Source organism: Narcine bancroftii, chromosome 4, assembly GCF_036971445.1.
Source record: "Narcine bancroftii isolate sNarBan1 chromosome 4, sNarBan1.hap1, whole genome shotgun sequence".
Classification (NCBI taxonomy): domain Eukaryota; kingdom Metazoa; phylum Chordata; class Chondrichthyes; order Torpediniformes; family Narcinidae; genus Narcine; species Narcine bancroftii.
In genome coordinates, this window is record NC_091472.1 from 209,639,949 (window position 1) to 209,711,596 (window position 71,648).

The window sequence follows — 71,648 nt, forward strand, 5'->3', positions numbered from 1 at the left end:
CAGGGGTAACTACCATAGGATGAGGGAGGAATTGGGCAGAGTGGACTGGGAGCACAGGCTAATTGATTAAACAGTTGAGGAACAGTGCAAAATTTTCAAAGAAATATTTTGTAATGCTCAACAAAAATATATTCCGGTCAGGAAAATGGGCGGCAAGGGATGGAAAAATCAACCGTGGTTAACAAAGGAAATAAAGGAGAGTATAAAATTGAAGGCGAAGGTGTACAAAGATGCAAAGAGCAGTGGGAAACTGGAAGATTGGGAAAACTTTAAGAGACAACAAGGGGTTACAAAATGGTTAATAAGAAATGCAAAAAAGAATTATGAAAGTAAATTGGCACAAAATATAAAAACAGAAAGCAAAAAATTTTATAAATATATAAAACGGAAGAGGGTGGCCAGAGTTAACAAAGGATAAGAAAGGAAAACTGGTAGCAAAAAATGAGGAAATGGCCGAGGCATTAAACAAATATTTTGTGTCAGCATGCCCAAGTGCGGGGTTAAGGATGCAAATGTTGGGGAGGGCCTTGATAAAATAGTTATTTCAAAAGAAGTAGTGATGGAGAAACTAATGTGACTAAAGCCAGACAAATCACCTGGTCCTGATGATATGCATCCATGGGTTCTGAAGGAAATGGCAGAAGTTATAGTTGATGCATTGGTGGTCATATATCAAAATTCCTTGGATTCTGGGCAGGTCCCGGCAGACTTGAAGACAGCAAAAGTCACGCCACTTTTTAAGAAGGGATGTGGGCAGAAGACTGGAAATTATCGGCCAAATATCTTGACGTCTGTAGTTGGAAATATTCTTGAAGCCGTCATTAAAGATGAAATAGTGAAACTTTTGGAACGTAAGGGTTCAACCAGGCAGACGCAGCACGGTTTTAGAAAGGGAAGATCTTGTTTGACAAACTTGTTAGGATTCTTTTTTGAAAATTATTTATAGTATCTCCATACATTCATTTCAAATTGACTTAGTATAATATTACATAATAGATACTAAATAATTTTCAAATTTTCACCCCCACCACCTCCCCTAACCCCTTAGGAAACCACCTTACGGTGGTTAATTCCCAAAAACCCAAATGGGTATGCCACAAGTGGCATATGACTTTCGGGAGCAGAAGTACCACTCCCTCCCCACCCCCCCCCCCCGCCCAGGCAGACAAAATACACGTATAAACCGAAAAATCATCATTTCTTATATCCATAAAACCTCGGTCCATCAATTTAACCAATCTTATTCATAAACTCTTTTTTTTTGAAAATCCAAACTTGATATTAAATGTTGCACCCTTTCTACCCTCCCAACACTGAGTTAAACATTGTTTACAATCAATAAAAGCTTTTTTTTTTAATTTTTTTTTCAAGTCTTCCTGAATTTCATCCACTGAATTAAAACACCTCTGAACATCCCAGTTCAACACCGAATCTTCCACTCTTCTCAGTCTCAAGTTAAATTTGTAGCTTACTTTCAAAAAAAGTTTTTTCAAATCTTTTAAAATTTTCTTTAACATAATTCCTTCGGTCTTGATCTTCTAAAGCATCAATGTTATTCATATGTTCTTTCTTCTATGTTTCCCAGTTTAATATCAAATTATCCACTTTGTCAATCTTCTCAATGTTAAGTTGAAATTATTGTTTATTTTCAAGAAACACTTATTCAAAATTTTTAACTCTTCTTGGATATTGCTCCTTCAACTTTAATTTTATAAATCATCAATCTTGTTCATAGTTTCTTTCTACTGAGTTTCCAAATTTAATAAAGTTTCCATTTTTTCCAATTTTCTCAATATTAAACTGATCTTGTTGTTTAGTTTTAAAAAAACCTTTTCAAAACTATTAAAATCTGTTTGCAATGTATGCATACTCACAGATAATAAATTCACTCTTCCAATATTCCATCCAAAAAAAAAATCACTGATAAACCTTATTGCTGGTCAAGGAGTTCCATATATATGTTTATCTTCAGAAAATATTTCAAATATTTCAAATCAACATTCGTCGCCATCTTTCAAAAAGGAGTCCGAAATCAACTTTAATAAGTTCTGTTCTTGAGAAAATTCCAGCACCAACTCCGGCTCTGTCTGGGCAAATATGTCAAATTTCTTCCAAAGTCAAAGAATGTAATTTTGTTCTATGTTTATAGATAATAAGTTCATCCTTCCGATATTCCATCCAAAAAAAATCACTAATAAATTTTAATGTTATCTGGATTTTTAAAACTCATGGGCAACCAATGCCAATTACTGCAATTTATCTTCATAAAACATTTCAAATCAATATTCATCACCATCTTTCAGAGGGGTGTCCAAGGCCAGCTTATCTGACAGTCCAATTAATGAGCTCCGTTCTTAAGAAGATTCCAGCCTTGACTCCGTGGTTCTGTCTGGGCAAGTCGGCCGAGTTTCTTCCAAAGTCAGAGAGTGTAGTTTTGTTCTGTATTTGAACTCTATTTTCCTTAATCTTTGTTGCCATTTTAAACTAAAAACAATTGATAAACAAAACAAAGACTTTTAACAAAAAAGAAATATTCTTAAAACGGGTATTTATATAACTGCCTGGGGGAGACCGGGAATGCACGTCCGCTCCCTATGCCATCTTGCCATGCCCCCTTGTTAGGATTCTTTGAGGATATAATGGGTGCGATGGATAGAGGGGAACAAATTGATATTGTATATTTGGATTTCCAGAAAGCGTTTGATAAGGTGCCGCACAAGAGACTTATCAGTAAGCAAATTGTAATGAGGATGTGGAGAGTCTGCTGGATGAGTGGGAAAAAGTCTGGCAGATGGAGTACAATGTTAGTAAGTGTGAGGTTATCCACTTTGGCAAGAAAAATAAAAGAGCTGAATATTATTTAAAGGGTGAAAAACTACAGCATGCTGTTGTGCAGAGGGACTTGGGAGTGCTTGTGCATGAATTGCAAAAAGTTAGCTTGCAGGTGCAGCAGGTTATTATGAAGGCAAATGGAATGTTGGCCTTCATCGCTAGAGGAATTGAATTCAGGAGTAGGGAGGTAATGTTGCAACTGTATAAGGTACTGGTGAGACCGCACCTGGAGTACTGTGTCCAGTTCTGGTCTCCATATTTGAGGAAGGATATACTAGCTTTGGAGACGGTCCAGAGGAGGTTTACTAGGTTGATCCCTGGGATGAAGGGGTTGACATGATGAAAGATTAAATCATCTAGGATTGTATTTGCTGACGTTCAGAAGAATGAGAGATCTTATAGAAACATATAAGATTATGAAGGGTATGGATAGGATAGATGTAGGAAGGTTTTTTGAGCTGGCCGGAAAACTAAAACGAGAGGACAGAGTCTCAAGATTCGGGGAGTAGATTTAGGACAGAGATGAGGAAAAATAATTTTTCCCAGAGAGTAGTAAATGTTTGGAATTCTCTAACCAGGGAAGTGTTTGAGGCTGCCTCATTAAACATATTTAAAATTCGGTGAGATAAATTTTTACATGATAGAGGAATTATGGGATATGGGGAGAAGGCAGGTAGGTGGAGTTAGGTCATAAATTAGATCAGCCATTATCGAATTAAATGGCGGAGCAGGCTCGATGGGCCATTTTTGGCCTACTCCTGTTCCTACTTCCTATTTTCCTATGTTTATAGAGAAGCTTCAGGCTCTGTCAGATATATTAATACATCATCTGCAAGAAGACTAATCTTATGTTCATCTTGGTCAGTTCTGAATCCCTTAATGTCTGGGTCTCATCGAATAATTTCCGCCAAAGGCTCTATTACCAATAGGAAGAGAACTAGAGGTAGCGAACACCCTTGTCTGTTAGATCTGGATCAGCACGCCCGACTGAGGAACAGTTTCTTCCCAAGGACAGTGGGAATGCTGAACGACCAAAGGAACAGCTCACAATGACCATCCAAGACTCTCATTTGTACAAAACTATAGTATTTATTTGTTTGTATAGATGAAATACTTGTCCTGCATATGTGTTGTTTGTCTGTGTTATGTCTGGCACCAAGAATCAGAGAACACTGTTTCATCAGGTTGTCCTTGTACAATCAGATGATGATAAACTTGAATTGGAAAAAAAATCTGAGAGATGAGAGACTAAACTCCATCTGCTGAATGGGTAACGTTTTGAGCCAAACCACTTTATCAAGTTTCGATGAGGGGTTCGGGCCTGAAATGCACACAATTACTTTTCTCCCACTGATGATGCCTGAACTGTTGAGTTTCTCCAGATCCCAGCATCTTTGACCCACTTCCATCAGGTAGAAGGTATCAGAGCAGAACATCAAAATCAGGGCTGCCAGGCTGCGAAATAGCTTCTTCCTGCTGGCTCAGAGATTAATGAGCCTGTTACCGAGTAAATTATTCCAACATATTTATACGTAAATATTCATACATGGGCAGCATGGTTAATGTAGTGGTTAGCGCAATGCTGTTACAGTGCCAGGAATCAGGATTGGGGTTCGAATCCCACTGAGTGTAAGGAGATTGTAGATTCTCCCCGTTTCTTTTCCCCGGGGGCTCCAGTTTCCTCCCACTGTTCGGAACATACCAGGGTTGGGTGTAATTGGGCAAGATGGGCTCGTGGTCTGAGAGGGCCTGTTATTGTGCCGAAGAAAAATTTAAACCTACAAACCCCATACATTTTTGAAAGGCCAGAGGAACCTGCAGCACCCAGAGGAAATGCACACAGACACAGGGAGAAGATGCAAACTCCTTCAGATAGGACTGAATTTGTACCTGTGTTGTCACGATAATACCATTGCACGAGCCACTAAGCAAATTGCACCCACTGATGAGGGTGGTATCTATCACAGGAATCTAAGCATGCACCCCAATCACTGGCTCTTAACAAGGTGCTGCTAGCAGTGGGGAATTCACGAGAGAAGTCTTCCCTCAAAGAGTAGTGACAACGTGAAGTCGCTCTCGCAGAGAATGGTCATTCTGGCTATGGAGATTGTGTCAAGAAGGTGAACCAGATTGACTCCAGTGGGGGGGGGTTTGATTGAGTAGCCTCAGTCTGTATTCATTGGAGTTAAGAAGGATGAGGTGGGATCTTATGGGACAAGATGAAAGGAATTTTATTTGAAAAATATACTTTATTCACAATAAATTATTTACAATAAAAGAGAATGGTTCCAGACCTTTTACATTCAGTGTCAATCACATCAATACATTCCCATCACTGTACATTACACATCCTTCTCTCCATCCCCATTACCACCACTGGATACCTGGTCCTTACTCCCGCCTCTGTTGGTTCAGGGGCTTCCCCTCGCTCTCAGCCCTTCATTGCCTGGGAATGGGAAGATTCTAGACTGTGGTCTTTCCCCCACAGCCCCCTCGCATTGGCTGCACCGAGCCTCAGTGCATCCCTCAGTACGTTCTCCCACAGCCTGGAATGAGCCAGTCAGCAGCGTTCCTCTCATTGACATCTCCGTGTGCTGAAAGGGCAGCAGGTTTCAGGATGATTGAAGGGCACCCTTGCCGTGTAGATGGTCCTCCAACATTTCTGGATGTTGGACTCAGAGATTGTCCCAGGGAACAGCCCGTAGATCACAGCCCTCTGTCACGCTGCTGCTGGCGATGAACCGTGTCAAGGACCCTTGCATCCTTCTCTACATACTCTTAGTGAATCTGCATTCAGCAAAGAGATGAGCAACCATCTCCCCTCCACTGCAGCTGTCCCAAGGACAACGTGCTTGGAGGGTGATGTTCCGGTTGTACTGGAAGGGCTCTTCTCACTGCCAGCCAGGCCAGGTCCTGGAAAAAACTTCTCTATGAAAGGAATAGATAAGATAGAAGCAGGGAGGTTGTTTCCACTGGCAACTGGCACCAGAACTGGGGACAGAGCCTCAGGACACAGGGGAGTAGATTTGAGGCAGGGATAATGAGGGCAATGTATAGAAGTACTGGAGGAACCCAGCAGGTCCCGTCGTGTCCATGGAAAGTGATCGGCTGCTTACGTTCTTAATTATGCCAAAAATCAGACAAACATGCAAATAACGTGAGGGTGGGGGAGGGGCACAGATCAGCAAATGGATACAGGGGGAAGTATGAGCCAAAAGGTGATGGGGGAGGTGTCAGAGGCTGGAAAAGATGTTCCCTGATAGGGGAAAGGAATGAGGGAGGGAGCTGGAGGAAGGAAGTCAGAGGGAGAGAGAGAGCGATGGGGGGGAAGGGTGGGGGGGTGGGGCTGTTACCGAAAATTGGAGATCGATATTGACACCATCTGTCTGGAGTTAAACAAGAATACCTGTAGATCTGGGGTCGAATGCAAAACACAAACTTCCTGGAGAAAATCAGCAGGTTGTGCAGCATCCACAGGAAGTAAAGGACCATCCGAGGCCCAAAACTCCAAAGCTCAATGACCTGCTGAGTTTCTCGAGCACATTGGTGGCGATACAGGGGAAATTGGCTTCTCACAGAGGGTAAATCCGTAGAATTCTCACCCAATTCAGCAGCGGAGGCTGCCTTGTTGAAAGTATTTAATCAAGATATGGGAGGATTTTTAACGAATTGGGCAATTAAGGGTTATAGGGGAGCAGGTGAGTAAGTGGAGCTGAGTTCACGGCCAGATCAGCCACGATCTTATTGACTGACAGAGCAGACTCAAGGGGCCAGATGGCCGACTCCTGCTCCTGTTTCTTACCTTGAGGTGAACAGTGCAGCTGCCTTGAAGTGGAAGCTCAGTGAACACAGAGAGGAGAAAGAAACTGGAGTATTCCAGCAGGGTGAGGGGTTTGGGGGCTGGTATGGAGCATAAACACGGACAGGAGGTGAGATACCAGGATGCCCCCAGTGAGGTGTCAGCTGGACTGAATGGCCTTGTCTTTGTATCTACATTGAGTGTATTACAGAGATACAAGGGGATGAGACACTGTTTCTAAGGGGATGAGACACTGTTTTTAAGCACAGCTGCTTTAATTGGGAAAAGATCCAGGACATGAAATTCAATTCCTGTAATTGGGTGGCATGGTTAGTGAAACATTATTATAGCACCAATGACCCAGGTTTGAATTCAGTCCTGCCTGTAAGGGATCTGTACAATTTCCCCCATGATTGGAAGGTTAATTGGGCAGCACGGGGTTTATGGGCCAGAGAACCTTCAACCTCGCTGTTTTGTTAATGTTTTAAAATATATAATCAGAGTCACTAACATTGAGGGAGAGAATCTATTCCACCTCCACCTCCCACTGCCTTGGAAAAGCAAACAATATATTAAAGACTCCCCCCTCCCCAGACCCACTCCCTTTCCCCTCCTCCCCATTGAGAAAATTCACCAGTGTGGATCACCCTCCACCAGATACAAGGACAGTTCCTTCCGCCATTATCAGATTTACCAGCGTAACACCACAGATGGCTGCGATGCTTCATTACCCAATGAGCTGAACACCTTCTCTGCCCACTTTGATAAGAACTGAACAGCCTCTACCAGAATCCCTGAAAAGGCCTGATCTCCATCTCGAAGGGCAACAGGACATCATTCAAGAGGGTGAACCCTCACAAGGCATTAGGCCTTGATGTTGTACCTGGCAGGGGACTGAAAATCTGCACCAACCAACTAGCTGGCAGAAGTTTCCACCAGGTTCAAAAAGGCATCAATCATCATCCTGGTACCCAAGAAGAGTAATATGTGCTGCCTCAACGACTGCCGCCCAGTAGCAGAAACTTCTACAGTGATGAAATGCTCCGAGAGGTTCATCATGGCCAGAATTAACATGTCCCGAAGTAAAGATCTGGACCCGCTGCAATTCTCCTATTGTCACAATCGCTCCACAGCAGATGTAATATCGCTGGCTCTCCACTCAGCTCTGGATCATCTCAAAAACAGCAACAACTGCTCTTCATTGACTACACCAGATACTGATCCCTCAGTGCTGGTCAAGAAGCTACAAACCCCCCTCTGGCAACTGGATCCTTGACTTTCTCATTGTCAGTCAATACAAATTAAAAATGTTTCCTCCTCACTGATCATCAACATAAGTACACCCCAAATATACGTGCTTAGTCCACTGCTCTACTCATTATACACCCATGACTGTATGGCCAGGGACAATTCCAATGCCATTAACATTTGCTGATGATTCCACAGTTGTCGGCAGAATCACAAACAGCAATACAAGAGGGAGATGGATCAGCTCGTTGATAGTCAGATGGGTTCAGTGGTGACTGGAATGATAGGCACCAGAGAGTCATGGTGGATAACTGTCTGTCAGGATGGAGGCCAGTGATGAGCGGTGTGCCTCAGGGATCAATGTTGGGGCCCTTGTTGTTCATCACTTACATTAATGATTTGGATGATGGAGTGGTAAATTGGGTGAGTAAATATTGCAGACGATACAAAAATAAGGGGAGTTGTGGATAGTGAGGATGGTTTTCGGGGACTGCAGGAAGGATTTTGACAGCTTACAAGAGTGGGCTGAAAGGTGGCATATGGAGTTTAATGGAGGTAAGTGTGAAGTGCTTCATTTTGGGAAGAATACTCAAAACAGGACATATGTAGTGAAGGGGAGGTCATTGAGGAATGCAGAGGAACAGAGGGAATAACAGTTCATCGTTCTTTGAAAGTGGATTCTCATGTAGATAGGGTGGCAAAGGCTTTTGATTTGCTGGCCTTTATAAATCACAGCATAGAATATAGGAGCTGGAAGGTGATGTTGAGACTGTTCAAAGCATTGGTGAGGCCAAGTTTGGAATATTGTGTGCAGTTCTGGTCCCCAAATTATAGGAAGTATATCAATAAGGTAGAGAGGGTGCAGAGATTTACTAAAATGTTGTCTGGATTGCAGTATCTAGAATATGGAGAAAGAATGAATAGACTGGGTCTTTATTCATTGGAGCGTAGGTTGAGGGGGAATTTGAAAGGTATTTAAAATTATGAGGGGGATAGATAGAGTAGATGTGAAGAGTCTCTTCCCCTTGAGGGCAGATGAGATTGGAACAAGGGGTCATAAGTTAAGGGTTAAGGGGCAAAACTTTAGGAGTAATACAAGAGGATGCTTCTTCACTGAGTGGTGGCTGAGTGGAATGACCTTCCAGAAGAGCTGGATGTGGCAGGGTCAATTCTGTCATTTGAGGTTGGATGAGTACATGGATGTGAGGGGGTTGGAGGGTTATGGGCAGGGAGTGGGAAGGTGGAACTAGTGGGTTAACGTAAATTGGTGCAGACTACAAGGCCGAGATGGCCTGTTTCTGTACTGTGTTATATGGAATGGTGTCACATCAACAACTTTGCACACAATGTAAGCAAAACGAAGGAGATGATTGTGGACTTCCGGAGGAAGTCAAGGGAACATGACCCAGTCCACATCAAGGGCTCAGTTGAGGTGAGTGTCAAGAACTTCGAACTCCTGGGTGTCAACATCTCTGAGGATCTGTCCTGGAGCCTCCATGTTGATAAAATCATGAAGGCCTGCCAACAGCTATACTTTGTGAGTTGCTTGAGATTATGTACGTCACCGAAGACTCTCGAAAACCTCTACAGGTAAACCGCGGAGGACATTCTGGCTGGTTGCATCTCTGCCTGCTATGGAGGTGCCAAATCCAGAAGGTTGTTAACTCAGCTTGCGACATCACAGGCACCAGATATCGAGGACATGGACAAGAGATTGTGCCTTAAAAAAGCACCCTCCATCCTCAAAGACCCCACCCCCAACCCTAGGCCATGCCCTCTTCACTCTGCTGCCATCAGAAAAAAGGTACATGAGCTTAAAGATGAGCACTCAGTGGCACAAGGACAGCTCCCTGCTGAATTCTGAATAATCAATGAACCAAAGGCATTCCCTTACCTTTCGTGCACTATTTTAGTTTTTTTAATACATTATTGAAGTTATATGGTTTATAATATGAATGTTTGTTCTGGGAAGCTGCCTCAAAACACCAAATTTCCTGACGTTCATAACAATAAATTTTGATTCTGGTTGCACTTGTAAAATAATGGTGCTTTTGCCTTGCACCAACTGATCTGACCCTGTAACTCTGCAACTATTTATGAGATGTCTAGCAGTACTGCTCCAAATCAAACTTTTCCTTTTTAAAATATTTTTATTGATTTTATACATAAAAAACCAAGCTAGTTTATATGGAATGAAAAATGTACATAAATTACACAAATCCATATATTGCATCACATCCATAACAGAAAAAAAAATCAAATATTAATCAAAACCCAATCCCCCGAACATTGCCTGCCAGAAAGAAACAACAGTAAACTTCACTCGTAAAAGTGATTGAAAAAAGCCAACAAAACTCGGATTATAAAATATATCGAAAGATTGTGGTAATAATTCAAAACTGGTTCCCACAGCGTTTGGAATCTTATGCTAGAATTATTGATTGAACATGGAATCTTTTCTAAACTTAAACAGAACAGGATATCTTTCAGCCACTGAGCATGAGGAGGTGTGATGTCGACCTTGCACCCGAGTTGTACAATAGGTCTAGGCAGAAGAGAAGTCAAAGACAAGATGCAACATTTATAAGGAGTCAGCAAAACATCATCCTCTCCCATTGTACCGAAAAGCACTACCAAAGGATTCAGTTCTAATGTTATATCCACAATTAAAGATAACGTTTGGGAAAACCTCCTTCCAGTTCTTTTCAAGCCGAGGACAGGACCAAAACATGTGAATTAAAGAGGCCTCATCTCTCTTGCATTTATCAAAACACGAGTTTACCACTGAATAGATACGAGGTCATTTGGCTTTGGAAATATGGGCCCTGTAACTGTAATAAGCAACGGTAAGCCCGTAACGTTGTGGTATGACTAACCTAAAAACGGAATCCCAGATCTCTTCCGATATGAACACATTTCAATCCTACTCCCAAGCATTTTTAATGTTAAGTATCGGGGCATATCTAAGGTCAGCCATTTCATTATAGATAAAGGATATAAACCTTTATGCAAAAGATGTAAACTAGAAAACATATCCATGACATTCACATCTGTGTCCAAAGAAATCCAGGCATTTGAGTTCAAAGAAAATACCTGATTTGCAACTATCTAAAAAAAAATGAGTATTTGGTAAATTTTACTTCTCAGAGTTGAAATTATGTAAAACTATTATCAAAAAAGTTCCTGAAACGCACAACAAAACAAATTTTCTCACTGCACCTTTGCACATTGAACACTGCAGCCCAGTTCAGGCTCTTCTGCCCTTGATGTTGTGCCGATCCACATATTCCTAAAAAAAAAAATCCCAAAATCCTCCCAACCCAATAAACTTAAAACTGAAAACAAATTGCAAATTGACAAGACCAAGACCTGTTTGGATTTGTTGCCCCAATAACCACAAGACTCCAGTCCCTCCTGGTGTTTGAGTGAGTGATGTTTAAATATTCCACACTCTGCAAACTTTTTGTGTGGACCTGCTGGTGTTTTACCAAGTTGTACAATTTGACAAAGCCCTTCTCACACTCAGAACAGGTTAACGGCCTCTCCTCAGAGTGGACCCACTGGTGGGTCAGCAGTGAGAGGACTGGGTGAAGCCCTTCCCATACTTGGGGCAGACGAATGGCCTCTCCCAGAGTGGACCTGCAAGTGGGCCAGCAGGGTGGAGGACCGTGTGAAACCCTTTCCACACTCAGTACAGACAAATGGCCTCTCCCTGGTGTGAATCCGCTGGTGGGTCAGCAGGTTGGAGGACTGAATGAAGCCCTTCCCGCACTTAGGGCAGACGAACGGCCTGTCACTGCTGTGAATCTTCTGGTGTCTCAGCAAGTTTGATCGCTCACTGAAGCCCTTGCCACACTCGGGGCAGGTGAAGGGCTTCTCCCCAGTGTGGACCCGCTGGTGGGTCAGCAGTTTGGATGACTTAGTGAAGCCCTTCCCACACTTGGAGCAGGTGAAGGACTTTTCCCTGGTATGGCCCCGCTGGTGCCTCTGCAGGTGGGATGTCCGGGTGAAGCCCTTGCCGCACTCGGGGCAGGTGAAAGGCCTTTCCCCAGTGTGGAGCCGCTGGTGGGTCAGCAGATTGGAGGTCTGGGTGAACCCCTTGCCACACTCAGAGCAGGTGAAGGGTCTCTCCCCAGTGTGGACCCGCCGGTGTATCTCAAGACTGGACCACCTGGTGAAGGCCTTGTTGCAATCGAGGCAGGCGAACGGCTTTTCCCCAGTGTGGACCCGCCGGTGGGTCATCAGGTTGGAGGTCTGGGTGAAGCCCTTGCCGCACTCGGGGCAGGTGAAAGGCCTCTCTCCGGTGTGGACCCGCCGGTGTATCTCGAGCTGGAACAAAGTGGTGAAGGCCTTCTCGCACTCGGGGCAGGTGAAGGGCCTCTCCCCGGTGTGGACCCGCCTGTGTTTCTCAAGGTTGGACTTGTTAGTGAAGGCCTTCTCACATTCAGAGCAGTTGAAAGGTCTCTCCCTTGTATGGACCTGCTGGTGTTTCATTAACTCACTTGACCATTTAAAGTCCTTCGCGCAGACGGAACACTGAAACGGGTTCATCGCTGTGGGGACGAGAGGGTGTAACCAGTGCATAAATCAATGCAGTCCTGTCCTGTGGGGGAAACTGCGTGCTCAGCCCGATGGAGGCTCCCGGAGAGCTGGGCAGCAGTGAAATCAACACAAAGGATGAGACTACAGACAGTACCCGGGGAGAAGCATCCTCTAGCCGGGCATTGTAAGCCCTAGAACCACAGGAGCCCTCTGATCTTGGACTTGGTGTTATGCTCTGCTCCTGGTGCACGTTAGTGAATCACCTTCAGTCCCCCACAAGCACCGCTTGGAACTTTTACATGGCTCACGTGCACGATTCATCCTGTGTGCTCCCTTCTTTCACACGGAGATGGGGCACTTTCTTGGCCGAAGAGTTTTCTGGGTAACAGTCATCACCATGAAAGGGGTTGTGCAATTGTCATTTGTTTCCTGGCCCGTGTCTCCCACATCAATCTTCCAGGGTGTGACTGCTATGATAGATGAAACACGGCTGCCCATCAATGCACAGAAAGATCCCATCAGCAATGACGACAACAGTCATTGTTTTTATGTTGATTGAGGAATAAATATCCCAGCATTATTTCCCAGTGCCTCCTCGGAACAGATGATCAGGCCATATTTTGTATAAGTGAGGAGAGGGGACATCACATGGCGCTGGCCCGTAACATTTGGGGTTCTTTTTCTCTTCCACCAATGCTGCTCGACCGCTGAGTTCCTCCAGCAGAGCGGAGCGACTAATGACTATCGGGCGATTACAGCGCTAGGAACCCGGGTTCCAATCCAGCGCTGTCTGTAAGGAGTTTACACCTTCTCCCCGGGACCTGGTGGGTTCCTCCCAGCCTCCACAAAAAATCCTCACGGGGTTTATCCGTTAATTGATGTATTTGGATGGTACGGGCTCATGGGCTGGGTCTGTTACCGTGCTGGATCTCTAAAATTAAAAATAAAAATAAGTTTTATTTCGAGTTAGATTGTTGTGTCCAAGTCTCCAACCAGCACAAAAATTCAATACTTATGACTTTACATTAACAATGTAATGCACTGAATTCACCAAAGTGGAAATACTATTTGAAATTCTGTCACTAATTTAGGATGGGTCATCTCAAAGCCCAAGTTCAGACCCAGACATTCTAAACCCCCTTTTTATTTGTGTTCTAAAACCACTCTTGCATCAGGCCCTCCCCTATCTTTGTCCCCTCTCCATTTCTGATCTAAACACTGTGCCTGATTGATCACATTTGCAGACACAAGGCCAGGTTTCACGGGTCCATTGATAATTTTTACCTCTACCTTTCCACCATCTCTGGTCCACTTCACTCTGTCAGGCCGCTCACGCTGTTCAGCCAACACGTGGATGAGCAGAAACTTTCCACACGTGAATCTGGGGCAGATGCTGCCGTTGTGTTTGGACCCAGTACAACCTCAACTTCCATTGTCTGAGACACAGCAGTTTTTGTTTAATCTACATCTACAATTCATCATTGCACTGTCAAATCTCATCTCCATAACATCACCTGGCTGAGTTCATCGGCTGATGGAAACCTCATCTCTGCCTCTCTTTAACAACACACAAGGAACAGGACCAGGAATCGATGTTCTGCCGTTCACTAGACCCTGGCTGATGCGGCCATGGACTCAGCACCATTTACTCACACATTCCCCACAACCCCTAGAACAGAGAACACAGAAATCTACAGTATAGAACAGACCCTCTGTGCCAACATAATAATCTAGTCTAACAATACCTAGAATTTCCCTACTGCATAACCCTCCAATTTACTCAGGTCCATGTACATATCTAGCTCACCATGGTCCAGGGTCCCAAAGAGGCCTTTTAAATGAAGCAACACTTCATTAGTGTTTCTACAGGACTGATTTACTGCATCCAGTGCTCCCTTTGTGACCTTCTCTACAACCGAGAACCTTCGCTCCATCCGCACCAGTGGCAGAGTCCTCCCAGTGGCCAACCATTTCAATTCTGTGTCACACTCCCAGATTCACACACCTCTCTGTGGCCTTATGTACCCTCAGGAACAACACTTGATTTTCCGTCTGGGCACTCTCCAGCCAGATGGCATTGACCAACTTTTCTAGTTTCTCCTAACGTACTGCCCTCTTTCCCCTCCCCTTTCCAGTTCTCCTTCCCTTCTCCTTTCCCTTCACCTATCTAACGCCTGATTGCTGGGTTGTGAGTAAATGGTGTTCAGTCCCCTCCCTCCCTCCTCCTGCCTATGTGACCACCCAACCCCCTTCTCTTTGTTTGGATGCCTGCTGACATTTTTCCATACCTTGATGAAGGACTCAAGCTTGAAATGTTGGTTGTGCTGCATGAAGGACACAGCTTGATGCTGTGTTTCTCCAACATTGCGTTTTTACCCAATAGCCTTTGAAAAGATCCTACTGTCTCTGCCTCCAGCAATGAATTCCATGTACCCATCCCTCTCTGTGATTTTCATCCTCCACCCCTGTATGTTAAAACTCTGCCCCCTCGTGTTAGCCATTTCAGCCCTAGGGATAAAGCCTTAGGGGCACCTCTATCGGGTCACCCATCATTCTCCTTAATGTCCCTATTATTCAAAAATCAAAATTCATTTAATGAAGAGCCTCCACTCTTCAGATCCATCCCTCTCTGGCAGAAGCACTTCCTCCCTCTCTCTCTTAAATCTAATTCCCAGAATCGTGAGGCTCTGTCCCCCCAGTTGGAGTCTCACCTGCCAGTGGAAACAATCTCCCCAATGGTCCTCTGTTCATCAATGTATCTGTTTCTGAAAGATCAGCCCCCACATCCCTCTCAAGTCCAGTAAGGTTCAGGGTGACTCAATCTCTCCTCATGAATCTCTCCCCTTTCATCCCCAGAATCAGCCTGGTGAACTTCCTCCATCCCACTTCCAAAGGCAGAGACTTTCCTTTACTTGATCATTCTGACCTTCATCTTGGACATGAAACTAACATATGGCAGTACAGTAGACACAGCGGTTACACAACACTGTTTCAACTCCAGCGATAGGGACAGGACAGTGTTTTGAACTGACTACCCCACATGGGTAGAGATGGAACTAAATTTTGCTTCTATGCTGGCAATTCTAGGGTCTTCTTTATCCTCTCTCTGACGTAAACTAACTGATAACCTGCTCATTAAACCCAGTCTGAGAATATGGGCGCAATTTAGAAGGTGTTTTGGATTTCAGAGTTTTTCTATTGTATCCAATCACCTTTTTCTACCTTCTTTACAAGACTCTGCCTTCAATGGCTGGCACAGATTGGGTATTAAATGTTTCAAAGACCTTTTTATTTGCAACAATTTTTCATCTTTTGAACAATTGGTGGGAAAATGTAATTTACCCAAATTTCATTTTTTTTTAATATTTACATTCAATTTCAGATCCCTGATTTTCCTGGAATCCCAGAGGTGACTTTTTCTTGAGACATATTTTGATCTACAATCTTTCCATAAAGGATCTCTTATTTATGGTAATTTGGCTGATCAAATTACGAGTCCCGTTAGTTAAAATCAGGAATGCATGGGAGCAGGATTTGAATCTTTCATTGTCCGATGAGGGTTGGGACTCATTGGATTAACACGCCTTCCTTTTGGGCACGGCATTGTTGACTGCAATTTAAAGTGGTCCAAAGAGCACATAGGTTGAAAGTAAAATTGTCTTGTTTTCATTCAGAAATAAATCCTTTATGTGACAAATGTAAAACAGATGATGCTTTTTGAGTTCGAGTTTAGAATAATTTTGGAAAGATGTTTTTCAAACACTATTGGTAATTCTTAAATTAAAATCGGAGTTTGCCCCTTAATTGCTCTTTTTGGATCACCTCAAGATGTGACTTCACTTCAAAGCCAAACTTTATCTTTTACTTCATTGATGGACAGACATGCAATTTTCATTAAATGGAAAGGTAACACTCCACCTATGGGCACAATGGGTAAAGGATATTATGTCTTGTTTAACTCCAGAAAAAATTAGATCTGCTATCAAGGATTCAAATATTAAGTTCCAAAAGACATGGGAGCATTTATGGACGATGATCATAATCTAGTGATTTAATGTTGTTCTGGAATGTTGGTGTCGTGTCCTCACTTTCCCAGGTGGTGTCACTTGATTCTTACATGTCCACTTTCTACCTCGCTTAGAGCAGAGGAGTTTTGAACTTTTTTTCCTGTCTCTCTCCTTTTGTGGGGAGGGGTTGTTGTAAATTTTACTTCATGGTCATGATTGTGTTCTGGATTTTCTTATTATGAGAATATTGGCAAAACATTTTTTTTCAAATCTTGTAGCACATTGTACTGTTCAAATGTTTACATTATAAAATATTAATAAAAATATTTTAAAAAGGAGTTTACACATTCTCCCCGTGTCTGTGTGGGTTTTGTCCGGGAGCTCCACTTTCCTCCTACCATTCAAAATGTACAGGGATTGTAGGTTAATGGGGTCTAAATTGGGCGGTGCAGACTCGTGGGCCAAAATGATACCATGCTGTATGCCTAAATTTTTTTTAAGTTTTTTGAATATTTTATTGGAACATAAATATTTTATTTTTAAATTTTAAACCACAACAGTAAATACATTTTGTTCAATTAAAAAACTTTCAAACACCCGATCCCCCCATAAAAAGAAAAAGAAAGAAACAAAAAAGACAGGAGACTGTCAAGGAAATAAACAATATATATTCATAAAATCTCATATTGGATGTTAACAAGAAGAAAGGTCTTCAAAGAGTGAGTCTGTTAAATGCTCATACCCACATTTTGTAAATATGGGCACCATATTTTCCAAAATATATATTTATTTCATAAACTTTTAAGTAATCTTCTCAAGTGGTATCCAACTACAGCGTTCCTTCCGCATACCATCTCTCCATGTCTAAATCTGTATCCAATTTCCAAGTTGTTGACCGTATAACCATTTATAAGACAGAAACAGGCCAGCTTGACCCTACTAGTCCGGACCAAACATCTTTTCCCACCCAGTCACACTGACCTGCATTTGGCTAATAACCCTCCACACCTCTCCTATCCATATACCTATCCAACCTTTCCTTGAATATTAACATCGATCTCACTTCTACCACCACTGCCGGAAGTTCATTCCGTACCCCTACCACCCTCTGTGTGAAGAAATTCCCCCTCGTGTTTCCCCTAAACTTTTCCCCTTTTACTCTCAATCCATATCCTCTTGTGGAATCTTCCCCACTCTCAGTGGAAAAAGCCTATCCACGTTGACTCCATCTGTCCCCCTTATAATTTTCAATACCTCTATCAAATCACCCCTCAACCAGGGAACAAAGTCCCAGCCTGCTCAACCTTTCCCTGTAACTCAAACCCTGAACCAGCAACATTCTCGTAAACCTCCTCTCCACTCTCTCTCTACTGTTTATATCCTTCCTGTAATTTGGCGACCAAACTCCACACAATATTCCAAATTTGGCCTCACCAATGCCTTATACAATTTCAACATAACAGTCCAACTCCTGTAGCCTATACTCTGATTTATGAAAGCCAACATGCTGAATGCCTTCTTCTGATCTATTTTGATTAGTATTACCAAAATGTAGCACCTCACATTTATCAGTATTAAACTCCATCTGCCATCTTTCAGCCCACTCTTCTAACTGTCCTTTATCACCTGGTAAGCTTTGATAATCTTCCTCACTGTCCGCAATAGCACCAACCTTTGTTTAATCTGCAAATTTACTAATCCAATTTGCCACCCTATCACCTAGATCGTTAATATGTATGACAAACAGCAGTGGACCCAGTACCAATCCCTGAGGCACTCAACTTGTCACCGGCCTCCAATTCGACAAACACTTTTCCACCACTACTCTCTGACATCTCCCATCCAACCATTGCTGAATCTATTTCTCTACTTCATTATTAATACCTAATACCTTCCTTACTGACCTCTTATGGGGAACCTTGTCAAAAGCCTTACTAAAGACCAAATAGACAACATCCTTCTCCTCATCAACCTTTTTAGTAACCTCCTCGAAAAACTATAAAAGATTTGTTAGACATGATCTCCCATGTACAAAACCATGCTGACCACTCCAAATTAATCCCTATCTTTCCAAATAGCTGTATACACCATCTCTAAGAACACTTTCCATTAATTTACCCACCACTGATGTCAGACTTACAGGCCTATAATTACCAGGTTAACTTCTGGATCTTTTTTTGAACAGCAGAAAAACATGAGCCACCCTCCAGTCCTCTGGCACTTCCCTATGGCCGGTGACATTTTAAACATTTCTGTCAAAGCCCCTGCTATTTGCTCACTAACCTCCCTCAGGGTTCTTCTTGTCAGAACCTGGAGATTTATCCAACTTCATCTTTTTCAATGGTATAGGATTTAACCTTTTTAATTTTTTGTGGAGTCAAATATAACTGAACCAGCCTATATCTCACATTTATATTTTTTGTCATATTCTCTTTGCCTATTTAAATTTACTTCCCATCTCAATCTTGACAGGCATCCTTATTTTGGGTTTTTTTCCATTGAAGTAAATTATACATTACAAAAATAAATGTACTTACATTGCCATTGCAATCAATAATTCCAACTCAGATGGATCAGTTCAGGCTTATATTATCAGTCAAAAAAGCCTTGATAATAGCAAAGGAAGGTATTATAAGGCACATTAAACTTGTCCTTCATTCATTCAAATGTTACGAATCTTCCAGCTTCAAAAAAATCCTCTATCCTCTGAATACCCATGTGCCTCAAATCCTCAAAAATTGATTATCCATCAAAAATGGATAATTTGACATAAATGCATTTTTCTTGAAACTAAACTTTTCAGACCTATTTCATAATTAATTTTATTCCATAATTCAATCGCATTTCAAAATACACATTCCCCTACTTCCCAACAACAATTTAGAATTCCATTTACAATTAAAATCCTGCAAATTTATTTCTCCTATTTTACTAAGCTCTGCATTAACCCAAGTAGGAATTTTATCTAAATAAAACAATACACTAATAAATCTCAATCGAGCAGCCTTGTAATAATTCTTAAAATGGGATTGTGGACACCCCCAACTTAAATAAGTCTATTTTTCCAAAAAAAACTCTCATGATTTTCCCTTTCCGTAAAAATCTCCTAACACTCGTATTCAAAAAATTTGGGAAATTGGGATTGGAATTGACTGAAAAAGATATTGAACTCCAGGAAAAATATTCATCTTAATACAATTTACCTTACCTACTAAAGTTATAGGTAGGGTGTTCTACTTGTTCAAATCATCAATTATTTGATTAAGTAATGGTAAGTAATTTAATATATATAAATTATTCAAATCCTTCTCTACCCAACTACCTAAATATTTAATTCCAGCAATTGAGTGACGTTTCTACATTGAGTATAGTCACTCTCAACTCAAGGCATTATTTCACTTTTATCCCAATTAATCTTATACCCAGATATTTGACCATACTCTTCTAATCTTATATATAATTAACGCAGAGAAATCATATGCTGTCAAAAAAATATTTGAATCATTTTTTTTTAAATTCCTGCCACCAGTAAAGAGATATTCACATATTCACCACCCCACAAACTACCCCGATCCTCCATACTCCAAGATTACAGACACAGTTTTAAAATCCCCATCTGTATTCTTTAGTTCCTTCCTGTTCCTCAGAGCCACCATCTCGATACCTCACAGTATCAGGGGTTAATAGATTATTGGAGAGGGGTGGTTAGTGAGGAATAACAGTACATGGGATTACTTAGAAACATAGGAAGTAGGAACAGGAGTAGGCGAAAAATGGCCCATCGAGCCTTCTCCGCCATTCAATACGATCATGGCTGATCTAATTTATGACCTAACTCCACCTACCTGCCTTCTCCCCATATCCTCTAACAAGTAAAAATGCATCTAACCAAATTTTAAAAATTTTAAATATGTTTAATGAGGCAGCCTCAAACACTTCCCTGGTTAGAGAATTCCAAACATTCACTACTCTCTGGCAAAAACTATTTTTCCTCATCTCTGTCCTAAATCTACTCCCCTGAATCTTGAGACTGTGACCTCTCGTTTTAGTTTCCCCGGCCAGCTCAAAAAACCTTCCTACATCTCTCCTATCCATACCCTTCATAATCCTATATGTTTCTAAAAGATCTCCTCTCATTCTTCTGAACTCGAGTGAATACAATCCTAGACAATTTAATCTTTCATCATAAGTCAACCCCTTCATCCCGGGGATCAACCGAGTAAACCTCCTCTGGTCCGTCTCAAAGCCAGTATATCCTTCCTCAAATATGGAGACCAGAACTGGACACAGTACTCCAGGTGCAGTCTCACCAGTACCTTATCTTCTTTTTCTTTGGCTTGGCTTCGCGGACGAAGATTTATGGAGGGGGTAAAAAGTCCACGTCAGCTGCAGGCTCGTTTGTGGCTGACAAGTCCAATGCGGGACAGGCAGACACGATTGCAGCGGTTGCAAGGGAAAATTGGTTGGTTGGGGTTGGGTGTTGGGTTTTTCCTCCTTTACCTTTTGTCAGTGAGGTGGGCTCTGCGGTCTTCTTCAAAGGAGGTTGCTGCCCGCCAAACTGTGAGGCGCCAAGATGCACGGTTTGAGGCGTTATCAGCCCACTGGCGGTGGTCAATGTGGCAGGCACCAAGAGATTTCTTTAGGCAGTCCTTGTACCTTTTCTTTGGTGCACCTCTGTCACGGTGGCCAGTGGAGAGCTCGCCATATAACAGGATCTTGGGAAGGCGATGGTCCTCCATTCTGGAGACGTGACCCATCCAGCGCAGCTGGATCTTCAACAGCGTGGACTCGATGCTGTCGACCTCTGCCATCTCGAGTACTTCGACGTTAGGTGTGTAAGCGCTCCAATGGATGTTGAGGATGGAGCGGAGACAACGCTGGTGGAAGCGTTCTAGGAGCCGTAGGTGGTGCCGGTAGAGGACCCATGATTCGGAGCCGAACAGGAGTGTGGGTATGACAACGGCTCTGTATACGCTTATCTTTGTGAGGTTTTTCAGTTGGTTGTTTTTCCAGACTCTTTTGTGTAGTCTTCCAAAGGCGCTATTTGCCTTGGCAAGTCTGTTGTCTATCTCATTGTCGATCCTTGCATCTGATGAAATGGTGCAGCTTATACAGTTGCAACATTACCTCCCTACTCCTGAATTCAATTCCTCTAGCGATGAAGGCCAACATTCCATTTGCCTTCTTAATAACCTGCTGCACCTGCAAGCTAACTTTTTGCAATTCATGCACAAGCACTCCCAAGTCCCTCTGCACAACAGCATGGTGTAGTTTTTCACCCTTTAAATAATATTCAGCTCTTTTATTTTTCTTGCCAAAGTGGATAACCTCACACTTACAATTTGCTCTTCCACTCAATTTGGTGTCATCCGCAAACTTGCCTACACCACATTTTGTCCCCTCCTCCAAGTCATCAATGTAAATGATGAACAGTTGTGGGCCTAACACCGACGCCTGCGGCATCCCACATACCACTCTCTGCCAACCTGAAAAACTCCCACTTATCCCAACTCTCTGCCTCCTGTCAGACAACCAATTTTCAATCCAGGCCAATATACTTCCCAAAACTCCACTTTCCTGTAACTTACTGATAAGTCTCTTGTGCGGCACCTTATCAAACGCTTTCTGGAAATCCAAATATACATCAACCTGTTCCCCTCTATCCACTGCACCCATTATATCCTCAAAGAATCCTAACAAGTTTGTCAAACAAGATCTTCCCTTTCTAAAACCATGCCTGATTGAACCCTTATGTTTCAAAAGTTTCACTATTTCATCTTTAATGACGGCTTCAAGAATTTTTCCAACTACAGACGTCAAGCTATTTGGCCGATAATTTCCAGTCTTCTGCCTACATCCCTTCTTAAAAAGTGGCGTGACTTTTGCTGTCTTCAAGTCTGCCGGGACCTGCCCAGAATCCAAGGAATTTTGATATATGACCACCAATGCATCAACTATAACTTCTGCCATTTCCTTCAGAACCCTTGGATGCATAACATCAGGACCAGGTGATTTGTCTGGCTTTAGTCCCATTAGTTTCTCCATCACTACTTCCTTTGTAACAACTATTTTATCAAGGCCCTCCCCAACATTCACATCCTTAAGTCTGCACTTGGGCATGCTGGACGTGTCTTCCACCGTGAAGACTGACACAAAATATTTGTTTAATGCCTCGGCCATTTCCTCATTTTTTGCTACCAGTTTTCCTTTCTCATCCTCCAAGGGTCCTATGTTAACTCTGGCCACCCTCTTCCGTTTTATATATTTACAAAATTTTTTGCTTTCCGTTTTTACATTTTGTGCCAATTTACTTTCATAATCCTTTTTCCCATTTCTTATTACCCGCTTTATAACCCCTTGATGTCTCTTAAAGTTTTCCCAATCTTCCAGTTTCCCACTGCTCTTTGCAGCTTTGTACACCTGCACCTTCAATTTTATACTCTCCTTTATTTCCTTTGTTAATCATGGTTGATTTTTCACTCTCTTGCTGCCCTTTTTCCTGACCGGAATATATTTTTGTTGAGCATTACAAAATATTTATTTGAAAATCTTCCACTGTTCCATCAATTAGCCTGTGCTCCCAGTCCACTCTGCCCAATTCCTCCCTCATCCTATGGTAGTCACCCCTGTTTAAGCATAATATATTAGTTTTAGATCTAATTATTTCCCCTTCCATCTGAATGAGAAATTCAATCATACTATGATCGCTATTTCCCAGATGGTCTCTAACCATTTACTCTACCTATCTCATTGCACAGCACTAGATCCAGGAGAGCATTTTCTCTTGTGGCTTCCTTAACATGCTGCTCAAGAAAGCTATCACGGATGCATTCTATGAAGTCCTCTTCTAGACTCCTACAACCAACTTGATTTTCCCAACCTATGTGGAAGTTAAAGCCCCCCATGACTACTGCCGTATCATTATTTATTTCCTGTGCCACTAAACTATTGTTATTTGGTGGGCGATAGATAACACCCACCAATAATTTTTTCCCTTTGTTATTCTTTATCTCTACCCAAATGGCCTCAACATTATGCTCTTTAGATCTTATATCATTCCTCACTACTGCTACTGCCTGGAGCTCATCTTTGATTAAGAGTGCAACTCCACCTCCCTTACCATCCTGCCTATCTCTTTGCACCACCTGATACCTTTGAAAGTTCAATTGCCATTTAGGGTCACCTTGTAGCCATGTTTCCGTGATGGCTACCAAATCATAGGCATGGGTACCGATTTGCGCCTCAAGTTCACTAACCTTATTTCTAATACTGCGGGCATTCAGATAAAGTGCCCTTATGCTCTTTGTCCTTTTAATATCTAGTGACTTCTGTAACCTTTTCTGATGATTTTTCTGCCCACCATTTTTCTTTGTAATTTTCATAACACTATCATTGACCCAAAAACTCACTGCACCATCTGATTTTTTACTTTCTCCTCCCAACATTACTTTTCCTATTTTATTTTTCCTGGCCATTACTTTATCTTCCCTACCCTTTTTCCTATCACTCTGGTTCCCATATCACTGCCAAATTAGTTTAAACCTTGCCCCACTGCTGTACCAAACATACTTGCCAAAATGTTGACACCTTTTGGATTTGGTGCAACCCATCCCTCTTGTAAAGATCATGCCTTCCCCAAAAGAGATCCCAATGATCCAAGAAGCCAAATCCTTGCCTTGTACACCAGCACCTCAGCCACACGTTCATTTTCCTTATCCTTACATTCTTTTCATCATTTGCATTTGGAACAGGTAGTAATCCCGAGATCACCACCCTAGCGTTCCTGTCTTTCAGCTTTCATCCCAGCTCACTGTAATCCCTTTTCATTACCTCCTCCCTTTTCTTGTCAATGTCGTTTGTACCCACATGTACCAAGACATCAGGCTGCTCTCCCTCTCAGAATATTTTGGACCCGCTTTGTGATATCTTGTACCCTTGCACCAGGGAGGCAGCACACCATGCAGGTATACTTATCTGGCTCACAGAACCTCCTGTCTGTTCCCCTGACAATGAAGTCCCCAATAACTACCGCATTTCTCCTATTCCTTTTCTTTTGCACCACTCTGAAAGGCTCATTGCCATTGATCTGTTGCCCATGGCCATCTTATGTCCGGTCATCTCCCTCAACAGAATCCAACACAACATAACTGTTGCTGAGTGGGATAGTCACTGGTGTGCTCTCCATTTTTCTCGCTTTTTTCTTTCCCCCCCCTGACGGTTTCCCACTTACCTGACACGGGTTCTGGAGTATTTATGGCCCTTAAAGTTGAGTCGATTAACTCCTCTCTCTCCCTTACAAGCCGCAGGTCATCAATCTGCAACTCCATATCCCTAATTCGCTCCCTTAGTAACTGCATCTCGGTACACCTGGTGCAGATGTGACTATTTCGGAGGGTGGAGGTCACCCATTGTTCCCACATCTGACACCCAGTACAGAGCACTAACCCTATTGGCATGACTCTGAATACGAAGGCAAATAACTCAGCTTACCTTTTCTACTTGCCTGCTTTCACCGAAGCCTGATAAGCCAAACCCAGGAAGTCTCACTCCTTCACTGCTCCACTCACTTACTGAGCCACTCCTCGCTGGCCGCTTCCTCCCCTTTCACTCCTTTTATTGGCCCCTTGACCAATTAACCCCGTCACTTTCAGCAAGCTCCTCCTCCTCTGATTCACAGCTCGACTCTCTCCAAGCTCCTCCTCCGACTCCCAGCCGAACCAAGTAGGCCCAAGCCCCGGTAACCCCCAACTTTAATAGCTTACCTTCTCCTCACTTTCAGCAGGAAAGTGCTGCTAACCTAAAGGATCTGCCATTACCTCATAGAGCAGAGTAATACAGTGTGGAAAAAGGCCCTTCAGCCTACATGAACCATAATGTCCCACTCACACTCGTCTACCTGCCTGTGTTTAGCTAATATCTCTTTGAACTACAAAAGAAACTCAAGAAATAGGAGCAGGAGTCAACCATCCAGCCCGCCGAGCCTGCTCCACCACTCAATGAGATCATGACCCATCTCCACCTACCTGCCTTTTCCCCATATCCCTTAATTCCCCATACTATGTAAAAATTGATCCAACCTCATGTTAAATATATTCACTGAGGTTGCCTCCACTGCTTCAATGGGAAGCGAATTCCATGGTAAAGCAGTTCCTCCTCATCTCCATCCTAAATCTACGACCCTGAATCTTGAGGCTATGTCCCTGAGTTCTAGTCCCCTACCAATGGAAACAGCTGACCTCCCTCAATCTTATCAATACCTTTCATGATTTTGTTTTTCTGCAAGATCCCCTTTCATTCTTCTAAATTCCAGTGAGTACAGTCCCAGACGACTCAATCTCTCCTCAGAGACTAACTGGAATCAACCTGGTGAACTTCCTCTGCACCATCTTCAAAGCAAGTCCATCCTTCCTCAAGTCAGGAAACCAGAACTATATGCAGTACTCCAGATGTGGTCTCACCAGTACCTTGTACAGTTCCAGCATAACCTCCCTGTTCCTAAAATGAATCCCTCCAGCAATAAAGGCCAATATTCCATTTGCCATCTTGATATCCTGCCGGACCTGCAAACCAACTTTCTGCGAGTCATGCACAAGCTCTCCTAAGTCTTTACCGTTTAAATACTCAGATCTTCCATCTTTCCTTCACTTCACATTTATCAACATTGTACTCCATTTGCCAGACCCTTCCCCACTCATTTAACCTATCTATATCTCCCAGCACAATTTGATTTTTCACACAATTTAGAGCAATCAGAAAACTTAGATACTCTGCCCTCCTGCAATGTGACTTACTTGCTGGACTATGTACGGGATGTCCAGCTAGACTGCTCCAAAACAAACTTCCTCACTTCACCTTTGTACACGTGACAATAAACTTGAAACTGAAAACAAATTGCAAATTGACAAGACCTGTTTCGATTTGATGCCCCAATAACTACAAGACTCAAGACCCTCCTGGTGTTTGAGTGAGTGGTTTAAATATTCTACACTCTGCAAACTTTCTGTGTGAACCTGCTGGTGTTTCACCAGGCGGTTTGACTGGGTGAACCCCTTCCTGCTCCCGGAGCAGGTGACTCCCGGGCAGAGTCACCATCAGAAGAAATCTAATCAAGCAGATGAGGGGGACTGGGGGTGGGGGGTAGGGACACTCTGGCTGTGCTCTCCCCCTTGCTCTATGGGATGCTGTATGCCCCCTGTTCCTCTCTCCCTGTGTGGGATCCTGTCTGACCCGTGCCCCTCCCCTTTACACTGTGTGGACCCCTGTTTCCCCTCCCCTTTGCCCTCTGTGGACCCCTGTCCCCCCCTCCCCTTTGTCCTCTGTGGGCCCGTCTGCATCCTGTTCGCCCACTAGCCTGAGTGGGACCCTATCTTGCCCCTGGCCCCCTCCCCTTTGGCATGTGTGGCCCTCTGTCCCCCTCACTTTGCACTGTGTGGGACACTGTCTGCCCCCTGTCCCCTCCCCTGCCCTGTTTGGGACCCTGTCCGACACCTGTTTCCCCCCCTTCCCTTTGCCCTGTGTGGGAGCCTGCCTATACAGGACCCTGTCTGACCCCTAACCCCTTCCCCTGTGTGGGACTGTGTCTGCCCCCTGTCCCCACCTTGCCCTGTGTGGGACCCTGTCTGCCCTCTGTCCTCTCCCCCTTTCCCTGTGTGGGACCCTGTCCCCTCCCCCTTTCCCTGTGTGGGACCCTGTCCCCTTCCCCTGTGTGGGACCCTGTCCCCTCCCCCTTTCCCTGTGTGGGACCCTATCCCCTCCCCCTTGCCCTGTGTGTGACCCTGTCCCCCTCCCCCTTGCCCTGTGTGGGACCCTGCCTGCACCCTTTCCCCCCCTCCCCCATCCCTCGTTGGTCCGACTGCTACCCCCACCCATCCGTGCGGCCGGGGGGGGGGGGGGGGACAAGAGCTGCAACCCACGACGTTGTCAGGGACCCTTCTCCCTGATTTCCCCACTCCCCGTGTTGCAGGAGGCATGGTCCCTGCCCTCACCCGCCCCGCCCCTTCCCATCCCCCACCCGCCCCGCCCCTTCCCATCCCCCACCCGCCCCGCCCCTTCCCATCCCCCACCCGCCCCGCCCCTTCCCATCCCCCACCCGCCCCGCCCCTTCCCATCCCCCACCCGCCCCGCCCCTTCCCATCCCCCACCCGCCCCGCCCCTTCCCATCCCCCACCCGCCCCGCCCCTTCCCATCCCCCACCCGCCCGTCTGTGGGGGAACGAGGCCCCACCCAGCCTTTCGTGCAGCTCGCCGCTCTCCCTAAGGCCACCGGCTCCACCTCAGGGCAGCACCAAATCCAACAAGAGACGGGTCCGCGCCCCGGCCACTCCTTTCCCGCCCTGGCCCAGTCTCACCTCCGGGCAGCGGCCTCCTCCATTGGCCGGCCCGTTGCTGAGGAAAGGCGCTCAAGGGCCTTCCCGTGTCATGTGACATCAACGCGCGCCCCCCACGGCCGCTGCCCTGGAGGTGAGGCGGAGCAAGCTGTCCATCACAGGAGCAGCCCCGCCCGGGCCGCCCCAGCGCATGCGCACAAGGTCTCCCCGCTGCCTGACAGCCCCCTCCTTGCTGCCTGACAGCCCCCTCCCGGCTGCCTGTCAGTCCCCCCGGCGCAGGATGTCAGTGGCCTGCGAGCGCCAGCGCTCACATTCCCGTGTCGGGATACTGTCAGGCAGCGGGGACTGCGAGACACCTGAAAGCTGCGAGCCGCTTTGTCTGGTGTTGCTTTCAGGTGCAACAGGGATTCTCCGAGCCGGAGAATATACTTACAGGAGGAGGGTTAGGTAAGTGCTCCTCCTGGCTGGGTTCTCCACTTTGAGGTGGCCACCCAACAGCCGCATTGGGGTAGAATAGGCGGCTTTACAATCGAATATTCTGGCCACCTGAAAGCGGCTATTGGGATCGGGAACAAGAGGGAATAAAGCAGCGGGGGGGGACGGGGGCAGGGGGGGGGGGAACAGGGGGATGGTAAAACTGTTCTGAAATGGGCAAATAGCCAGGTAGAGTTCATGTTGGGGGTTTTAAAGGGGAAACTGTGCAAAAAAGGGAATGGGGAAGCTGTGCTCAGTGAGGGACGGGGGTGGGAGTGGGGTCCCAGCCCGGTGATGGACAATAAGGAGAGAACAGATTGAGAAAAAGGGGTTCAGTATCATCCTGGTCCAACGTTGGGTTGGACACTGCTCCATTTGGACAGGACTGCATTGATTTATCCCCTGGTCACACCCTCTTGTCCCCACAGGATGAACCCGATTCAGAGCTCTTTCTGCAGAAAGAATTTTAAAATGGTCAGGTGAGTCAATGAAACACCAGCGGGTCGCCAGCCTCGAGTGCGGGAAGAGCTTCACCCAGACCTCCTACCTGCTGAGGCACCAGTGAGGCCATTCAACTCCCCCAAGTGTGAAAAGGCCTTTACCTGTTGTCCCAGCTTGAAATACACCAGTGGGTCCTGCTCTGATTCCAGTAAGGGCTTCACCAGCAACTCCCACTTGCATGGTCACTTCAGGGAGTAGTTGTTCGCCTGCCCCAGTGCGGCAAGGGCTTCACCCATTCCCACACAGGCTGACCCACCAGTGGATCCACATTGGGGAGAGGCTGTTCGTCTGCCCAGAGAGTGGGAAGGAGTTCACCCAGTTGAACAACCTGGTAAGACACCAGTGAGTTCACATGTAAAGTTTGCAGAGTGTGGAATATTTAAACATCACTCACTCAAACACCAGGAGGGACTGGAGTCTTGTGGTTATTGGGGCAATAAGTCCAAACAGGTCTTGGTCTTGTTGTCAATTTGCAATTTGTTTTCAGGTCCTAGTTTATTGTTGCAAGTACAAAGGTGCAGTGAGGAAGTTTGTTTAAAAGCAGTATAGCTAGATATCCCGTACATAGTCCAGCAAATAAGTCACAGGGCAGGAGTGCAGTTACAGGGATAGATCAATTGGTACAAGGTAAAAGCAGCAGGTACAAGGATCATTCAGGAGTCTGATAACAGGGGGAATTAACTGTCCTTGAATCTGGTGGGGTCATGGTGAGTCTTCCTAGTGAGATCCTTCTTGTACAACCAGAACATCACCCTCCACACACGTTGTCCTTGGGACGGCTGCGGTGGAGGGGAGACGTCCGGTCATCTCTTTGTTGAATGCAGATTCACAAAGAATGTGTGGAGAAGAATATAAAGGTCCTTGTCACGGTTCATTGCCAGCAGCAGCGTGACAGAGGACTCTGGACTGTTCCCAGGGACACACTCTGAGACCGATATCCACACCATTAACTCGATGAGAGAAGCACTTTGGTCGGCCTGAAATCTGTTGGTCTTTAAGCACACTGGAATTTTGGTAAGAGAACGCTGCCCGACTGGCTCATCCAAGCTGCAGGAGTACGTGCTGAAGGAGGCACTGAAGGAGGCACAGTGCAGCCAACATGAGAGTGCTGCTGGAAAGGAAGAGAGTCTAGAGTCTGTCCATCACCAGGCACTGAGGAGACCAAAGGGCAGGGGGAGTAATGATGGTAATGGGGTATAGAGAGAAAAATGTAAAATGTACAGTGATGAGAATGTATTGATGTGATTGACACTATGAATGTAAAAGGTCTGGAAGAATTTCTTGTAAATAATTTATTGTGAATAAAATATATTTTCGGATATTCTTTTCATCTCATCCTTCAAAACACCAATGAGTACAGACTGATCAACCCCCACCCCCTCACTGGAATCAACCTGGTTCACCTTCTTGGCACCATCTCCAAAGCCAGTATGGCCACTCTCTGTGAGAGCAGCTTTACATTGTCACTAGGTAATTGGGTGTAATTGTGTGGTATGGGTTTGTGGGCTGAAAGGGCCTGTTACCATGCTGTTTGCCTAATTTAAAACAGGGATGTGATGAGGCTTTATGAAGTATTGGTGAGAGCTCTGCTTTGGGCTCCATATCAAAGGAAGGGTGTGATGCATTGGAGAGGGGCCTAGTTGAGGTTTTCAAGGATGATCCCTGGAGAGTCGGAAGCTCTGGGATTGTAGTCGCTGGGGTTTAGAGAAATGAGGGCGGGGGTCTCATTGAAACCCATGGAGAACTGAAAGTGGATACGGAGAGGATGTTTCCTCTGGTGGGGTCACAGCCTCGGAATATAAAACATCCCTTTAGAACAGAGAGAAGGGATTTCTTTATGCAGACGTTGGTGATTTTGTGGAATTTGTTGCCGCAAGTGGCTGTGGAGGCCAATTCAAAATTCAATTTATTGTCATAGTTATAAAACAGTATCCAATTACATGAAATTTCTTTTTGCCTGCTGCAAGGCACACAGACTCGCCGCTGGCCTCTTATAATTCTTACAGTCAGACTTACAGTCAGAGAGAGAGAAGCAAAAGAGAATCCCCCCAGATTCATTGAGTATCTGTAGACTTGCCTCTAGCATTTCCACAGCCCCCGCAGCCACACAGAGCCCTGTCCAAACCATCGGCGACCCGAGGTCCAGATCCAAACCTCTGACACGGTCAGGAAGCCTTCAGCGCCCTTGGCATCTCCTCGTATTCTGGTTCAGATACCTGGCACCCCTCTAGCCATTTTGAGAAAGTCTCCAGCAGTCCGCAGTGAGTCTCCCGACAGCAGTCTTCAGCAGCCCTGCCACAAGCACTGGTTCCGCAACCACAGAGTCCATCCCCGCGGGTCATCTCCTCTGTTTCCCATCCTCTGGTGCCCTGCTCCATTCCTCTGCTTCCCCAGAGTCTGCAGCCCCTCGTGGCTGATGCTGATTAATAGGTGCCACCATCTTTGGTGCGGACACGTGGTTGTAGGATTTCAACTAAAACCACTGTTGCCTGTCCATATTTCAAATCGGATTCATAATGATTGCATTGGCAATGCAGGAAGTGCATTGTAATTCCCTAGAAATCCGACTCCTGCCTGAATATCATGCTCTGGAACACAGAAATGCAGAGCTGTGCTCCCCTGGAGAAAATTACTTACAACTTAAGGAAAAAGTATAACACTTTCTTGAAAATTTGGCAAACATACTTCATTTCCATAGGGGAACGACTATAGTGTGGACCATCGCGCCTCGCCACCCTACCTCCCCCATCTATCCCTCAATCGGTGGGGAGGGGTGCATCCTAACCAGGAAAAGTCAAGAGAAAGAAAACAGCCTGAGCAGTGCTTGTTGTCTTACAGTGAATAAGGGTAGATAAATTCCCCCCTGAGGACCTTGGGGGAGCTGAGTGTAGAAATTGTAGGGGCCCTGGCAGAAATATTTAAAATGTCTTTATCCACGGGTGAGGTGCTGGAGGATTGGAGAGTCGCTCATTTTGTTCCATTGTTTTAAAAAAACTCCAAATGTAAACCACTAAATTACTACTGATGTCAGTAATAGGTAAATTATTGCTGGGTATTCTGAGAGAGGTATTTGGAGAGCCAAGGGCTGATTCAAGATAGTCATCAAGGTTTTGTGCGAGGTAGCTCATGTTTAACAAATCTATTTAACTCTATTTCGAGGAGGTTATCAAGAAAGTAGATGAAGGAAAGGCTGTGGATGTTATGGACAAGGTCCCACACAGAAGGCCAGTTCAGAAGGTTCAGACACTAGGTATCCATGGAGAGGTTGTTAACTGGGTTAGAAATTGGCTGAATGGGAGAAGACAGAGAGTGGTTGTGGATGGCTGCTTCTCAGACTGGAGGCCTGTGATGAGTGGTGTGCCTCAGGGATCGGTGCTGGGACCATTGTTGTTTGTTGTCTATATCAATGATCTGGATGATAATGTGGTAAATTAGATCAGCAAGTTTGCTGATGACACTAAGAATGGGGCATTGTGGACAGCAAGAAAGGTTTTCGAAGGTTGAAGAGGGAACTGGACCAACTGGAAAAATGGACCAGAAAGCAGCAGGTGGAATTTAATGCAGAAAAGTGTGAGGTGCTGCATTTTCGAAGGAACAACCAAGGTAGGACATACATGGTAAACTGTGGGGCTCTGCAGAGTGGGGAATGTTATGAGCCCAGAAGACCCCAAAACCCAACAGAAATAGACATTCACCGATAAGTGGTTACTTAAACAAAAGTTACTTTTAATTATCTTTAAACATTAAAACAAAATCAAACTTTAACTTGTTACTATTAACTTCACCTAACTTAACCCCCTTCTAATTCTAAGTGCATGTGTATGTAATATATGTGTAAGTTCATAAAAGTTCTTTGGTTCACAGTCCAATTTCACTTCTCATTCCTCCAAGTTCACTGGTTGCAGGCAATTCTTATACTGGGCACAGAATTTAACATTTATAAAGTTCACCAGGCTTCGGTGCTTGAAAGGTAAATGGTAACTGCTCAGGAAGGTTCTTGTCGGTTTTCAGAGAGAGATTTGTTGTTCGCTGGTGAAGACCTCTGGGCAATGACCATGTTGGCAGACCAGTGAGGGGGCTCTGTAGCTGAGGGACCCAGTGAATGCTGTGGGCTGCTGGAGACTGCGGTCAAGGGACTCGCACCAGGCAGTGGGCTGCTGGAGACTGCGGTCAAGGGACTTCCACCAGGCTGTGGGGCTGCTGGAAACTGGCTGAATGGGTACCGGGTATCGGAACGGGGATGCGATGGAATGCCAAGGGCACTTGGTGGGGAGGGAGGGGTGGACAAGGGAATCATGGAGGGAGCGATCCCTGTGGAAGGAGATGAGGGGTGGAGAGGGGAATATGTGCCAAGTGGTGGGATCATGAGAGGCAAGAAGTGTTGAGGAAATCTGCAGGCCTTAGACAGGTTGGAAGATTTGGCAAGGAAATGGCAGATGGATGCAGTGTAGAGAAGTGTATGATCATGCACTTTGGTGGAAGGAATAAAGAGGTGGACTCCTAATTCCCCGCCACCTGAGACCCACCCCTATTACTGTACCAGATGTTACATCTCCTGGCTCTGCCAGGCGTCATTCACTGGATCCGGTGCTTACGCTGGGGCCTCTACATTGTGGAGACTGGACACAGACTGGGAATTCACTTTGAGCATCTTCCGTGTGTCTGCTGCAACAGCAAGGACCTTCCAGTTGCCAACCATGTCAGTTCCATGCACCATTTCCACACTGATGTATCGGTCTGTGGCCTCATTTACTGCCAAACTGAGGGCGACCCACAAATGGGAGGAACAACACCTTATATTCTGTCTCAGCGTGAATATTGATTTCCAATTTCCTTTAACCCTCTCCCGGTCTCTCTGTTCCTCACCCCTCTGGCACCCTTCCTGCTCCCCACTCCCTTCCTATGATCAGAGAGATGCCCTTCTGTTCTAAAGCCCACTATGTGGACCAACTTGATCTATTTTATCTCCCAGCGACGATCCTTGAGCTGTGCTCCAGGTTGTGAGCTGTGAATGACGTTGATTTTTATGTTATTGCTTTGTATATGTGAGTACATTCCCTGCTGCAATTTCTTTTGTTTATATTCTTTTTAAAATTTTCTCCATTCATGCAGTTAAATATGGTAATACAAATGGCAAAAAAAATCAAAAGTTACATACATGATGGTATCCGCTCCCCTCCCAAAGTCCCTTCCTCCCTAACCCCCCTCCCACAAAATAGTCAGAGTCAATATAAAAAGTACAATATAGCTATATAGATGTTGAAAAGAGACAATTTTTCAGGATTGTGTGGAGAGATGCCGTCTAACACACGTATATAAAAATCTTCATTACAACGCAGAGGAGAATTTTGCAGGTCTAGAGGGAAAGAAAGGATATTCTTACAAATTTAAGCCTAAAATTTGGGGATACAGGCACAAAATTTGCAAAAACATATTTCTTTCTCAAACTCTATGTATTTTTTTTTCCCAAAGGAATACAACTTTGAATTTCTGCCACCTTGGGATACCTAAAGAAATATCTGATTTCCAAGTAACTGCAGTACATTTCCTCACCACCACTATCACTGCTTTAACAAATTCCTATTGATAGCTTTAATTTAGGCATTGATATTCACCACTCCTCCATTGAGAAGGAAGTCCAGGCCAACATGGAAGCTGTACACCACTGGAGGCTCTACCTCACTGGGAGATGATTCTCACAGGCCAGCAAGCAGCTGGATCCGTATTTAATAATAAACAAAGCAGCAAAATCAAAACTCCTCAGGTGGAGAATCAAACTGTCTACTTGCAGCTATGATATCCTCTACAGACCTGGCAAACATAACGAGCCTCCAGATGCCCTATCCCGTGGAACATTTGCTAGTCTTCAAATGACTCTTCGCCATAACCTCTGTCATCTCCAGAGTTACCAGGTTTTTCCATTTTGTCCAATCTCAGAATCTACTCCGTCGAGGAGGTCAGCACAAAGATGAGAAACTGCCAGGTCTGTGCCGAATGCAAACCTGTTATACCAGCCAGGGTCATCAAGGCATTAAAGGATCCCTTGCCCTCCTTCAACTGGAATCTTATTTCCTTACTGTTATCAATGAATATTCCCATTTTCCCTTTGCCATCCCAGGCCCTGACATGACCACAGCCACTGTTATCAAGGCCCTGCGTAGTATCTTTGGGTACCCCGGCTTTATCCAGGATACATCATTTCTGAGTAATGAGCTGTAGCAGTACCTGCTGGTCAGGGGCATTGCCACGAGCAGGACCAGCAGCTACAATCCCAGGGGTAATGGGCAAATGGAAAGGGAAAATGCCATGGTCTGGAAGATCATCCTCCTGGCACTGAAGTCATGGGGTCTCCCCATCGCCCATTGGCAAGATGTCCTACCAGATACACTTCACACCGTTAAATCACTTTTATGTACAGCACACTTCATGAACTCTGCTTCAGGGAGCGTGCTGCCCACTTGTCTTACCTCACCAGGACCTGCCCAGCTCTGCAAGCATGTTAGGCAATCAAAGTCTGAGCCGCTGGCGGACTTGATCCGAGACCTAGCACTGTCGGGATCACGCCCCCCCCCCACTCCGACCACCACTGATTTTCCACAGACACTCTCCCTTTCTTCAACCTTAGGGGCCCCCAAACCTGCAGCTGACCACCCCTTACCCCAGGCTATTGTTGCAGCTGATGATGTACCAGCACCACACTCCGCTGCCCCCCCCCCCCACCCAACTTTGGTTAACTAAGGAAATGAAGGAAAGTAAAAAATTAAAAGTTCATGTGTACAAAGTTGCCAAGATTATTGGGAAACTGAAGGATTGGGAAAACTTTAAAAGGCAACAAACGACAACTAACTGGGAAATAAGGAAAGGGAAGGATTATGAAGGTAAGTTAGCACAAAATATAAAAACCGATAACAAAAAATGTTATAAATATATAAAACAGAAGAGGGTGGCTGGACTCAACATAGTTCCCTCGGAAGATGAGAAAGGGAGATTGATATTAAGTAATGAGGAAATGGTCAAGGCATTAAACAAATATTGTGTGTCAATTCTCATGGTGGAAGACACGTCAATCATGTCAAAGAATGGTGAAAAGGATGAGGTGAGGGCCACAACAAAATAATTGTTGCAAAAGAGACAGTGATGAGTAAACTAATGGGACTGAAAGCAGACAAATCCCCTGGTCCTGATTGGATGGCATCCCAGGGTACTGAGGGAAATGGCAGGAGTTATAGTCAATGCCTTGGTTGTCATTTACCAAAATACTCCAGATTCTGGGCAGGTCCCGGCAGATTGGAAGACAGCAAATATCATGTCACTTTTTTTAAAGGGATGTAGGCAGAAGGTGGGTAACTATCAGTTAATTAGCTTAACGTCTGTAGTTGGGAAAATGCTTGAAGCTGTCATTAAGGATGAAATAGCAAGACTTTTAGAATGAAGGGATTCCATCAGGCAGATACAGCAGTGGAAAGGGCAGGTCTTGTTTGACAAACTTGCTGGAATTGTTTGAGGATATAATGGGTAGATAGAGGGGAACAGGTTGATGTTGTATATTTGGATTTCCAGAAGACATTTGATAAGGTCGTGCACAATGATTGGGGCTGGCATGAGGAGAACCCCTTCTGTGCCGTGAGTGGCATCAATCTGGGAGAAGCCGTAACAAAGGGAGGTGGACACAGATTCAAATTTTTTAAAAAATTAAACTTAGACATACACCATGGTAACAAATCATTTCGGCCCACGAGTCCATCCCACCCCATTTACACCCAATTGCCCTACAATCCCTGATAAGTTTTGATCTAGAGCCCCCGGGGAAAACCCACGCAGACACGGGGAGAACATACAAACTTAGTGCAAGATTCAAACCCTGGTCCTGATCACTGGCACTTTAATGGTATTGCGCTAACTGCTACACTAACCGTGCCACCCCTCTCGTTTTCCAAAGGAAATGCAATGGAAAATGGGCTGCAGAAAAAATTGCCTCAAAAAAGGCTGAATGAGCCACAAAAAAAATTCCACAATCTTATGAATTGTAAGGAGAGGCTGGAGCAGAGGAGGCTGAGGGAGGCAGGACCTTAGAAAATCACCAAGGGCATGGAGAAGGTCGTCAGTCATCATCTTTTCCCCAGGACAAGGGAGTCTAAAACTGGAGCACAGAGATTTAAAGCAAGAGGGGCAAGATTTACAACAGACCCAAGGGGGACACCATGACTCAGAGGAATATTCATGTGGCGCGGAGGACGTAGGATCCTAAAACTCCCGGGAAAATAGAAAATGATTAGTTAATTGAAGTAAACAGAGATTAAAATATGAAGGAAGAATATAAGAATAGTCCACGTCTTTTAAAATGCCTTTGAAGAAAAGAATTGTTTCTGGAGCAGATGAAGATATTGCCCATGGACATGGAGAGGCCTTTGATCCAGAGAAATCCTGGATCTGGTGTGGTGACAAAGGCCCATCAGAGAATTGAATTGCTGGAAACAACAGCAAGTGTGACCAGCCTGTGAGCTGGGGAAGATGGCGTCAGGCCAAGGAGAACAGATTCTTTAAGCAAGATCTGAGTATCAAATTCAAGTGACATGATTAGTTTCAGTGGTGAACATGGACAGAGAAGATTTGAAATGGTTGCTTCAGTCTATGAAAATGTTAAGCAAGTTAAATATAAAAATAAGGCTATACAAAAGGATAAAGAGAATACTGATAGTGAATTGCAAGAAATGGTATGCGAAATGTGGGATTATATCAGAGTAATGTGGAAAGAAGTAAAATATTTAAGATCTGAGCTTAAAGATATGAATGAAAAATACAACCAGTTATCGACAAATATGATGCAAGTACAAGAACAAAAGGATGAGGAAAATCAAGAAGTTATGAAGGTTTATCAAAAGGTTAAAAATGTGAAGAAGCGAACAAATTTGGAATCTGAAGTTAAGGAAGAAATTGTTAAGAGGAAGGTATTTTTTTAAAAAATTGATAAGGAGGGTGAACAACATTAAGGTAGTTGGTTTGGATGAAGGAAAAGAAAAGCATGACATGATTCAGCAGTTTTTCCAAGGACAGATACCGAAGGTTCTGGAGATAAATCAATTTGAAAGTCCAACTGAAATTGAAAAAGCACATTGAGCCCTCAGACCACGGCCAAATGAGAAACCTCGCTCTATAGTAATTAAGTTGTCAAAATATTGTTACAAGCCCAAAGGACCCCAAAACCCAGCAGCAAAAGACATCCACCAAGACAAGTAGTTACGTAAACAAGTTGCTTTTAATCATTTTTAAACATGAAAACAGAATCAAACTTTAACTTATCTCTATTAGCTTAACTAATCCAACTTAACTCCCTTCTAATTCTAATTCATTACGTGTATGTAATGTGTGTGTAAATTTAAGAAAAGTTCTTTGGTTCAGTTCAATCTCACTTCTCATTCTTCCAAGTTCACTGGTTCCAGGCAATTCTTATACTGTGCACAGAATTCAACATGTATAAAGTTCATCAGGCTTTGGTGTTCAAAAGGTAAATGTTTACTGCTTAGGAAGGTTCTTTGTAGGTTTGCAGAAAGATGATTGTTCCAGGATTTCCACAACTGAGGTACCACCATTAGTCACCTCAATGTCTTGCTGATGAAACTTGCCCCATCAGAGTTCTCCAGATGATAACCTCTTACTTTCAGGCTACCACAGAGTTCCTTTCTGTTCCACTTATTCCAAAAGAAACATCACACAGATAGCACTTCCAGCCATCCGCCACTCTGGAGTTTCTGTTTCAGTTCCAGCTAGCTTCTCCTGCTTGTTTCAGCTGTCACACAGTCAAAGACTCTCTTCTGTCTCTCTTCATCTGAGATACCAACTGCCAGCCACATGCTCTTTTCTCTCTCACACTTGCAAACCCCCACCCCCTCCTTCTTCAGCAAACAATAGGAGTTAGTCTTCTGCTCCCATCTGTTGTTTTTAGGTAAACAAGAACCCAGAAGTAACCTTTAAATGAGCACTTTGCAGAAAGGTCAGAAGTCTCGTAAAAATCTTCAACACAGATCCCCTGACTCCTTCAAGACAATGGTCTATTCATTTCATGACATCATTTCAATTAACACCTACTTGTGAAATGTGCATTCTCCATAGTTTCTGTAAAGTCGCTGAATATGAATTCTTCCATATTTCAAATAAGATCTGTTTTAAAGTGTGTGTATGTATATAACCTACTCTAATTTTACCAATTTATCTACGAAATATATTCCATTACAATATCAAGACAAGGAAAAGATTTTAGCTTTAGCAGCAAAAAAAGTAAGAATAAAAAAAAGTCCACTTGAATATCATGGTTTGAAGATTTTCTATTATCTGGATATTACTGCACTAAAAGGAGACAGTTTAATGAAGTCAACAGAAGTCTTGGGGAAAAGGAATACAAGTTTACATTATGTTACCCAGCGATGACAAAATAATTTTTTAATGGATTACAAACAGACATCAGATATTGTGGAAACTCTGCCTTTTTATAGGCCAAGTAAATGAGAAGGAATTATTTGGAATGAGACAATGGACTAACAGAGTCTCTGTTCAGATGTAACACCTGGGAACTGAAGTTTGCCAGAGTCCATCGGCCGCTGTTCATGGGTTCATTTGTGGCAATGAGCCATATCCCGCAAGCGAAGATGAACATGGTGCCTTGTAGCTCTTCTGTCCTCACAGAACTTTTGTTCTGTTTTCAACACGAAATTTAAATTGGATGATGGAAGAGATATGAGATTCTTAATGGATATATAATTAATTAGGATTAATATTAGATATATTGGAATTTATTTAAAATGAATTAAACTGATTTAAAATATGAGGTCCAATTGAAATCAAAAGTGTACATAGGGTTCTCAGACCATAGCCATAATCAAACAAGATTTGGTGAAACCTTTGCCATTAAATAGGCTTAGTAAATGAGAAGGAATTATTCAGATTGAAGTAATGGACTACTAAATTAAGACTTTGTTCTGATGTAACATTTGGGAGATGAAGGGTGCTGGAGTCTGTTGGCTGCTGTTTAAGGGCATGTTTGTGGCAATGAGTCCCATCTGGGCACTTTCCAACCAGATGGGATTAACATCGACCTTCAGTTTATATTAGACCCCTCCACTGAGTCTTTCTTTTTCTATTCCCCGTCTCTTTTCCTCCAGCTCCCCACTCCCCTTTCCAATCAGTTACCCCCATCACGCCTCAGCTGTTTTCTCTTCTTCCCGCCCACCTGTATCCACCTATGACCTCTCTCCTGTTAGCCTGAGCTCCTCCCCCTTTCTCCCTCCTCATTATTCAGGAGACTGTCTGCTTTTTTTCTCAGACCTCGATGAAGGGCCCAGGCCCGAAATGTTAGTTAACCTATAGACGTTGAGTGACTTGCTGAGTTTCTCCAGTATCGCACTGTAGACCCAGCGTCTGCAGACTCCCCTATTTAACTTTACACAGAGGGTGGTGGGCATGTGGAATGAGCTGCCAGAGGAAGTAGTAGAGCCTGCTGAACTTAGAAGACATGAATTCAGGAACATGGATCAGAAGGGCATAACAGGGATGTTGGCCAAATGGTGCTGGCACGAACAAGCTGGGCCAAAGGGCCTTTTTTCTGCCTGTGCTGCACAACTTTATGATCCATTGAGGCTGATCCACGAGCCAACTCAAAATGCCCACCCAAACTCCATACCCCTTGGTTCAGAAAACATTCATTTACCTCGAGTTTACAAATGACAGTTTATAAAACATCCATTCCCACTTGTGGCAAAGGCTTCCAGTCTTTTACGTACCCCAACCCTGGTGATACTCCCCGAGTGGCCAGGCTCCCTAATCCCACCTCCCCCCAGTCCCCTGCATCACCAGAAAAGATAGAGGAGGGAGAAGCTATCAGTTGCCTTACAATCAATGGGACTGGGCAGAATAATAGTTCAGCACAGAATAGATGGGCCAAATGACCTGTTTCTGTACTGTTCTGTGGTTCAACAGCAGAAAGACCATATGATCCTAACGAAAGCCCAAGAACAGTCCTCGCTATTCAACAGATGTTCAAGGTCCAGGTCATTTATTTGGCATGTGCCAAGTACATTCAGCTACAGAACTGTTACAGGGGATGTTAAGATCAGATGGACAGGGACAGGTCAGTGGAAATGGTCCAACCCTGTTAGAATGACAAGGGTGTGGGGTCAGATCAGGAACAGAATCTGGCTCACTTGTGGACCCGCTGGTGCTTCAACAGGCTAGTTGACCGAGTGAAGCTTTTGCCGCAGCTGAAGCAGATGAAGGGCCTTTCCCCGGTGTGGACACGCTGGTGCTTTCGCAGGTCGCTGGTCTGGGTGAAGCCCTTCCCACACTCGTGGCAGGTGAAGGGCCTCTCACCAGTGTGGACCCACCGGTGTATCTCAAGCTTGGACCTGTTGGTGAAGCCCTTCTTACACTCAGTGCAGGTGAATGGCTTTTTGTCAGTGTGAACGCACTGGTGGGTCTGCAGGTGGGAGGTCTGGGTGAAGCCCTTGCTGCACTTGGGGCAGGTGAAGGGCCTCTCCCCGGTGTGGATCCGCTGATGTATCTCAAGCTTGGACCTGTTGGTGAAGCCCTTCTTGCACTCGGTGCATGTGAATGGCTTTTTGTCAGTGTGGACCCACTGGTGGGTCTGCAGGTGGGAAGTCTGGGTGAAGCCCTTACCACACTTGGGGCAGGTGAAGGGCCTCTCCCCAGAGTGGACCCGCTGGTGGGTCCTCAGGCTGGAGATGTGGGTGAAGCCCTTTCCGCACTCGGGACAGGTGAAGGGCCTCTCACCGGTGTGGATCCGTTGATGTCTCAGCAGGTTGGATGAAACGGTGAAGCCCTTCCCACACTCGGGGCAGGTGAAGGGCCTCTCCCCAGTGTGGATCCGCTGGTGACTCCGCAGGTTGGATGAAACGGTGAAGCCCTTCCCACACTCAAGGCAGGTGAAGGGTCTCTCCCCTGTGTGCACTCGCTGGTGGATCAGTAGGTCGTAGGTCTGGGTGAAGCCCTTGCCGCACTCGGGGCAGGTGAATTGCTTTTCCACACTGTGCATCCGCTGGTGTATCTGAAGACCGTACAAGCTGGCAAAGGCCTTCTCACACTCGGGGCAAACGAAAGGCTTATCTCTGGTGTGGACCAGCTGATGTCTCCGCAGGTTGCTAGACTGAGTGAAGCTCTTACCGCACTCGGGGCAGGTGAAGGGCCTCTCCCCGGTGTGGAGCCGCTGGTGTGTCTTTAAGTCACTCGACCATTTAAAGTTCTTCCCACAGATGGAGCACTGAAACGGGTTCATCGCCATGGGGATGAGAGGGTATGACCAGGGGATAAATCAATGAAGTCCTCCACCAGGGCACACAGTGCGTGCTCAGCCTGATGGAGGCTCCCGAAAGGTTGGCAGCAGGTTAAATCAACACTGAGGCTGGGACCCAGTGAGAAGCATCCTCCAGCCAGATGTCACAAGCCCCAGACCCACAGGAGCCTTCAATTCTGGAACTTGGTGATGCGTTCCGCTCCTGGCACCTGGTAACCAGAGTTAAATCACCTTTGATCCCAACAAGTGTCGGGAGCTTTGGCACTGTTCACAAGCACATGACGTCACTTGCCAAACGCCTGCACACTCCCTTTTTTCACACGTTGATAGAGTACTTTCTTAGCTAGGGATTTCTGGTTAACTGTGATCGTCATGAGAGGCGTTGAACGATTGTCATTAAACAAAGCCCGTGTCTCCCAAATCAATCTCCCAGGGTGTGACTGCTATGATGGACGAAACACAGCTACCAATCAATGCACAGAAAGATCCCATCAACAATGACGACATCGATCACTATTTTTATGTTGATTGAGAAATAACTATCCCAGGATTATTTCCCAGCGCCTCCTTGGAACATATCAGGCCATATTTTGTATAAACGTGAGGAGACGGGACATCGCAAGGCGCTGGCCCATAACGTTGGGGATTCTTTTTCTCTTTCACCAATGCTGCTCGACCCACTGAGTTCCTCCAGCAGGGCGGAGCGACTAGCACAGCACGATTACAGCGCCAGGCACCCAGGTTCCAATCTGGCACTGTCTGTAAGGAGTTTGTATGTTCTCCCCAGGACAGGTAGGTTCCTCCCAGCCTCCACAAAAAAATCCTCATGGGGTTTGTCAGTTAATTGGTGTATTTGGGCAGTACGGGCTCGTGGGCTGTAAGGGTCTGTTACCGTGCTGGATCTCTGAAATTAAAAATAAAAATGTTTTGTTTCAGTTAGATTGTTGTGTCCAAGTCTCCGACTAGCACAAAAATCCAAAACTTATGACTTAACATTGACAATGTAAGGCACTGAATTCACCAGACAAAGTGGAAATACTGTTTGAAGTCTGTCACTAACTTAGGATGAACATTCCGTGCACCCACCACTCTGTGTGAAAAACTTGCCTCTTACACAGAGGGTGGACTCTGTCCCTTAAAACTAGGCCCACTCGTGTTAGCCATTTCAGTCCAAGGGATAAAGCCTCTGGCCATCCACACAATCAATGTCTCTCATCATCTTGTGCACCTCTATTAGGTCACCCTTCATCCTCCTTAATTCTCCTATTATTCAAAAATCAACCTGTGTCTTCAATTCATTTAATGAGGCAGCCTCCACTCTTCACTGGGCAGAGAGTTCCAGATCGACCCCTCCCTGAGAGAAGCACTTCCTCCCTCTCTGCTTAAATCGAATTCCCAGAATCGTGAGGCTCTGCCCCCCAGTTGGAGTTTCACCTGCTAGTGGAAACAATCTCCCGTCTGGTCCTCCTTTCATCAGTTTATCCGTTTCTAAAAGATTAGCCCCCTCATCCTTCTCAACTCCAATGCGTTGTGTCCCAGGCGACTCAACCTCATGAAATAACCCCTTTTTTTCCAACCTGGTGAACTTCCTCTGCCCCACTTCCAAAGGCAGAGATTTTCCAAGTCAGCCTTCCCAAACCAGAGCCAACGATGGGGAGAGGGGCATTTTGTTTTCTTGATATTTCATGTGACTGACTGCACTTTATCACATTTTTACACCCTGGAAGTGTTCTTTCTCCCTCATTGTTCTGAATCCTGGAAAACCTGCTGGTTTTACTCATTACAACTTGAAATTGAACATTTGGTCAAGGTTCTGAGCTACTCCCTTACAAACCTTAAGATTTTCTTTGAAACATTCAGCACGATGTCACCCATATGCCTGTGCTGCCCAATCACACCTAATGGACCTACAACCCCCAATGTATGATGACTCAGTGAATTTCTCCAGCACGTTTGTGTCTCGCCATCTGGGTGGAACCGTTGCTTTTTTGCAGAGTGTTGAATCTGCCCAATTAAGCAGAGGAGGTTGCCTTGGTCAAAGTATTTTCCAAACGTATGGGTAGATTTTTAACTGATTTGGGAATTAAGGGTTGTAGGGAATGGGTGAGTAAGTGGTGCTGAGTCCATGGACAGATCAGCCATGATCTTATTGACTGGCAGAGCAGACTCGATGGGCCGGATGGCCAACTCCTGTTTCTTACCTTGAGGTAAACAATGCAGCTGTCTGGAAGTGGAAGCTCAGTGAACATACGAGAGGAGAAAGAAACTGAAGAGTATTCCAGCAGGGTGAGGTGGTTGGGGGCTGGTATGGAGCAGAAACATGGACAGGAGGTGAGATAACAGAATGCTTCCAGTGTGGCCCCAGCTGGACTGAATGACCTTTTCTTTGTATCTACATTAAGTGTATTACAGAGATACAAGGGGATGAGACACAGTTTTCAAACACAGCTGCTTCATTTGCGTAAAGATCCAGGACATGAAATCCAATTCCTGTAAGTGGGTGGCACGGCTAGTGAAATGTTATTATATCATCAATGACCCAGGTTCGAATCCAGTCCCATCTGAAAGGAGACTGCATGATCCCCCTGTGACTGGGAGGTTAATTGAGCAGCACGGGGTTCATGGGCTGGAGAACCTTCAACCTCACTGTATTGTTAATGTTTAAAATATATAATCAGAGTCACTAACATTGAGGGAGAGAATCTATTCCACCTCCACCCCCCACTGCCTTGGGAAAATGAACAACAAAAGACTTCCCCCCCCCCTCCCCAGACACAGTCCCTTTCCCCTCCTCCCCAAGGAGAAGATTCACCAGCGTAAATCACCCTCCACCAGATTCATGGACGGTTCCTTCCCCCTGTTATCAGACTCCTGAATGATCCTCGTACCTGCTGCTTTTTACCTTGTACCAACTGATCTGTCCCTGTAACTACACTCCTGCTCTGTGACTTATTTGCTGGACTATGTACTTATTTGCTGGACTATGTTTGGAGCAGTCTAGCTAGACTGCTCCAAACCAAACTTCCTCATTGCACCTTTGTATATGTGACAGTAAATTGAACCTGAAAACAAATTGACCACAAGACCAAGACCTGATTCGATTTGATGCCTCAATAACCACAAGACTCCAGTCCCTCCTGGTGTTTGAGTGAGTGATGTTTAACTATTCCACATTCTGCAAACTTTATGTGTGGACCCACTGGACAGTCCCCCAGACGGTTCAACAGTGTGAAGACCTTCCTGCACCCAAAGCAAGTGACTGGCCTCTCCCAGGCAGTCACCATCAGAGGAGAACTGATTGGGGGGGGGGGGGGGAAAAGAAGAGGGGACCATCTTCCCGCGACCCCCCTTGCTTTGTATGGGACTGTCTACCCCCCTGTTCCCCTCCCCCTTGCCCTGTGAGCGCCCTGTCTGCCCTCTGTTCCCCTCCCCCTTTCCCCATGTGGGCCCCTGTCTGACTCCTGTTCCCCTCCTCCTTGCCCTGTGTAGGACCCTGTCTGCTCCCTGTTCCCTTCACCCTTGCCCTGTGTGGGACCCTGTCTGCTCCCTGTCCCCCTCCCCCTTGCCCTGTGTGGGACCCTGTCTGCTCCCTGTCCCCTTCCCCCTTGCCCCGTGTGGGCCCCTGTCTGACCCCTGTCCCCCTCGCCCTTGCCCTGTGTGGGACCCTGTTTACCCCGTTCCCCTCCCCCTTGCCCTGTGTGGGCCCCTGTCGGCCCTCTGTTCCACACCCTCTGTTCCCCTCACCCATGTCCCATGTGGGACCCTGTCTGCTCCCTGTTCCCTTCACCCTTGCCCTGTGTGGGACCCTGTCTGCCCTCTGTCCCCCACCTCCTTGTCCTGTGTGGGCCCCTGTCTGATCTCTGTCCGCCTTGCCCTGTGTGGGACCCTGTCTGCTCCCTCTTCCCCTCACCCATGCCCCATGTGAGACCCTGTCTGTCCTCTGTCCCCCTCCCCTTGCCACGTGTGGGACCCTGTCCGCCCCCACCCATCCGTGCGGCAGGGGGGTGGGGGGGCAGGGGGGTGGGGGGGCAGGGGGGTGGGGGGGCAGGGGGGTGGGGGGGCAGGGGGGTGGGGGGGCAGGGGGGTGGGGGGGCAGGGGGGTGGGGGGGCAGGGGGGTGGGGGGGCAGGGGGGTGGGGGGGCAGGGGGGTGGGGGGGCAGGGGGGTGGGGGGGCAGGGGGGTGGGGGGGCAGGGGGGTGGGGGGGCAGGGGCCGCAGCAGGACAAACTCGCTGCCCACAGCATTGTCAGGGATTCTTCTCCCTGATCCCCCACTTCCCCGTATGATAGGAAGCGCGGTCGCTGCCCTCATCCTCCTCCCCGCACCGGCCCGACTGTGGCAGCACCGGCTCCAACAAGGGACCGCGATCCGAACACTCGGGAACGCACGGCTGCTCCTCGATCGTTCCACCGCCCTACCAAAGCCTCACCTCCAGCCCCGGGCCCAGGCCGCGACCTCCTCCGTGGACCGGCCCGTTACTGAGGAAACGGCACTCAGGGTCACTTGGTGAGATAGACACTGTCACGTGAAGAGGCTGCCGCAGCCAGGAAGGGGTGGCGCCGACTGGAACGTGCAGGTGCATGCGCAAAGGGATTTCCCAGGCCGTTTCCGGGTGGAATGTGCCCTGTGGAGTGATTTCTTTCATTGGGGCCGGGAACTATGGGGGATGAAGCTTGAGGGTAGGGGGTGGTGCGGGGAGGAATGAATCGTGGGGGGGGGGGGGCGAACGGAGCAGCGAAGGGTGTAACGGAGCAGCGAAGGGGGTAACGGAGCAGCGAAGGGGGTAACGGAGCAGCGAAGGGGGTAACGGAGCAGCGAAGGGGGTAACGGAGCAGCGAAGGGTGTAACGGAGCAGCGAAGGGGGTAACGGAGCAGCGAAGGGGGTAACGGAGCAGCGAAGGGGGTAACGGAGCAGCGAAGGGGGTAACGGAGCAGCGAAGGGGGAATAAAGCAGCGAAGGGGGGAACGGAGCAGCGAAGGGGGAACGGAGCAGCGAAGGGGGAATAAAGCAAGGAAGGGGGGAATAAAGCAGGGAAGGGGGGAAAGGAGCAGCGAAGGGGGAATGGTGCATCTAGGGGGGAATAAAGCGGCGAAGGGGGGAATAGAGCGGCGAAGAAGGGAATAGAGCGGCGAAGAAGGGAATAGAGCGGCGAAGAAGGAAATACTGGAGCATTGGCGAATGAAGGAGCGAAGGGGAATAAAGCAGAAAAGTGGGGGATAATGCAGCAAAAGTTGTGAAAATAAAGCAGCAAAGGGAGAAATGGAGCAAGGAAGGGGGGAATGGAACTACGAAGGGGGAATAAATCAGCGAAGAGGGAACGGAGCAGTGAAGGGGGGATCGGAGCAGCGAAGGGGGGATCGGAGCAGCGAAGGGGGGATCGGAGCCGCGAACGGGGGATCGGAGCCACGAAGGGGGGATCGGAGCCGCGAAGGGGGGAATGGAGCAGTGAAGGATGGAAGAAAGCTGCGAAGGGGTGAATGAACCAACGAAAGGAGTGAATGGAGCAGCATAGGGGGAATGAAGGAGCGAAGAGGTGTACGGAGCAGCGAAGGGTGTAATGGAGTTGCAAAGGTGGGGATCAGAACAGCGAATGGAGGAATAAAGTAGCGAAGGGGGAATAAATGTGCGAAGAAGGAATGGAGAAGCAAAGGATGTATAAAGCAGAGAAGGGCAAATGGAGCAGCGAAGGGGGAATAAAGCAGCGATGTGGGGAATGGAGCAGCAATTGGGGGCAATGGAGCAGCGAAGGGGGGAATAAAGCAGCGAAGGGGTGAATAGTGCAGCAAAGAGGGAATTAAAGAGCGAAGAGGTTTACCTAGCAGCGAAGGGGGCACTGCACAGCGAAGGGTGTAATGGACTTGCGAAGGTGGGGATCGGAACAGCGAAGGAGGGGGAATAAAGTAGAGGAGGGGGAATAAAGTAGAGAAGGGGGAATAAAGAAGCGAAGGAGGAATGGAGCAGTTAAGGGGGTAAAAAACAGTGAAGGGGAAATGGAGCAGTGAAGCGGGAATAAAATAGCGATGTGAGGAATGGAGCAGCGAAGAGGGAACGGTGCAATGAAGGTGCGGATCGGAGCAGCGAAGGGGGGAAATGGAGCAGTGAAGGTAGAAGAAAGCAGTGAAGGGGGTATAAAGCAGTGAAGGGGAAATGGAGCAGCGAAAGTGGTAATAAAGTAGCAATGTGAGGAACGGAGCAACGAAGCGGGAAATAAAGCTGCGAAGGGGTGAATGGAGCAGCGAAGGGGGAGTTAAGGAGTGAAGTGGGGTACGGAGCAGAGAAGGGGCAACTGCACAGCAAAGAGTGTAATGGAGTTGCGAAGGTGGGGCTCGGAACAGCGAAGTGGGGGAATAAAGTAGCGAAGGGGGAATAAAGGAGCGAAGGAGGAATGGAGCAGCGAAGGTGTGATTAGAGCAGCGTAGGAGGGTAAACAGAGCAGCGAACGGGGAACGGAGCAGCGAATGGGGTATAAAGCAGCAAAGGTGGCGAGAATAAAGCAGCGAAGGGCGAATGGAGCTGCGAAGAGGGAATAAAGTAGCGAAGGATGAACAGATCAGCGAGTGGGGAATGAAGCAGCGAAAGGGGGAATGGAGCAGCAAAGTGGCAATAAAGCAACGAAGGGGGAATAAAAAAGTGAAGGGGAATCAAGCAGCGAAGTGGGGAATGCAGCAGTGAAAAGGGTAATAGAGCAGTGTAAGGGGGAACGGAGCAGCGAAGGATGGAAGAAAGCTGTGAAGGGGTGAATGAACCAGCGAAAGGAGTGAATGGAGTAGCAAAGGGGGAATGAAGGAGCGAAGAGGGCTACGGAGCAGCGAAGGGGAAACTGCGCAGCGAAGAGTTCAATGGAATTGCAAAGGTGGGGATCGGAACAGAGAAGGGGTGGGGGAATACCGCGGAGAATTTGGTAATAAAGGAGCCAAGGGATGAATGGAACAGTGAAGGGGGACTGGAGTATCGAAGGATGGGAACACAGCAGCGAAGGAGGAATGGAGCAGCAAAGTGGCAAGAACGTAGTGAAGGGCAATAAAGCAGCAATGTGGGGAATGGAGCAGCGAAGAGGGAAACAGAGCACTTAAGTGGGGAATAAAACTGCGATGGGGTGAATGGAGCAGTAAAGTGGTTGAATGGAGCAGCCAAGGAGAAATTAAGGAGTGAAGAGGGGTACGGAGCAGTGAAGGGGGAACGGAGCAGCGAAGGATGAGTTTCAGAGCAGCGAAAGGGGGTGAAACGCAGCAGCGAAGGGGGTGAATGGAGCAGCGAAGGAGGAATGGAGTAGCGAAGGGGTACGGAGCAGCGAAGGGGGAACTGCACAGTGAAGGGTGTAATGGAATTGCGAAGGTGGGGATCGGAGCAGTGAAAGAGGGGGAATAAAGTAGCGAAGGGGGAATAAAGAAGCGAAGGAGGAATGGAGCAGTGAAGGAGATATCAATCAGCGAAGGGGAAATGGAGCAGTGAAAGGGGAATAAAATAGCAATTTGAGGAATGCAGCAGTGAAGGGAGAATGGAGCAGTGAAGGTGCGGCTCGGAGCAGCGAATGGGGGAAATGGAGCAACGAAGGGGGCAGAAAGCAGTGAAGGGGGTATAAAGCAGTGAAGGGGAAATGGAGCAGCGAAAGTGGTAATAAAGCAGCAATATGGGGAACGGAGCAACGAAGGGGGGAATAAAGATGCAAAGGGGTGAATGGAGCAGCGAAAGGAATGAATGGAGCAGCGAAGGGGGAATTAAGGAGCGAAGAGTGGTACGGAGCAGCGAAGGGGCAACTTCACAGTAAAGGGTGTAATGGAGTTGTGAAGGTGGGGATCGGAACAGCGAAGGGGGGGAATAAAATAGCGAAGGGGGAAATAAAGGAGCGAAGGTGGAATGGAGCAGCGAAGGGTGTATAAAGCAGCGATGTGGGGAATGGAGCAGCGAAGGGTGGGAACGGAGCAGCGAAGGGTGGAATAAAGCTGCGCAGGGGTGAATGGAGCAGTGAAGTGGGTGAATGGAGCAGCAAAGGGGGAATTAAGGAGCGAAGAGGGATACAGGGCAGCGAAGGGGGAACAGCACAGCGAAGAGTGCAATGGAGTTGCGAAGGTGGCGATCGGAAAAGAGAAGGGGGTGGGGGATTAAAGCAGCGAAGGGGGAATAAATGAGCGAAGGGGGGATTGGAACAACGAAGTGGGAATGAAGCAGCAAAAGGGGGAATGGAGCAGCAAAGTGGCAATAAAGAAGCAACGAAGGGGGAATAAAGAAGTGAAGGGGAATCGAGCAGCGAAGTCGGGAATGTGGCAGTGAAAAGGGTAATAGAGCAGTGAAAGGGGGAACGGAGCAGCAAAGGATGGAAGAAAGCTGTGAAGGGGTGAATGAACCAGCGAAAGGAGTGAATGGAGCAGCAAAGGGGGAATGAAGGAGTGAAGAGGGGTACGGAGCAGCGAAGGGGGAACTTCACAGCAAAGGGTGTAATGGAGTTGTGAAGGTGGGGATCTGAACAGCGAAGTGGGGAATAAAGCTGCGCAGGGGTGAATGGAGCAGTGAAGTGGGTGAATGGAGCAGCAAAGGGGGAATTAAGGAGCGAAGAGGGATACAGGGCAGCGAAGGGGGAACTGCACAGTGAAGAGTGCAATGGAGTTGCGAAGGTGGGGATCGGAAAAGAGAAGGGGGTGGGGGAATAAAGCACTGAAGGGGCAATGAAGGAGCGAAGGGGGGAATGGAACAATGAAGGGGGAATGGAGTAGCGAAGGGGGGATCAGAGCAGCGAAGGAGGGTGAATAGAGCAGCGAAGGGGGGACGGAGCAGCGAATGGGTTTGAAGCAGCAAAGGTGGAGAGAATAAAGCGGAGAAGGGTGAATGGAGCTGCGAAGAGGAAATAAAGTAACGAAGAATGAACAGATCAGCGAGTGGGGAATGAAGCAGTGAAAAGGGTAATAGATCAGTGAAAGGGGGAACAGAGCAGCGAAGGATGATAGAAAGCTGCAAAGGGGTGAACGAACCAGTGAAAGGAGTGAATGGAGCAGCAAAGCAGGAATGAAGGAGTGAAGAGGGGTACGGAGCAGCGAATGGGCAACTGCACAGCGAATGGTGTAATGGAGTTGCAAATGTGGGGATAAGAACAGCGAAGGGGGAAATAAAGTAGCGATGGGGGAATAATGGAGCGAAGAAGGAATGGAGAAGCAAAGGATGTATAAAGCAGAGAAGGGCAAATGGAGCAGCAAAGGGGGAATAAAGCAGCGATGTGGGCAATGGAGCAGCAATGGGGGTGAACGGAGCAGCGAAGGGTGTAATAAGGCAGCGAAGGGGTTAATGGTGCAGCAAAGAGGGAATTAAAGAGCAAAGAGGTGTACGTAGCAGTGAAGGGGGTACTGCACAGCGAAGGGTGTAATGGAGTTGCGAAGGTGGGGATCGGAACAGCGAAGGAGGGGGAATAAAGTAGCGAAGGGGGAATAAAGAAGCGAACGAGGAATGCAGCAGTGTAGGGTGTATAACACAGCGAAGGGGAAATTGAGCAGTGAAGCGGGAATAAAATAGCGATGTGAGGAATGGAGCAGCGAAGGGGGGAAATGGAGCAGCGAAGGGAGAAGAAAGCAGTGAAGGGGGTATAAAGCAGCGAAGGGGAAATGGAGCAGCGAAAGTGGTAATAAATCAGCAATGTGGGGAACAGAGCAACGAAGGGGGAAATAAAGCTGCGAATGGGTGAATGGAGCAGCGAAAGGAGTGAATGGAGCAGCGAAGGGGGAAATAAGGAACGAAGAGGGGTACGGAGCAGCGAAGGGGCAACTGCACAGCAAAGGGTGTAATGGTGTTGCGAAGGTGGGGATCGGAACTGCAAAGGGGGGAATAAAGTAGCGAAGGGGGAATGGAGAAGCAAAGGATGTATAAAGCAGAGAAGGGCAAATGGAGCAGCGAAGAGGGAATAAAGCAGGGATGGGAATGGAGCAGCAATGGGGGAGACCAGAGCAGCGAAGGGGCGAATAAAGCAGCGAAGGTGTGAATGGTGCAGCAAAGGGCAAAGAGGTGTATGTAGCAGCGAAGGGGGAACTGCACAGCGAAGGGTGTAATGGAGTTGCGAAGGTGGGGATCGGAACAGCGAAGGAGGGGGAATAAAGTAGAGAAGGGGGAATAAAGAAGGAGGAATGGAGCAGTGAAGGGGGTATAAAACAGCGAAGGGGAAATGGAGCAGTGAAGCGGGAATAAAATAGCAATGTGAGGAATGGAGCAGCAAAGGGGGAACGGAGCAGTGAAGTTGCGGGTCGGAGCTGAGAAGGGGGGAAATGGAGCAGCGAAGGGAGAAGTAAGCAGTGAAGTGGGTATAAAGCAGCGAAGGAGAAATGGAGGAGCGAAAGTGGTAATAAAGCAGCAATGTGGGGAACGGAGCAACAAAGGGGGAAATAAAGCTGCGAAGGGGTGAATGGAGCAGCGAAAGGAGTGAATGGAGCAGCGAAGGGGAATTAAGGAGTGATGAGGGGTACGGAGCAGCGAAGGGGCAACTGCACAGCGAAGGGTGTAATGGAGTTGCGAAGGAGGGGATCAGAACAGCGAAGTGGGAGAATGAAGTAGCGAAGGGGGAATAAAGGAGCGAAGGAGTAATGGAGCAGCAATGTGGGGAATGGAGCAGCGAAGGGTGGGAACGGAGCAGCGAAGGGGGGAATAAAGCTGCGCAGGGGTGAATGGAGCAGTGAAGTGGGTGAATGGAGCAGCAAAGGGGGAATTAAGGAGCGAAGAGGGAGACAGAGCAGCGAAGGGGGAACTGCACAGCGAAGAGTGCAATGGAGTTGCGAAGGTGGGGATCGGAAAAGAGAAGGGGGTGCGGGAATAAAGCAGCGAAGGGGGGAATGGAACAACGAAGGTGGGAATGGAGTAGCGAAGGGGGGATCAGAGCAGCGAAGGATGGTGAACAGAGCAGCGAAGGGGGGACGGAGCAGCGAATGGGTTATAAAGCAGCAAAGGTGGCAAGAATAAAGCAGCGAAGGGCGAACGGAGCTGCGATGAGGGAATGAAGTAGCGAAGGATGAACAGATCAGCGAGTGGGGAAAGAAGCAGCGAAAAGGGGAATGGAGCAGCAAAGTGGCAATAAAGCAACGAATGGGGAATAAAGAAGTGAAGGGGAATCAAGCAGCAAAGTGGGGAATGCAGCAGTGAAAAGGGTAATAGAGCAGTGAAAGGGGGAATGGAGCAGCGAAGGATGGAAGAAAGCAGCGAAGGGGTGAATGAACCAGCGAAAGGAGTGAATGGAGCAGCAAAGGGGGAATGAAGGAGCGAAGAGGGGTACGGAACAGCGAAGGGGAAGCTGCGCAGTGAAGAGTGCAATGGAGTTGCAAAGGTGGGGATCGGAACAGAGAAGGGGTGGGGGAATACCGCGGAGAAATGGGTAATAAAGGAGCAAAGGGGGGAATAGAACAGTGAAGGGGGACTGGAGTATCGAAGGATGGGAACACAGCAGCGAAGGAGGAATGGAGCAGCAAAGTGGCAAGAACGTAGTGAAGGGCAATAAAGCAGCAATGTGGGGAATGGAGCAGTGAAGCGGGGAACAGAGCACTTAAGAGGTGAATAAAGCTGTGATGGGGTGAATGGAGCAGTTAAGTGGTTGAATGAAGCAGCCAAGGAGAAATTAAGGAGTGAAGAGGGGTACAGAGCAGTGAAGGGGGAACGGAGCAGCGAAGGATGAGTTTCAGAGCAGCGAAGGGAGGTGAGACGCAGCAGCGAAGAGGGCGAATGGAGCAGCGAAGGGGTACGGAGCAGCGAAGGGGGAACTGCACAGTGAAGGGTGTAATGGAATTGCGAAGGTGGGGATCGGAGCAGTGAAAGAGGGTGAATAAAGTAGTGAAGTGGGAATAAAGAAGCGAAGGAGGAATGGATCAGTGAAGGAGGTATAAAGCAGCGAAGGGGAAATGGAGCAGTGAAGTGGGAATAAAATAGCGATGTGAGGAATGGAGCAGTGAAGTGAAAATGGAGCAGTGAAGGTGCGGCTCGGAGCAGCGAATGGGGGAAGGAGCAGCGAAGGGGGAAGAAAGCAGTGAAGGGGGTATAAAGCAGTGAAGGGGAAATGGAGCAGCGAAAGTGGTAATAAAGCAACAATGTGGGGAACGGAGCAACGAAGGGGGGAATAAAGATGTGAAGGGGTGAATGGAGCAGCGAAATGAGTGAATGGAGCAGCGAAGGGGGAATTAAGGGGCGAAGAGTGGTACGGAGCAGCGAAGGGGCAACTTCACAGCAAAGGGGCAACTTCACAGCAAAGGGTGTAATGGAGTTGTGAAGGTGGGGATCAGAACAGCGAAGGGGGAGAATAAAATAGCGAAGGGGGAAATAAAGGAGCGAAGGAGGAATGGAGCAGCGAAGGGTGTATAAATTAGTGATGTGGGGGATGGAGCAGCGAAGGGTGGGAACGGAGCAGCGAAGGAAGGAATAAAGCTGCGCAGGGGTGAATGGAGCAGTGAAGTGGGTGAATGGAGCGGCAAAGGGGGTATTAAATAGCAAAGAGGGATACAGAGCAGCGAAGGGGAAACTGCACAGCGAAGAGTGCAATGGAGTTGCGAAGGTGGGGATCGGAAAAGAGAAGGGGGTGGAGGAATAAAGCAGCGAAGGGGGAATAAAGGAGCGAAGACGGGAATGGAACAACGAAGGGGGAATGGAGTAGCGAAGGGATCAGAGCAGCGAAGGAGGGTGAACAGAGCAGCGAAGGGGAGACCGAGCAGCGAATGGGCTATAAAGCAGCAATGGTGGCGAGAATAAAGCAGCGAAGGGCGAATGGAGCAGCGAAGGGGGAATAAAGCAGCGATGTGGGGAATGGAGCAGCAATTGGGGGCAATGGAGCAGCGAAGGGGGGAATAAACTAGCGAAGGGGTGAATAGTGCAGCTAAGATGGAATTAAAGAGCGAAGAGGTGTACCTAGCAGCGAAGGGGGCACTGCACAGCGAAGGGTGTAATGGAGTTGCGAAGGTGGGGATCGGAACAGCGAAGGAGGGGGAATAAAGTAGAGAAGGGGGAATAAAGAAGCGAAGGAGGAATGGAGCAGTTAAGGGGGTATAAAACAGTGAAGGGGAAATGGAGCAGTGAAGCGGGAATAAAATAGCGATGTGAGGAATGGAGCAGCGAAATGGGAACGGAGCAATGAAGGTGCGGATCGGAGCAGCGAAGGGGAGAAATGGAGCAGTGAAGGTAGAAGAAAGCAGTGAAGGGGGTATAAAGCAGCGAAGGGGAAATGGAGCAGCGAAAGTGGTAATAAAGTAGCAATGTGAGGAACGGAGCAACGAAGCGGGAAATAAAGCTGCGAAGGGGTGAATGGAGCAGCGAAGGGGGAGTTAAGGAGTGAAGAGGGGTACGGAGCAGAGAAGGGGCAACTGCACAGCAAAGAGTGTAATGGAGTTGCGAAGGTGGGGATCAGAACAGCGAAGTGGGGGAATAAAGTAGCGAAGGGGGAATAAAGGAGCGAAGGAGGAATGGAGCAGCGAAGGGGGGATCAGAGCAGCGTAGGAGGATGAACAGAGCAGCGAAGGGGGGAATAAAGATGCAAAGGGGTGAATGGAGCAGCGAAAGGAATGAATGGAGCAGCGAAGGGGGAATTAAGGAGCGAAGAGTGGTACGGAGCAGCGAAGGGGCAACTTCACAGTAAAGGGTGTAATGGAGTTGTGAAGGTGGGGATCGGAACAGCGAAGGGGGGAATAAAATAGCGAAGGGGGAAATAAAGGAGCGAAGGTGGAATGGAGCAGCGAAGGGTGTATAAAGCAGCGATGTGGGGAATGGAGCAGCGAAGGGTGGGAATGGAGCAGCGAAGGGTGGAATAAAGCTGCGCAGGGGTGAATGGAGCAGTGAAGTGGGTGAATGGAGCAGCAAAGGGGGAATTAAGGAGCGAAGAGGGATACAGGGCAGCGAAGGGGGAACAGCACAGCGAAGAGTGCAATGGAGTTGCGAAGGTGGCGATCGGAAAAGAGAAGGGGGTGGGGGATTAAAGCAGCGAAGGGGGAATAAATGAGCGAAGGGGGGATTGGAACAACGAAGTGGGAATGAAGCAGCAAAAGGGGGAATGGAGCAGCAAAGTGGCAATAAAGAAGCAACGAAGGGGGAATAAAGAAGTGAAGGGGAATCGAGCAGCGGTCGGGAATGTGGCAGTGAAAAGGGTAATAGAGCAGTGAAAGGGGGAACGGAACAGCAAAGGATGGAAGAAAGCTGTGAAGGGGTGAATGAACCAGCGAAAGGAGTGAATGGAGCAGCAAAGGGGGAATGAAGGAGTGAAGAGGGGTACGGAGCAGCGAAGGGGGAACTTCACAGCAAAGGGTGTAATGGAGTTGTGAAGGTGGGGATCTGAACAGCGAAGTGGGGAATAAAGCTGCGCAGGGGTGAATGGAGCAGTGAAGTGGGTGAATGGAGCAGCAAAGGGGGAATGAAGGAGCGAAGAGGGGTACGGAACAGCGAAGGGGAAGCTGCGCAGTGAAGAGTGCAATGGAGTTGCAAAGGTGGGGATCGGAACAGAGAAGGGGTGGGGGAATACCGCGGAGAAATGGGTAATAAAGGAGCAAAGGGGGGAATAGAACAGTGAAGGGGGACTGGAGTATCGAAGGATGGGAACACAGCAGCGAAGGAGGAATGGAGCAGCAAAGTGGCAAGAACGTAGTGAAGGGCAATAAAGCAGCAATGTGGGGAATGGAGCAGTGAAGCGGGGAACAGAGCACTTAAGAGGTGAATAAAGCTGTGATGGGGTGAATGGAGCAGTTAAGTGGTTGAATGAAGCAGCCAAGGAGAAATTAAGGAGTGAAGAGGGGTACAGAGCAGTGAAGGGGGAACGGAGCAGCGAAGGATGAGTTTCAGAGCAGCGAAGGGAGGTGAGACGCAGCAGCGATGAGGGCGAATGGAGCAGCGAAGGGGTACGGAGCAGCGATGGGGGAACTGCACAGTGAAGGGTGTAATGGAATTGCGAAGGTGGGGATCGGAGCAGTGAAAGAGGGTGAATAAAGTAGTGAAGGGGGAATAAAGAAGCGAAGGAGGAATGGAGCAGTGAAGGAGGTATAAAGCAGCGAATGGGAAATGGAGTAGTGAAGTGGGAATAAAATAGCGATGTGAGGAATGGAGCAGTGAAGTGAAAATGGAGCAGTGAAGGTGCGGCTCGGAGCAGCGAATGGGGGAAGGAGCAGCGAAGGGGGAAGAAAGCAGTGAAGGGGGTATAAAGCAGTGAAGGGGAAATGGAGCAGCGAAAGTGGTAATAAAGCAACAATGTGGGGAACGGAGCAACGAAGGGGGGAATAAAGATGTGAAGGGGTGAATGGAGCAGCGAAATGAGTGAATGGAGCAGCGAAGGGGGAATTAAGGGGCGAAGAGTGGTACGGAGCAGCGAAGGGGCAACTTCACAGCAAAGGGGCAACTTCACAGCAAAGGGTGTAATGGAGTTGTGAAGGTGGGGATCAGAACAGCGAAGGGGGAGAATAAAATAGCGAAGGGGGAAATAAAGGAGCGAAGGAGGAATGGAGCAGCGAAGGGTGTATAAATTAGTGATGTGGGGGATGGTGCAGCGAAGGGTGGGAACGGAGCAGCGAAGGAAGGAATAAAGCTGCGCAGGGGTGAATGGAGCAGTGAAGTGGGTGAATGGAGCGGCAAAGGGGGTATTAAATAGCAAAGAGGGATACAGAGCAGCGAAGGGGAAACTGCACAGCGAAGAGTGCAATGGAGTTGCGAAGGTGGGGATCGGAAAAGAGAAGGGGGTGGAGGAATAAAGCAGCGAAGGGGGAATAAAGGAGCGAAGACGGGAATGGAACAACGAAGGGGGAATGGAGTAGCGAAGGGATCAGAGCAGCGAAGGAGGGTGAACAGAGCAGCGAAGGGGAGACCGAGCAGCGAATGGGCTATAAAGCAGCAATGGTGGCGAGAATAAAGCAGCGAAGGGCGAATGGAGCAGCGAAGGGGGAATAAAGCAGCGATGTGGGGAATGGAGCAGCAGTTGGGGGCAATGGAGCAGCGAAGGGGGGAATAAACCAGCGAAGGGGTGAATAGTGCAGCTAAGATGGAATTAAAGAGCGAAGAGGTGTACCTAGCAGCGAAGGGGGCACTGCACAGCGAAGGGTGTAATGGAGTTGCGAAGGTGGGGATCGGAACAGCGAAGGAGGGGGAATAAAGTAGAGAAGGGGGAATAAAGAAGCGAAGGAGGAATGGAGCAGTTAAGGGGGTATAAAACAGTGAAGGGGAAATGGAGCAGTGAAGCGGGAATAAAATAGCGATGTGAGGAATGGAGCAGCGAAATTGGAACGGAGCAATGAAGGTGCGGATCGGAGCAGCGAAGGGGGGAAATGGAGCAGTGAAGGTAGAAGAAAGCAGTGAAGGGGGTATAAAGCAGCGAAGGGGAAATGGAGCAGCGAAAGTGGTAATAAAGTAGCAATGTGAGGAACGGAGCAACGAAGCGGGAAATAAAGCTGCGAAGGGGTGAATGGAGCAGCGAAGGGGGAGTTAAGGAGTGAAGAGGGGTACGGAGCAGAGAAGGGGCAACTGCACAGCAAAGAGTGTAATGGAGTTGCGAAGGTGGGGATCAGAACAGCGAAGTGGGGGAATAAAGTAGCGAAGGGGGAATAAAGGAGCGAAGGAGGAATGGAGCAGCGAAGGGGGGATCAGAGCAGCGTAGGAGGATGAACAGAGCAGCGAAGGGGGGACGGAGCAGCGAATGGGGTATAAAGCAGCAAAGGTGGCGAGAAAAAAGCAGCGAAGGGCGAATGGAGCTGCGAAGAGGGAATAAAGTAGTGAAGGATGAACAGATCAGCGAGTGGGAAATGAAGCAGCGAAAGGGGGAATGGAGCAGCAAAGTGGCAATAAAGCAACGAAGGGGGAATAAAGAAGTGAAGGGGAATCAAGCACCGAAGTGGGTATTGCAGCAGTGAAAAGGGTAATAGAGCAGTGTAAGGGGGAACGCAGCAGCGAAGGATGGAAGAAAGCTGTGAAGGGGTGAATGAACCAGCGAAAGGAGTGAATGGAGTAGCAAAGGGGGAATGAAGCAGCGAAGAGGGGTACGGAGCAGCGAAGGGGAAACTGCGCAGCGAAGAGTGCAATGGAGTTGCAAAGGTGGGGATCGGAACAGAGAAGGGGTGGCGGAATACCACGGAGAATTTGGTAATAAAGGAGCAAAGGGATGAATGGAACAGTGAAGGGGGACTGGAGTATCGAAGGGTGGGAACACAGCAGCGAAGGAGGAATGGAGCAGCAAAGTGGCAAGAACGTAGTGAAGGGCAATAAAGCAGCAATATGGGGAATGGAGCAGCGAAGCGGGGAACAGAGCGCTTAAGGGGGGAATAAAGCTGCGATGGGGAGAATGGAGCAGTAAAGTGGTTGAATGGAGCAGCCATGGAGAAATTAAGGAGTGAAGAGGGGTACGGAGCAGTGAAGGGGGAACGGAGCAGCGAAGGATGAGTTTCAGAGAAGCGAAAGGGGGTGAAACGCAGCAGCGAAGGGGGCGAATGGAGCAGCGAAGGAGGAATGGAGCAGCGAAGGGGTACGGAGCAGCGAAGGGGGAACTGCACAGTGAAGGGTGTATTGGAATTGCGAAGGTGGGGATTGGAGCAGTGAAAGAGGGGGAATAAAGTAGCAAAGGGGGAATAAAGAAGCGAAGGAGGAATGGAGCAGTGAAGGAGATATCAATCAGCGAAGGGGAAATGGAGCAGTGAAAGGGGAATAAAATAGCAATATGAGGAATGCAGCAGTGAAGGGAGAATGGAGCAGTGAAGGTGCGACTCAGAGCAGCGAATGGGGGAAATGGAGCAGCGAAGGGGGCAGAAAGCAGTGAAGGGGGTATAAAGCAGTGAAGGGGAAATGGAGCAGCGAAAGTGGTAATAAAGCAGCAATGTAGGGAACGGAGCAACGAAGGGGGGAATAAAGATGCGAAGGGGTGAATGGAGCAGCGAAAGGAATGAATTGAGCAGCGAAGGGGGAATTAAGGAGCGAAGAGTGCTACGGAGCAGCGAAGGGGAAACTTCACAGTAAAGGGTGTAAGGGAGTTGTGAAGGTGGGGATCGGAACAGCGAAGGGGGGGAATAAAATAGCGAAGGGGGAAATAAAGGAGCGAAGATGGAATGGAGCAGCGAAGGGTGGGAACGGAGCAGCAAAGGGTGGAATAAAGCTGCGCAGGGGTGAATGGAGCAGTGAAGTGGGTGAATGGAGCAGCAAAGGGGGAATTAAGGAGCGGAGGGATACAGAGCAGCGAAGGGGGAACAGCACAGCGAAGAGTGCAATGGAGTTGCAAAGGCGGAGATCGGAAAAGAGAAGGGGGTGGGGGAATAAAGCAGCGAAGGGGGAATTAATGAGCGAAGGGGGGATTGGAACAACGAAGTGGGAATGAAGCAGCAAAGTGGCAATAAAGAAGCAACGAAGGGGGAATAAAGAAGTGAAGGGGAATCGAGCAGCGAAGTCGGGAATGCGGCAGTGAAAAGGGTAATAGAGCAGTGAAAGGGGGAACGGAGCAGCAAAGGATGGAAGAAAGCTGTGAAGGGGTGAATGAACCAGCGAAAGGAGTGAATGGAGCAGCAAAGGGGGAATGAAGGAGTGAAGAGGGGTACGGATCAGCGAAGGGGGGACTTCACAGCAAAGGGTGTAATGGAGTTGTGAAGGTGGGGATATGAACAGCGAAGGGGGGAATAAAGCTGCGCAGGGGTGAATGGAGCAGTGAAGTGGGTGAATGGAGCAGCAAAGGAGGAATTAAGGAGCGAAGAGGGATACAGGGCAGCAAAGGGGGAACTGCACAGCGAAGAGTGCAATGGAGTTGCGAAGGTGGGGATCGGAAAAGAGAAGGGGGTGGGGGAATAAAGCAGTGAAGGGGCAATAAAGGAGCGAAGGGGGGAATGGAACAACGAAGGGGGAATGGAGTAGCGAAGGGGGGATCAGAGAAGCGGAGGAGGGTGAACAGAACAGCAAAGGGGGGACGGAGCAGCGAATGGGGATCTAAGCAGCAAAAGTGGCGAGAATAAAGCAGCGAAGTGCGAATGGAGATGTGAAGAGGGAATAAAGTAGCGAAGGATGAACAGATCAGCGAGTGGGGAATGAAGCAGTGCGGAGCAGTGAAGGGGGAATGGAGCAGCGAAGGATGAGTTTCAGAGCAGCGAAGGGGGGGTGAAACGCAGCAGTTAAGGGGGCAATTGGAGCAGCGAAGGAGGAAAGGAGCTGCGAAGAGGGAATAAAGTAGCGAAGGATGAACAGATCGGCGAGTGGGGAATGAAGCAGCGAAAGGGGGAATGGAGCAGCAGAGTGGCAATAAAGCAACGAAGGGGGAATAAAGCACTGAAGGGGCAATAAAGGAGCGAAGGGGGGAATGGAACAATGAAGGGGGAATGGAGTAGCGAAGGGGGGATCAGAGCAGCGAAGGTGGGTGAATAGAGCAGCGAAGGGGGGACGTAGCAGCGAATGGGTATGAAGCAGCAAAGGTGGCGAGAATAAAGCAGAGAAGGGCGAATGGAGCTGCGAAGAGGAAATAAAGTAACGAAGAATGAACAGATCAGCGAGTGGGGAATGAAGCAGTGAAGGGGTGAATGGTGCAGCAAAGAGGGAATTAAAGAGCGAAGAAGTGTACGTAGCAGCGAAGGGGGTACTGCACAGCGAAGGGTGTAATTGAGTTGCGAAGTGGGATCGGAACAGCGAAGGAGGGGAAATAAAGTAGCGAAGGGGGAATAAAGAAGTGAAGGGGAATGGAGCAGCGAAGTGGGGAATGCAGCAGTGAAAAGGGTAATAGAGTAGTGAAAGGGGGAATGAAGCAGCAAAGGATGATAGAAAGCTACAAAGGGGTGAACGAACCAGTGAAAGGAGTGAATGGAGCAGCAAAGCGGGAATGAAGGAGTGAAGAGGGGTACGGAGCAGCGAATGGGCAACTGCACAGCGAAGGGTGTAATGGAGTTGCAAATGTGGGGATAAGAACAGCGAAGGGGGAATAAAGGAGCGAATAAGGAATGGAGAAGCAAAGGATGTATAAAGCAGAGAAGGGCAAATGGAGCAGCAAAGGGGGAATAAAGCAGCGATGTGGGCAATGGAGCAGCAATGGGGGTGAACGGAGCATCGAAGGGTGGAATAAGGCAGCGAATGGGTTAATTGTGCAGCAAAGAGGGAATTAAAGAGCAAAGAGATGTACGTAGCAGTGAAGGGGGTACTGCACAGCGAAGGGTGTAATGGAGTTGTGAAGGTGCGGATCGGAACAGCGAAGGAGGGGGAATAAAGTAGCGAAGGGGGAATAAAGAAGCGAAGGAGGAATGGAGCCGTGTAGGGGGTATAAAACAGCGAAGGGGAAAAGGAGCAGTGAAGCGGGAATAAAATAGCAATGTGAGGAATGGAGCAGCGAAGGGGGAACGGAGCAGTGAAGGTGCGGATCGGAGCAGCGAAGGGGGGAAATGGAGCAGCGAAGGGAGAAGAAAGCAGTGAAGGGGGTATAAAGCAGCGAAAGGGAAATGGAGCAGCTAAAGTGGTAATAAAGCAGCAATGTGGGGAACGGAGCAACGAAGGGGGAATGGAGTATCGAAGGGGGGATCAGAGCAGTGAAGGAGGGTGAACAGAGCAGTGAAGGGGGGACGGAGCAGCGAATGGGGAATAAAGCAGCAGAGGTGGCGAGAATAAAGCAGCGAAGGGCGAATGCAGCTGCAAAGAGGGAATAAAGTAGCGAAGGATGAACAGATCAGCGAATGGGGAATGAAGCAGTGAAACGGGGAATGGAGCAGCAAAGTGGAAATAAAGCAACGAAGGAGGAATAAAGAAGTGAAGGGGAATCAAGCAGTGAAGTGGGGAATGCAGCAGTGAAAACTGTAATAGAGCAGTGAAAGGGGGAACGGAGCAGGGAAGGATGGAAGAAAGCTGCGAAGGGGTGAATGAACCAGCGAAATGAGTGAATGGAGCAGCAAAGGGGGAATGAAAGAGCGAAGAGGGATACAGAGCAGTGAAGGGGAAACTGCGCAGCGAAGATTGCAATGGAGTTGCAAAGTTGGGGATCGGAACAGAGAAGCGGTGGGGGAATACCGCGGAGAATTGGGTAATAAAGGAGCAAAGGGGGGAATGGATCAGTGAAGGGGGAATGGAGTAGCGAAGGGTGGGAACACAGCAGCAAAGGAGGAATGGAGCAGCAAAGTGGCAATAACGTAGTGAAGCGCAATAAAGCAGCAATGTGGGGAATGGAGCAGCGAAGCGGGGAACAGAGCACTTCAGGGGGGAATAAAGCTGTGATGGGGTGAATGGAGCAGTAAAGTGTTTGAATGGAGCATCCAAGGAGAAATTAAGGAGTGAAGAGGGGAGCGGAGCAGTGAAGGGGGAATGGAGCAGCGAAGGATGAGTTTCAGAGCAGCAAAGGGGGGTGAAACGCAGCAGTTAAGAGGGCAAATGGAGCAGCGAAGGAGGAATGGAGCAGCGAAGCGGTACGGAGCAGCGAAGGGGGAACTGCACAGTGAAGGGTGTAATGGAATTGCGAAGGTGGGGATCGGAGCAGTGAAAGAGGGGGAATAAAGTAGCGAAGGGGGAATAAAGAAGCGAAGGAGGAATGGAGCAGTAAAGGAGGTATAAAGCGGCGAAGGGGAAATGGAGCAGTGAAAGGGGAATAAAATAGCAATGTGAGGAATGCAGCAGTGAAGGGATAATGGAGCAGTGTAGGTGTGGCTCGGAGCAGCGAATGGGGGAAATGGAGCAGCGAAGGGGGCAGAAAGCAGTGAAGGGGGTATAAAGCATTGAAGGGGAAATGGAGCAGCGAAAGTGGTAATAAAGCAGCAATGTGGGGAACGGAGCAACGAAGGGGGGAATAAAGATGCGAAGGGGTAAATGGAGCAGCGAAAGGAATGAATGGAGCAGCGAAGGGGGAATTAAGGAGCGAAGAGTGGTACGGAGCAGCAAAGGGGCAATTTCACAGTAAAGGGTGTAATAGAGTTGTGAAGGTGGGGATCGGAACAGCGAAGGGGGGGAATAAAATAGCGAAGGGGGAAATAAAGGAGCGAAGGTGGAATGGAGCAGCGAAGGGTGTATAAAGCAGCGATGTGGGGAATGGAGCAGCGAAGGGTGGGAACGGAGCAGCGAATGGTGGAATAAAGCAGCGCAGGGGTGAATGGAGCAGTGAAGTGGGTAAATGGAGCAGCAAAGGGGGAATTAAGGAGCGAAGAGGGATACAGAGCAGCGAAGGGGGAACAACACAGCGAAGAGTGCAATGGAGTTGCGAAGGTGGAGATTGGAAAAGAGAAGGGGGTGAGGGAATAAAGCAGCGAAGGGGGAATAAAGAAGCGAAGGGGGGATTGGAACAACGAAGTGGGAATGAAGCAGAAAAAGGTTTAATGGAGCAGCAAAGTGGCAATAGAGCAACGAAGGGGGAATAAAGAAGTGAAGGGGAATCGAGCAGCGAAGTCGGGAATGCGGCAGTGAAAAGGGTAATAGAGCAGTGAAAGGGGGAACGGAGCAGGAAAGGATAGAAGAAAGCTGTGAAGGGGTGAATGAACCAGCGAAAGGAGTGAATGGAGCTGCAAAGGGGGAATGAAGGAGTGAAGAGGGGTTCGGAGCAGCGAAGGGGCAACTGCACAACGAAGGGTGTAATGGAGTTGCAAAGGTGGGGATCAGAACAGCGAAGGGGGGAATAAAGTAGCGAAGGGGGAATAAAGGAGCGAAGAAGGAATGGAGAAGCAAAGGATGTATAAAGCAGAGAAGGGTAAATGGAGCAGCGAAGGGGGAATAAAGCAGCGATGTGGGGAATGGAGCAGAAATGTGGGGAACTGAGCAACGAAGGGGGGAATAAAGATGCGAAGGGGTGAATGGAGCAGCGAAAGGAGTGAATGGAGCAGCGAAGGGTGGATTAAGGAGCAAAGAGTAGTACGGAGCAGCAAAGGGGCAACTTCACAGCAAAGGGTGTAATGGAGTTGTGAAGGTTGGGATCTGAACAGCGAAGGGGGGAATAAAGCTGCGCAGGGGTGAATGGAGCAGTGAAGTTGGTGAATGGAGCAGCAAAGGGGGAATTAAGGAGCGAAGAGGGATACAGGGCAGCGAAAGGGGAACTGCACAGCGGAGAGTGCAATGGAGTTGCGAATGTGGGGATCGGAAAAGAGAAGGGGGTGCGGGAATAAAGCAGCGAAGGGGGTGAATGGAACAACGAAGGGGGAATGGAGTAACGAAGGGGGGATCAGAGCAGCGAAGGAGGGTGAATAGAGCAGCGAAGGGGGGACGGAGCAGCGAATGGGTATGAAGCAGCAAAGGTGGCGAGAATAAAGCAGAGAAGGGCGAATGGAGCTGCGAAAAGGAAATAAAGTAACGAAGGATGTACAGATCAACGAGTGGGGAATGAAGCAGCGAAAGGAGGAATGGAGCAGCAAAGTGGCAATAAAGCAACGAAGGGGGAATAAAGAAGTGAAGGGCAATCGAGCAGCGAAGTGGGGAATGCAGCAGTGAAAAGGGTAATAGAGCAGTATAAGGGGGAACGGAGCAGCGAAGGATGATAGAAAGCTGCAAAGGGGTGAACGAAACAGTGAAAGGAGTGAATGGAGCAGCAAAGAGGGAATGAAGGAGCGAAGAGGTGTACGTAGCAGCGAAGGGGGTACTGCACAGCGAAGGGTGTAATGGAGTTGCGAAGGTGGGGATCGGAGCAGCGAAGGAGGGGGAATAAAGTAGCGAAGGGGGAATAAACAAGCGAAGGAGGAATGGAGCAGTGTAGGGGGTAGAAAACAGCGAAGGGGAAATGGAGCAGTGAAGCGGGAATAAAATAGCAATGTGAGGAATGGAGCAGCGAAGGGGGAACGGAGCAGTGAAGGTGCGGATCGGAGCAGCGAAGGGGGGAAATGGAGCAGCGAAGGGAGAAGAAATCATTGAAGGGGGTATCAAGCAGCGAAAGGGAAATGGAGCAGCGAAAGTAGTAATAAATCAGCAATGTGGGGAACGGAGCAACGAAGGGGGAAATAAAGCTGCGAAGGGGAGAATGGAGCAGCGAAACGAGTGAATGGAGCAGCGAAGGGGGAATTAAGGAGCGAAGAGGGGTGAATGGAGCAGTGAAGTGGGTGAATGGAGCAGCAAAGGGGGAATTAAGGAGCGTAGAGGGATACAGAGCAGCGAAGGGGGAACTGCACAGCGAAGAGTGCAATGGAGTTGCGAAGGTGGTGATAGGAAAAGAGAAGGGGGTGGGGGAATAAAGCAGCGAAGGGGGAATAAAGGAGTGAAGGGGGAATGGAACAATGAAGGGGGATTGGAGTAGCGAAGGGGGGATCAGGGCAGCGAAGGAGGGTGAACAGAGCAGCAAAGGGGGTACGGAGCAGCGAATGAGGAATAAAGCAGCAAAGGTGGCGAGAATAAAGCAGCGAAGGGCGAATGGAGCTGCGAAGAGGGAATAAAGTAGCGAAGGATGAACAGATCAGCGAGTGGGGAATGAAGCAGCGAAAGGGGGAATGGAGCAGCAAAGTGGCAATAAAGCAACGAAGGGGGAATAAAGAAGTGAAGGGGAATCAAGCAACGAATTGGGGAATGCAGCAGTGAAAAGGGTAATAGAGCAGTGAAAGGGGGAACGGAGCAGCGAAGGATGGAAGAAAGCTGCGAAGGGGTGAATGAACCAGCGAAAGGAGTGAATGGAGCAGCAAAGGGGGAATGAAGGAGCGAAGAGGGGTACGGAGCATTGAAGGGGAAACTGCGCAGCGAAGAGTGCAATGGAGTTGCAAAGGTGGGGATCGGAACAGAGAAGCGGTGGGCGAATACCACAGAGAATTGGGTAATAAAGGAGCAAATGTGGAAATGGAACAGTGAAGGGAGAATGGAGTAGCGAAGGGTGGGAACACAGCAGCGAAGGAGGAATGGAGCAGCAAAGTGGCAATAACGTAGTGAAGGGCAATAAAGCAGCAATGTGGGGAATGGAGTAGCGAAGCGGGGAACAGAGCACTTCAGGGGGGAATAAAGCTGTGATGGGGTGAATGGAGCAGTAAAGTGGTTGAATGGAGCATCCAAGGGAAATTAAGTAGTGAAGAGGGGTGCGGAGCAGTGAAGGGGGAATGGAGCAGCGAAGGATGAGTTTCAGACCAGCGAAGGGGAGTGAAACGCAGCAGTTAAGGGGGTAAATGGAGCAGCTAAGGAGGAATGGAGCAGCGAAGGGGTACTAAGCAGCGAAGAGGGAACTGCACAGTGAAGGGTGTAATGGAATTGCGAAGGTGGGGATCGGAGCAGCGAAAGAGGGGGAATAAAGTAGCGAAGGGGGAATAAAGAAGCGAAGGAGGAATGGAGCAGTGAAGGAGGTATAAAGCAGCGAAGGGGAAATGGAGCAGTGAAAGGGGAATAAAATAGCAATGTGAGGAATGCAGCAGTGAAGGGAGAATGGAGCAGTTAAGGTGCGGCTCGGAGCAGCGAAGGGGCAAGAAAGCAGTGAAGGGGGTATAAAGCAGTGAAGCGGAAATGGAGCAGCGAAAGTGGTCATAAAGCAGCAATGTGGGGAACGGAGCAACGAAGGGGTGGAATAAAGAATCGAAGGGGTGAATGGAGCAGCGAAATGAATGAATGGAGCAGCGAAGGGGGAATTAAAGAGCGAAGAGTGGGACGGAGCAGCGAAGGGGCAACTTCACATTAAAGGGTGTAATGGAGTTGTGAAGGTGGGAATCGGAACAGCGAAGGGGGGAATAAAATAGCGAAGGGGGAAATAAAGGAGCGAAGGTGCAATGGAGCAGCGAAGGGTGTATAAAGCAGCGATGAGGGGAATGGAGCAGCGAAGTGTGGGAACGGAGCAGCGAAGGGTGGAATAAAGCTGCGCGGGGTGAATGGAGCAACAAAGGGGGAATTAATGAGCGAAGAGGGATACAGAGCAGCGAAGGGGGAACAGCACAGCGAAGAGTGCAATGGAGTTGCAAAGGTGGAGATCGGAAAAGAGAAGGGGGTGGGGGAATAAAGCAGCGAAGGGTTAATAAATGAGCGAAGGGAGGATTGGAAAAACGAAGTGGGAATGAAGCAGCAAAAGGGGGAATGGAGCAGCAAAGTGGCAATAAAGAAGCAACGAAGGGGGAATAAAGAAGTGAAGGGGAATCGAGCAGCGAAGTCGGGAATGCGGCAGTGAAAAGGGTAATAGAGCAGTGAAAGGGGGAACGGAGCAGCAAAGGATGGAAGAAAGCATTGAAGGGGTGAATGAACCAGCGAAAGGAGTGAATGGAGCAGCAAAAGGGGAATGAAGGAGTGAAGAGGGGTACGGAGCAGCGAAGGGGAAACTGCACAACGAAGGGTGTAATGGAGTTACAAAGGTGGGGATCAGAACAGCGAAGGGGGGAATAAAGTAGCGAAGGGGGAATAAAGGAGCGAAGAAGGAATGGAGAAGCAAAGGATGTATAAAGCAGAGAAGGGCAAATGGAGCAGCGAAGGGGGAATAAAGCAGCGAAGTGGGGAATGGAGCAGAAATGTGGGGAACTGAGCAACGAAGGGGGGAATAAAGATGCGAAGGGGTGAATGGAGCAGCGAAAGGAGTGAATGGAGCAGTGAAGGGGGAATTAAGCAGCAAAGAGTGGTACGGAGCAGCGAAGGGGCAACTTCACAGCAAAGGGTGTAATGGAGTTGTGAAGGTGGGGATCTGAACGCGAAAGTGGGAATAAAGCTGCGCAGGGGTGAATGGAGCAGTGAAGTGGGTGAATGGAGCAGCAAAGGGGGAATTAAGGAGCGAAGAGGGATACAGGAGCAGCGAAGGGGGAACTGCACAGCGAAGAGTGCAATGGAGTTGCGAAGGTGGGGATCAGAAAAGAGAAGGGGGTGGGGGAATAAAGCAGTGAAGGGGCAATGAAGGAGCGAAGGTGGGAATGGAACAACGAAGGGGGAATGGAGTAGCGAAGGGGGGATCAGAGCAGCGAAGGAGGGTGAATAGAGCAGCGAAGGGGGGACGGAGCAGCAAATGGGTATGAAGCAGCAAAGGTGGCGAGAATAAAGCAGAGAAGGGCGAATGGAGCTGCGAACAGGGAATAAAGTAGCGAAGGATGAACAGATCAGCGAGTGGGGAATGAAGCAGCGAAAGGGGGAATGGAGCAGCAAAGTGGAAATAAAGCAACGAAGGAGGAATAAAGAAGTGAAGGGGAATCAAGCAGTGAAGTGGGGAATGCAGCAGTGAAAACTGTAATAGAGCAGTGAAAGGGGGAACGGAGCAGGGAAGGATGGAAGAAAGCTGCGAAGGGGTGAATGAACCAGCGAAATGAGTGAATGGAGCAGCAAAGGGGGAATGAAAGAGCGAAGAGGGATACAGAGCAGTGAAGGGGAAACTGCGCAGCGAAGATTGCAATGGAGTTGCAAAGTTGGGGATCGGAACAGAGAAGCGGTGGGGGAATACCGCGGAGAATTGGGTAATAAAGGAGCAAAGGGGGGAATGGATCAGTGAAGGGGGAATGGAGTAGCGAAGGGTGGGAACACAGCAGCAAAGGAGGAATGGAGCAGCAAAGTGGCAATAACGTAGTGAAGGGCAATAAAGCAGCAATGTGGGGAATGGAGCAGCGAAGCGGGGAACAGAGCACTTCAGGGGGGAATAAAGCTGTGATGGGGTGAATGGAGCAGTAAAGTGTTTGAATGGAGCATCCAAGGAGAAATTAAGGAGTGAAGAGGGGAGCGGAGCAGTGAAGTGGGAATGGAGCAGCGAAGGATGAGTTTCAGAGCAGCAAAGGGGGGTGAAACGCAGCAGATAAGAGGGCAAATGGAGCAGCGAAGGAGGAATGGAGCAGCGAAGGGGTACGGAGCAGCGAAGGGGGAACTGCACAGTGAAGGGTGTAATGGAATTGCGAAGGTGGGGATCGGAGCAGTGAAAGAGGGGGAATAAAGTAGCGAAGGGGGAATAAAGAAGCGAAGGAGGAATGGAGCAGTAAAGGAGGTATAAAGCGGCGAAGGGGAAATGGAGCAGTGAAAGGGGAATAAAATAGCAATGTGAGGAATGCAGCAGTGAAGGGATAATGGAGCAGTGAAGGTGTGGCTCGGAGCAGCGAATGGGGGAAATGGAGCAGCGAAGGGGGCAGAAAGCAGTGAAGGGGGTATAAAGCATTGAAGGGGAAATGGAGCAGCGAAAGTGGTAATAAAGCAGCAATGTGGGGAATGGAGCAACGAAGGGGGGAATAAAGATGCGAAGGGGTGAATGGAGCAGCGAAAGGAATGAATGGAGCAGCGAAGGGGGAATTAAGGAGCGAAGAGTGGTACGGAGCAGCAAAGGGGCAATTTCACAGTAAAGGGTGTAATAGAGTTGTGAAGGTGGGGATCGGAACAGCGAAGGGGGGGAATAAAATAGCGAAGGGGGAAATAAAGGAGCGAAGGTGGAATGGAGCAGCGAAGGGTGTATAAAGCAGCGATGTGGGGAATGGAGCAGCGAAGGGTGGGAACGGAGCAGCGAATGGTGGAATAAAGCTGCGCAGGGGTGAATGGAGCAGTGAAGTGAGTAAATGGAGCAGCAAAGGGGGAATTAAGGAGCGAAGAGGGATACAGAGCAGCGAAGGGGGAACAACACAGCGAAGAGTGCAATGGAGTTGCGAAGGTGGAGATTGGAAAAGAGAAGGGGGTGAGGGAATAAAGCAGCGAAGGGGGAATAAAGAAGCGAAGGGGGGATTGGAACAACGAAGTGGGAATGAAGCAGAAAAAGGTTTAATGGAGCAGCAAAGTGGCAATAAAGCAACGAAGGGGGAATAAAGAAGTGAAGGGGAATCGAGCAGCGAAGTCGGGAATGCGGCAGTGAAAAGGGTAATAGAGCAGTGAAAGGGGGAACGGAGCAGGAAAGGATAGAAGAAAGCTGTGAAGGGGTGAATGAACCAGCGAAAGGAGTGAATGGAGCTGCAAAGGGGGAATGAAGGAGTGAAGAGGGGTTCGGAGCAGCGAAGGGGCAACTGCACAACGAAGGGTGTAATGGAGTTGCAAAGGTGGGGATCAGAACAGCGAAGGGGGGAATAAAGTAGCGAAGGGGGAATAAAGGAGCAAAGAAGGAATGGAGAAGCAAAGGATGTATAAAGCAGAGAAGGGTAAATGGAGCAGCGAAGGGGGAATAAAGCAGCGATGTGGGGAATGGAGCAGAAATGTGGGGAACTGAGCAACGAAGGGGGGAATAAAGATGCGAAGGGGTGAATGGAGCAGCGAAAGGAGTGAATGGAGCAGCGAAGGGTGGATTAAGGAGCAAAGAGTGGTACGGAGCAGCAAAGGGGCAACTTCACAGCAAAGGGTGTAATGGAGTTGTGAAGGTTGGGATCTGAACAGCGAAGGGGGGAATAAAGCTGCGCAGGGGTGAATGGAGCAGTGAAGTTGGTGAATGGAGCAGCAAAGGGGGAATTAAGGAGCGAAGAGGGATACAGGGCAGCGAAAGGGGAACTGCACAGCGGAGAGTGCAATGGAGTTGCGAAGGTGGGGATCGGAAAAGAGAAGGGGGTGCGGGAATAAAGCAGCGAAGGGGGGAATGGAACAACGAAGGGGGAATGGAGTAACGAAGGGGGGATCAGAGCAGCGAAGGAGGGTGAATAGAGCAGCGAAGGGGGGACGGAGCAGCGAATGGGTATGAAGCAGCAAAGGTGGCGAGAATAAAGCAGAGAAGGGCGAATGGAGCTGCGAAAAGGAAATAAAGTAACGAAGGATGTACAGATCAACGAGTGGGGAATGAAGCAGCGAAAGGAGGAATGGAGCAGCAAAGTGGCAATAAAGCAACGAAGGGGGAATAAAGAAGTGAAGGGCAATCGAGCAGCGAAGTGGGGAATGCAGCAGTGAAAAGGGTAATAGAGCAGTATAAGGGGG

The 71,648-nt window shown here is 47.9% G+C and overlaps 1 protein-coding gene across 1 annotated transcript; it reads right to left on the reverse strand.

Annotated features, from left to right (window-relative positions):
- Nucleotides 1-10,009: 10,009 nt before the first annotated feature.
- LOC138761558 (zinc finger protein 850-like) lies at nt 10,010-46,575 on the reverse strand. The gene is given in 6 exon segments (XM_069933874.1): nt 10,010-11,456; nt 11,459-11,506; nt 11,509-12,424; nt 24,334-24,343; nt 40,924-42,933; nt 46,458-46,575. Coding segments are annotated over 5 exon segments (2,316 nt in total). The 5' UTR covers nt 42,018-42,933; nt 46,458-46,575; the 3' UTR covers nt 10,010-11,208.
- Nucleotides 46,576-71,648: the final 25,073 nt, after the last annotated feature.